At 36.1% G+C, this 72,089-nt stretch overlaps 3 protein-coding genes across 3 annotated transcripts; 2 read left to right on the top strand and 1 right to left on the bottom strand.

Moving 5' to 3' along the window:
- Positions 1 to 11,920: 11,920 nt before the first annotated feature.
- LOC139696957 (serine protease snk-like) lies at positions 11,921 to 36,329 on the top strand. The gene is made up of 10 exons (XM_071595862.1): positions 11,921 to 12,104; positions 16,305 to 16,397; positions 19,776 to 19,942; positions 20,254 to 20,419; positions 22,746 to 22,906; positions 24,448 to 24,560; positions 26,979 to 27,067; positions 28,652 to 28,870; positions 31,296 to 31,462; positions 35,298 to 36,329. Exons 1-10 carry the CDS (start codon positions 12,017 to 12,019, stop codon positions 35,469 to 35,471), a joined length of 1,437 nt encoding a protein of 478 aa, XP_071451963.1. The 5' UTR covers positions 11,921 to 12,016; the 3' UTR covers positions 35,472 to 36,329.
- LOC139696958 (phosphotriesterase-related protein) lies at positions 36,242 to 48,138 on the bottom strand. Its single transcript, XM_071595863.1, has 7 exons — positions 47,952 to 48,138; positions 47,435 to 47,594; positions 45,017 to 45,207; positions 42,178 to 42,336; positions 41,403 to 41,567; positions 39,410 to 39,627; positions 36,242 to 36,579 (listed from the first exon to the last, which is right to left on the bottom strand). Exons 1-7 carry the CDS (start codon positions 47,971 to 47,973, stop codon positions 36,448 to 36,450), a joined length of 1,047 nt encoding a protein of 348 aa, XP_071451964.1. The 5' UTR covers positions 47,974 to 48,138; the 3' UTR covers positions 36,242 to 36,447.
- Positions 48,139 to 49,520: 1,382 nt separating this feature from the next.
- Positions 49,521 to 71,763, top strand: Gnf1 (germ line transcription factor 1). Its single transcript, XM_071595521.1, has 18 exons — positions 49,521 to 49,600; positions 49,736 to 49,934; positions 51,176 to 51,291; positions 53,528 to 53,728; positions 54,490 to 54,663; positions 54,743 to 55,255; positions 55,493 to 55,672; positions 57,133 to 57,667; positions 58,866 to 58,934; positions 59,351 to 59,500; positions 60,872 to 61,098; positions 61,802 to 62,002; positions 63,033 to 63,184; positions 64,628 to 64,742; positions 66,263 to 66,408; positions 66,811 to 67,054; positions 69,371 to 69,565; positions 70,338 to 71,763. The coding sequence occupies exons 1-18, from the start codon at positions 49,592 to 49,594 to the stop codon at positions 70,485 to 70,487; spliced, it is 3,576 nt and encodes a 1,191-aa protein (XP_071451622.1). The 5' UTR covers positions 49,521 to 49,591; the 3' UTR covers positions 70,488 to 71,763.
- The last annotated feature ends 326 nt before the right edge of the window (positions 71,764 to 72,089 follow it).

The following is a 72,089-nucleotide window of genomic DNA, read 5'->3' as shown; positions in this document are numbered from 1 at the left end:
AAGAGAGTCCACTTCCATGAAATATATAATCCTCACGGCGATGGCTATTGGGTCCAGAGATCTCCTTAAGGATACCATAGCATTGGATATGATTACCTATCAATGTACCTAATAGTTTACATCGAAGAGCGACCGGTCAATGATTCAATTCTCGTCCGAGGAGACTCAAATCAGCTTAGAGTAAACAAGAGCCACGCAATAATTTACATATCGGCCCACTGAGTACAGCTAGCTCTACGATATTCAACTTAAATATAGAGGTTTTTACGGTTGAAATAACGTAATTTATTTGGAGGAACCTGAATCTAACATATGAGCGCAAAATTTGAATTGAATACACGCTTCGTACGAGTATATTTATTTAAACTCGTCTTTTTTCATAATCGCCAATGCAGACAGGAATGCTTCACATTAGGTTAATGCTGCTATATATTTCGGCATACCTAATGGAAGTCATCACTTTTTGTCAATGCCATGAATGTAAGGTACCAGCACCAAATGTTGACATTTTCCTAAGAGATCAGAGTTTATCATGTAAACGGAAAAACTTAAAGTAACTGTACTTCATTTCAAAATTATATATTAAATGCTATAGTTCCATATTTAAGCGTATCTTTATATAGCTGTATGAATGTTTGGGTAGCAAACTTTTCCCCCATTTTCGTGGAAAATTGAAACAAATGAGCAATTTGCGAACCCAGGTTTTTGATCTGCCTCAGTGGGAAAGTAATTTACAGTATTATTGATTGACTGCCTATCTAATCTAATGACCGGAACCGGCAGAAATTTAATACGTAATAGGCAGTTCTTAACTGTTTATCGTCCGCAGACCGCCCGTCAACATCTCCGGTTACACGCATGCCTGAAATCGCCAATTGATTTCGATTTACTATACTGTCGGCATCATCGTCTCCAAGCAGACTCTCTCAGGTACCCAGAAAGAAAGAGATCTAAGATTAAGGCAATATAAACGTTCATATATCTTGTTTGAGATGCTATAAATACTGCTTCGTCACCTACTCTCGAAGTCGTGTAAGTTACCAGAACTTCAGTAAGAATTACAAGGGAGAAATAGTTAAAACGAGGATCGGATTAGAGCGGCGGCTAGTGCATTGGCTTCCCACCCCGTTGGTCCTGGTTGAAATCCAGAGCGTGGGAGAATTTTATCAGCGGTATCTCGATCCCTACTCGGAGTACCACGTGGATAGTACTTCAAGTGGAGATGATTTGGGCAGTGGATTCAAAGAAGAGTTATAACAGTGGATGTCCAAGATTCTGGGTATTAGTGGAGAGATTTTGACCGCTTTTGTAGCAGGGATAAAATTATTCTAGGACCTTAGAGGATGAAATAGAAAAATAAATGCTGCGCGACGTGGCAGCACGAAAGTAACTTTATAATAAAGTATACCGAGTAAAGTAAACTGTAAGATTAAGTAAAGTTTTAGTAAACTGTACTAAGGTTTTTTGCCGGCCGTAAATAAAGTGATGAACCAAAAGATTGGGTTATGAGGGAATAATATAAATAGTAAGTTTTTGAGATGTGGATTCGGAGTCCATAATAATAGTGAAGGGAGATGATAGAGAATGAAATATGAATCGAGGAATATCAGACGTTGATAAGAGATAATGAGCGGTGGAGGGATTTTAGAGTCAGAATAAGAAGCAAGTAAGGAAAAAAGAGGATTGGAGACAAGACATTTTTGGATTGCATGAAAAAGGCTAACAATTATAAGGCGTTGCAGTTATAATACTTTAGGTGCAAGGTTTGCCTGTGTTATTTCAGATATGTTTCAAAAGAATTTCGCAAATCGCGAAGGATATCCATTAATATTATTTAACTTGTTGCTAATCTACTTAGACTACATATAAATCATTAAGACAATGAAATTGCCAGGTGAAGAGCACTTCAAGTAGAGCACATCCTCAGTCGGAAGGAACTTTAAAATGTGTGTGAACACTTGGAGTTTTTCGTTAAGAGTTAAAGCTAATGCCGGCGCCTGGTTTCTCTCCCCCAATTCATCTGCATCTACATAAATACCCCGTAATCCACCAAAAAGGCTTGTGGCAGGGATTGCAAGCACCAGGTGGGATAGACAAGGGAGGGTAAGGGAGAGGAAGGGAAAAGGGAAAAAATATTCACTCAAAAAATGTCAAATAACGCGCAAATTTATATACATGCCCGCGAAAGACTTAGTTCAAATCAAGTGTTAATGTCGCCTAATAAAATAGTACTTTGTTATACGAAAAAGGAGGGAACAAAAAATGAATCACAACCATTCATATGTTAGACCTTTACCATAACAGGACAGGTCATGCAGAACTGGAAAGTAAGAAGGGGAAGTTAACTATTATTCATGGCAACGCAACTCATAAAGTTCATTGAGATTTCATAGAGTTCATGGTGACTCGTCCTCCATTCTCTGAATATCCTACCCCTGCCAAACTACCCATCTATCCCCAATGACGCAATTAATATTGGTTGTCGGTACGCCCACCTAATAACTACTATTACACCTTTATTGGCCAATCAAATGACTTCCCGACGTCACATTAAGTAATTTGTTTACCGTCTACCGTATTGAGGAAGTTTGAGTATCAGCACGAAACTTTGCATGCTTTAAGTTCACCTGCTAACTGGAACGCGAACACGCAATCTATTAGGGATGGTGGTTTAGCTATCAAAGGAAGATTCTGGACGGTTGGTTCTTAATATCGACAATGTATCAAGATAACTTCCTCTTGTTCGTACCATATTATATTCCTCCTCCGACTCTCTCTCTTCGTACCTTCTACGTAAGCTGTCTTCATAACATCAAGTAAGCCTATTCTCTTCCTTCCTTTATCCCACTTACCTAACATTCTCCCTACAATCAGGGCCTCCCATCACGCAGACATCTTCCAGGAATCTTAAACATCCACCGTGGGAAAACCACTGAGTCGATGCAACTCGTGTCTTTGTGTCGTCACTATTTATACTTAAGAAAAATTGTAAATAAATAACAACATTAACATGTAAAAACGCAACTATATTAGAAAAGGAATAATAGATGTCGACTGTTTTATTGCTTTTACGTTGATTATGTCGACATTAAAAATTGAGAAAAATTCGCGCGAGGTACATTAACACATGTGTGATTGATATATTATTAAAATTGTATTTCCTATGAGTACGTCCACCGAAGATGCTTGAGTGTGTGTTAATGCTATATACTGAAGATTTAGCAATATAACTTTGAGCATTCGATGAGGAAAGATGTTTGCTTTCATAAGCCGTTGTATTTTCCCACTAACTCCTGATGTTGAATAGTCAAAAGACTGAATTTAGACGGAAAATATATGGCGAAGGGTGTCTGGGAAATATATTATATGTTATTTCCTGTGTCAGAAGCTCATTTTCAACATTGAAAGATCTTCAAAGAGTGCATTATTTAATTTATTACCCTGCAATCCCCAGCCACACATCGCTGCGGTGGTTTGCAGGGTATCATGGACTACAATAAACACTAACTCGCAAGCCGTCGCAAGGAAGTGTGGTAGGGGTTGCTTGGTCACCAACTCTACTGCATCTACTCCAATACTTCCATAAACACTAGGCACCCCGTGATCCGTAGAAAGGCGGTGGTGGAGGGGATAAAGTTGAAGGCATTTGGTGAGAGTGCGGTCATTAGAGTGTTATCATAGAGTTAAATAATAAATTGAGACGGGCAACAAATAGATCTAAAGAAGTATGGGGGTAGATGCAATGCGAGGATATGGAGAGTTTGCAGAGGAAGGGTGTAATCGGTTCGCTATACAAGAAGGTTAAAACACTGTCGGTGAGAAAGAAGGGCAAATCTGTGTTTACAGTTGGGCATGAGTCGGATAAAATAATAGTTGAATCAGAAAAGATCCAAGAGATATTGAAGGAATATAGTATAAGTTACGTCTTCGTGTAATAAAACATCAGTGCTACGTCAATGAAACGGGGTGCAACCGAAGTCGAGGACGCTTAAGGCTAAGGAACCTTCCCCACCCAAGGTCGGCAAGGTAATGAATTAATATTCGCTACGAACAGTTTCCGAATATACAAGGATATCTTGTGGCCCATCACAAAATAGCGTTAATCAATGCAGCACAGTAATCAACCAGAAGGTTGGGTTGATAGGTGAGGATCACCTAGTAATAAGCCCAGACAACATATTAATTCCACGTATCAGGAAGGCAGGGAGGTAGCCCCTTTCCATGTGACATCTATGGTTTCCAAATAAGATCTGGAACACGAAAAATCACACAGTTCGGGTGAAGCTCAGAGTACCCAAAGGTGTTACCTGAAATCGAACTCGGGTCATTTAGCCAGCGCTCTACCCACTCGACAACCATGTTCAGAGTAAATTATAGAAGGGGGGCGTGAGAGTAAACTCAGAATAGTTATGGTACCGAATAGAAAACTGGAGGAAGGGTAATGAATATCGAGCTGGTGATTGATAAAACTGTTCGGGTTGAGATGAAGGCAAACGCACCAATCTATCAATAATCCAGGTGCACCTTGCGGTGAGTAGTCATCAGGAGGAAGAAGATTCTCTGTGTAAACAGGAGAAATAGTCAAGAATGAAAACGAATATGGAAGGGAGGTTTGGAATTCAGCAGTAGGTCACGTGATAGATGAGGAAGGTAGGACACTACGGGTGAAGGGATAAGGAATGAAAGCAAAATGATTTTTACAAAAGAAATAGATTAATAATGACAAACACTCAGTCCAAAAACAATCACAGGCGTAATTACGCATAACAAATACCGAGGGAACCCGGAAGTTACCAGTTAAATTAGCATTACGCTGATGATGGTTGGTTGATTATTGCATATGTTTATCTACTCATCCTGAGTCAATGTTTATAATACATAAATGCACGGATATTTTCAGCAGGCAGCACCTCAAGCCAGCGGATAGAGTCAATGCATAGGCAAGAGCATAAGAGGATTCATGTAGTGTTGTTCTCTGTGGTTTCAGGCAGCATCCAACATTAGGACGACTCTTGCGTCTTCCCGAGGACACTTCAGTGACACATTATCAAGAATATAAAGAGAAAAATGTCCATTGGGGAGCGGAGGATTAGATAAATAAGAAATGCACTGAGGAGACTACACATATTGGAGAGGACTTTTCTGTTTCAAAAACAATTCTCAGGAAAGGCAACCAATTAAAGCGAACAGTGTGACCCTAGCGATTTCGTTGTATAGCCTAAAGGGAATTCCTGCAGAGGGGAACAAATGTGTATGTTGTACCTGACAGGTTGAAAGAGAGTTGCTATTTTTCCAAGTGTTTTAAGACTTGGCCAATATTTCTCTCAATGCCAATCGTTTCCGGTTCATCCTCCCTAAATTACACGGAATGTTACCATACAAACTTAAAAACAAAGACCTATGGGCAATTTATGAGGTGAGTTCAAAGAGTAACAGGAATTTTCAAATTTCGCATAGCAGATAGGGCACCATGAGTTCTCGCTACAAGGTCAAACGATCTGTAAAGAGCAATACTTACGAGTTCAACGCCGTTTGCGTTAAGCAATAAGAAATTTGTGGCGGAACAATTCGTGGCTTTTGCACCATGATTATAATGCACCAACTCACATGGCTTACTGCTGGTTCGTGAATTTTTGGTCAAAAACAATACTGTAATGATGTCGTAACCTCCATATTCGCCAGACATGGCCCCGCGTGACATTTTTATGTTCTCCCAAAATAAAGAGAAGCTTAAAGGCCCGTCGTTTTAGGAGCATAGATGAGATTGAAAACGTATCGCTGAGAGAGCTAAAAGCTATGCCAAAGCTCGAGTTCTAGAAGTGTCCCGAGGAATGGAAAAATCGCTGGCATGAGTGTAAAATATCTAATGTAAACTAATTCGAAGGGGATAACATTGATAGAGACGAATAAATAAAAATCGTTCCATAAAAACTCAAAATCCCGGTATTTACTGATTTCACCACGCATGAACTTCCTTATTTACTATCGAAATCCACAATCTAATTTCCTGCCTTTGTGTTTTTGAAGATTACGTAAGAATTAACGGAATGTGGAACTATGACCGCAGAACGGAAACTAAGAGATCGGAGATAATCGAATAGACTGAGTTTATCTGGTTCACACTCTAAACAAATGCTTTTGAAGATGAAAAGAGACGTTTTTAACGAAGATGTGGTCATAGCACAGAAAATACCCCTGATTAATCAAAAATGAAGAAAATGTCTGCATTCAATATAAAGAACCTCATTAATGTATGTCAAAGAAGATAAACCATATCGTCTGTACATTAGATTCATATAATCATCTTAGTTTTCAAATTCGAGGACTAGATTGCGGGAGGCCAACAAGTTAAAGGTAACAATTCTTAAATCGGGGAATATTCAATACCTCTATTTCTTAGTTCATTTTTATGTCCTTGCGCTGGGGCTAGACATTAATTGCTTTTCCTACTTCATCAGCCATGCAGTCTTTTTCTTTCTAACCAATGGTTACTTCCACTACCGTTTTCAGCAAACTATTCTAACTTTATTATTCTCAGCCCAATTGATACCAATTGTTAGAACTGATTATGTCTCCGCTGAATGTGTTAAAAGTGATTGCGTCGTTGTTTTTCAATTGGAGCATAATAAAACGACTTTCCAATGCAATATTAATGTCCAAAAATGGATTTTAGCATTTTATGTGAAGACATTAGGTGGATTCCAAAGAAACTGCGGGAGATGCCGCAATAGTAACTTTTAATGGAGTCATCCGCCAATGTGCATTTCAATGCAACAAATTTCAGAGTGTAAAAATCATTCGCCTTGACTGGGATGGACATTAGGTGGAATCTGAAAGGTTATCCTCCCACTCATTTAACGCTTCTCTTTCTTGAATTTTGAAGCTTAAGTTTTTTTTAGCTAAGCTACCACATATCCACCTTTTAATGATCTCCCATATGTTTGAGAGAACGTGTTTGAAACGTCCACATATAAACAAATATTGCCAACTACTGTTAGGCAGTAAAAAGGAATATTCTAGTATCCCACAACTAAATACTCGTATATATCTATGCTCATATTTGCATCCAATAAAGGCTACGCATTCTTCCATAGGCGTTATGACATTTCAAAATACTAGGCGTGATAAAAAAAGACAGGAATGATTTTATAACTTGTTCATTTCGACGGATACAGCTTAATCGAACTTGTCGCCCTCAAAGTAAATGCCTTGACCACACACCTTTGCCAACGTTTCTTCCAGCTCTCGAACCCTGCCTGGTAAGCCGCCTTAGGGATCCTCTTCAGGGTCGCCGTACAATTAGTTTTAATATCCGCTAATAATAATAAGGTAGTATATGGAATATGTATGATGAAGAACTTTGGCCAGCAAGGTTAAAAATAGAAAGAAAATATGACGTAGATGGAGTAAGCTTGGGTCCAGGCATATTCGGCGGTGAGATAGAAAGGGAATTAAGTAAATTTTAATCAAATAAGGCCGTGCGGATGGACAACATATAGTACCTGCGGAACTACTTAAAGGTTTAGGAAAATGTGGGAGGAAGAGTCTATATGGACATCTATGAGAAAGGAAGACTTTGTAAGAACATTATTAGTTCCTATTCCAAAAGGGGTAAAGGCTCCATATTGTGAGGACTGCAGAACAATAAAATTAATTCCGCATACAGCTTGAGTGGCTCCAGTGCATTATCAACTAATATTTGTGTAAAGGAGTTATGATTGGGACTGTGCAGGCATTGTTGGTGGCCTAACAACCCCCGCCACACGCCCTTGCGGAGGCTTGCGGGGTGTTATGAAGATGTAGATGAGAATGGAATAAAATGAAATGAATGGAAAAGAAAACAAACAACGAATATCTGATCATGACGGGAGAAAAGAGAAAGTCTTAGGGTGGAATTCAAATAAGCCAGGAAAAGTGGAAGAAGGGCATTATGAGTGGTATTGGAATGCCGAAGATTAAGCGAGGTAGAGGAGAGAAAAGATTGGGCATGATGAGGGTAAAAAATAAACTTTACACTTGATGATGATGCGCAGCATAGAAACCATCGTAAAAATATTAAATCTTTATCGTGGAAGTGTAAAGTTTCTTTTTTACCCTCATTATGAAGGAATTCTACAAAGTTAAATCAGAAACTGTTATGTTTAAGATTGGGCATGTTGGACGAAATGATGAGAAATAGGAAGTGAGGTATGAAAGTTGATTTGAGGATGAGCAATATGCACTGTATTGTATGGTTTCAGGGCATTTACTTTTGAGCTGAGCGGGACTTGAGCATAGCGAAACACTTAGGTGTGCAAGTCCCTAGTACATGCATGCATCAAATATCTAACTTGTCCGGTGATCTACTAAAATTAACAACTCTTCTCTTCCATTAATTTCAATTTAACTCTCAGTGCTTGCACAAAGAAATAATCGCGTTTGTTTAAAATGCATGAATTCGAGAATTCAGTGAAAATATTTCAAAGGTAACTCTGACGATCTGAAAACATTATCATTGCCTTGCCAAACCAGTTATTACTTTGGGAGAGGTGTTACTTTTCACTGATGAAGCCGCACTTGGAATACATGGTAAATATTTAGGACCAATCGGAATGGGAGTTGTTGACCCAAAGAGTATGGGAAAATGCAAAGGAGGGCCGCTAGGTAAGTGAATAAGTGTAACGACAAGAAAGCGAGCGTAACGCGGTAAATAGAGGAGCTAGGATGGTAGACCCTGCAAGCACGAAGCGATAAGGTGAGAAGTAAGGCTATCAAAAAGGTAAAGGACATTTGATTTTTGATCAAATCATGATGTTTTTATCATGATATCAAATAAATCACTAAGGCCTCTCCTTATGTCGGCAAATTGCACCATTCGGATAAGTCAAGGGAGACAGACTGCAGAGCACCAATAGATTCAGTACTCTCGATATCCATAAGATTCGCGATCATAACAAAAACAAAGCTAAACAATGAACGAACCTATGAACCTATCAATGAATCACTAACCATAAAAATGCATTTAGTTACTGAAAGCTGCTACTCTATGGCACCCAGCCACACGCCTCCTGGCTAGGGTACAGCGTGTTTTATTTTTATATTTAACGACTTAATTGAGGCGAGATTGAGACTTCATAGTCCCTTCTTCCACTTAGCGTAGGGTATGGTTCTGCGTAGATGTGCATAAATGCTATTATAATCTACGCAGATTAAATAAGACACATAAGTGGTAGAAAACGCAGTCGATGGTGTCCCTGTGGTGTTGAGAACGTAAGGTCGATTCGAACACACCATGGTCTTCAACCCGAAGGTCGCTTTGATAGGCAACGCTTGGGGATGAACTCGTTCAGCGCTTGAAATTGACACATTCAGGGCCAGTTCCTTTCTATTTGAACCTCCTGTGATTTCCGAGAAACATAAAGTGATGCCCACAGGTTCATTTAGATTACAAGGCGCGTTTCAAAGCCCAGCCGTTTTCTCTAGTAACTGAGTCATAACTGAGTTCAGGACGCATTTGAAGGTGACACCCACGCGTAGCAATGAGTGATGTATGAAAAATGAGTGGACAGAACGAGTTGTATTCATTGTTATGATATATTATACAGTTCAACCACGCACTTGCAAACGAAGATGGATTTCTGCTACTCAGAAGAACCGCATCTTGGATTTAGACACCATCACACGGAATACCATAAAGATCTTCATGGCCCTTTATTGTCAACGTGTTGAGAGTTCTATGCTGACCAATATATTTTAACAACTACTTAAGATGTGTGCGTATATACTCACTTACTAGCGAAGCCTAGGGGGTACATGTACAAATGCGATTAACATTGAAAATTAAGATGGTTATGAAAGCTCAATAAACAGTTAAAATATGATATGTAAACACAATTAATGCAGGCCAAATTCCATATTCCATCATTTTTCCCAGGAGCAAATGTACTTTCCGACGCGAAGACAATATCCTTCGCAAATAATTTTTCTAAAAATAATCTTTACTGCACGTATTGAATACGTCAGTCCAATACTATACCACCTCGAGTGCATCCTCATACCTTTTTCCATCCATACTTCCATTGCACAATGAATTTCCCTCAATCACAAAGTGGCACTTTTGTCTGTTGGCATAGGAAGGGATGACTTGATCCACATTAAATGGGACAGTAAAATTGGAGACGACCTCGGGCATCACAAGCTGTAGGGCTGCTCTACAGCACTAAGGGTTGCCATAGATCCTCATATTTGAGGACTCGCCCCCATTTTCCGATGAAAAACTATCGCCGGGGAAATATTTTGAAAATTCATATAATTGTGCGCAATTAGTCGATTCGATGTAAAATTATTATATTCCTCGTGATTCTGTTGATATGTTCACTTTCATCTAAATAGTGGCAGTAGCAATTAGTAGACACTTAAACTGCGCGATTCGTTTTTCTATTTTTCCGTAAAATTATATTATTTTGTGATTATTTTTCGTTCAAAAAATTCTAACTGAAAATGATAAATGATCTGTTGGCCAGTTGTGGTACCTTTCTGCATCTACACAGTACCCCGCAAGGTCATGTGGTGAGGGGTTAGGGCACAAGGGTTTCACGAATAAATACTCACATATATGTACATAAAAATAAACTTGCGTACACACAAAAACGCGTACACGCATATCTACATCATGCAATTATGCGAGTTTTCGAATGGTTTAAAATTTTTATTTTTAATGTAGAAATTAGTAGTGGTTACGTCTGATTTTTGCTTTGATTTTGCGAGGGAAAAAAGTATTTGAATCTTTCATTGGTGGACTAGTTCTCTTCAATTCTATCTCGGCGATCATATCTGCCGAGGTGATGCGGACCCCTTGATGTGACTAGTAAACTCAGTTGTTCTCAGGGAGGTCTTTAATAGTCTTTCTTTTCTCCGAGGGGCTTCCATCGTAGTTCCTTCAGCATACCCGTCACGTCAACTCTTTTCTCTTAGCAATTGTTTATGGATCTAAAGTATTTTTTACGGACATTTCCCAACTACTTAATTAATGTTTACTCCCATAATCGTATATCCTAAATACTAGCCATATTCCAAATGAGACCGAACAACAGCAAATTAGCAACTCTCGTTCACTCTTTTATTTCATTTTCCTATATCCTGTCTAATGAAACCTAGTTTCTTTAAGGCCGACCCACCTGTTCTTCCTAAGCGTGTGCCCCATGAAACGTTTTATGTAAATTACACCCAAGTATTTGACCAGGTCTGAGTTGCTTAATTCTAGGTCCTCTATTCTTTACTTTTTCTCTTCTTCCTCTTTTCCTTTTATTTATTTTACTGTTTTTATTTTTTTCGTTCAATAACAAAATTTTCAATATTATTTTGCTATTATTTCCCATTCAAAAAGTTACATGCGAAAAGTGCATACAAATGATATGAAGCCAGGTTATGTAACTTCTACGTACCACTTGATGGAAATTTCGATCTGCAGCGCCTCACGTCATCATTTCGTCGGATCGAAATACGGCAACCCTAAACGTTTCGCTCCCGGACGGTTCTGCTCAGCTTGATAGCGCCACCATGGAGGGAGCTTGAGGCTTCTTCTTCCACACGGCGCCACCTGGTCCCACCGCCACAATAACACCCGCGGCAAGGACATCGGTCAACGCGGCAAAAGGAAATATCCCCATAGTGAACTGAGGACGGTAGGGAGTAGCGAATGGTCACAAAAGAGGAGGGGGGAGGAGAAGGTTACCTGTATGGCTCAAACATGTCCGGGGAGAGAGGGGGTGTATGAATGAGGCGTTGAGAGGGCATGAGTGAACGGGGAGAGCGAGAGGTAGGTTTGGAAAGGGAAGGAGGAGGTGAGTCTGGAAGGGGGAGAGAGAAGGGAGTGTGGAGAAGGGGGGTGTAGGGAGGTTGAGGCGGGAAGGACGGAGTGTTCTAGCAGGTATGGGGGAAAGGTACGGTCGCACACTCCACGCCAAGGATTCGGCCAGACGAGTCAAGTCAGTAGGGAGCTCCACGAGGTGCCCAATCGACTGGTTCCAGAGCGACGATGCGGGAAAGAGTGGACGGAACGCCGCGAGGGGGCGAGGCGAGACTCGGAAGGGTTCAGTTGCCGTCCCGAACAAGGGAGAGTACAGGTTGGTGCTTCCTCCATCAAATTCATCCCCTCATATTGGGAAGTCAAAGCCGGCGCTGAAAGCTCATCATAAATTTTACCGGTTTGTCGGGTTTCCTCGGAATGTCGATCTTCCCTCGATGTGTTGTCGTCAAGGAGGAAGGGAACACGCGACAGTCGAGCAACGAAAATCCTCGCGTGTTGTGTTGTTGTGTATGTAATTGGAAGTCACCTTAGTCCTAAATCAGTTTTGGGCGTGGCTATCGCCAAATCTCGATTTCTTAAAATGACCACCGTCGATTGTTAACCTAGCGTTAACGTATCAACCTCCCATTTCATGATAGCACTGATGATGTTGCTAATTAATCCGGCATCATAACATCACTTCGTTCACGTGAATCAGAGATACTGGTTGGCTCGAGCCCAACGAGGCTTTTGATGCGAAGCATGAATAGATTGCCCACCGAGTATAATAATTATCCATCGATGTTTTATCTTAGAGGGTGGGGTTTCAGCTGATCCGTGTAGGTATTATGCTCGGGTCCTGCGAAGGCTATGACGTCAACAGCGCGGGCGCTGAATCTCATTCAAGGCCGAAGACACGGTAACGTCGTAATGCCTTCACTCTACGAATGTATTTTAATCACCTGCGTACATTTACTTCTTACTGTTGTAATCTCATCGATTCTGTCGCATTAAGTCAACCTGCCATTTGAAATAACATAAATGCGGTGGCATTGCCTAGTCAATTAACTTCTAGGTTTAGATGTGGCTTGACGTCTTTCTGGAGAGACAAATCGTTTTATTTCAAATAAAAGCAACAAACAAGCCCACTAAAGGAAAAGCGACCACAGCATGAGACGATGGTTGCGCTAACCACCAGATCAACAATGTTGCATAGACTGACTAAATTTTACGATAATTGGCAAACCTGGAAAAATTGTCTTTATTCAACTAATCAAATCGCAACAAGATAATATTTTGTGTTCTTTGCTGAGCGAGTTTGCGAAAACCAAGTCACAACGTAACTTGATGCGGCTAAACTCATTTTGCAGCATTAACTACTAATAATATACTGAAAAAGTAGGACAATTAATTCTTTTTTTAAACTGTATAGGCTGTATAGGTAGCTTAACGACTGGGTCTTTGAAAATTAATGTACTACCTTAACGATTTATGACATTATTTTGAAGAACTAACAGCCTTTTCCCCAAGCAATTACCAATTCAGTTCCTCGTAATTTTTGTTCTTTTTCGTTCCGTAAAAAAGTCTAGGCTTCAGTCCACACCCTTTCTTACTTGCCTATTATTCTGTTATGTAACCACTCCACCTGTTAATGTCTCCTATCAACTTTGCCCATTTTCCATTAAAAATTTCATTATTTTTTCCTCTCCACACGTCTTTATAAGCACAGAATTTATATTTCAAGCTCAAACCCCATTATTTTTATCCTTCAATGTATTTATACTTACTCCTGGTAACGGACTACGTTATTTATCCCTTTCCTTTTTGAAAACGATTCATTGTAGCTGCTCCATTCCTTAAGTCTCTCATTGTTTTGTCAGATCAAACAAAATTTATATTTTTATTTCACTCCCTAACCTACTAGCATAATGTTCGCGCTGCTATTAAATATTCTTCAACACCACTATTCAAAATCATGGTCATCCACTTTTGAAATCTTCGCCGAATTCACTATCAAACTAATCTCTTCTTTTAATACCTCTCCTCATTTCTTCCTGAATTCAATTTTTTTTCATTCCTACTCCAAACCAATTATTAAACACCTACACTTAATTATCCCTTTTCAAGAATCCAATTTTAAATACTATTCAAAGTCACACCTCATTTTCAATTCCTGGCCAACCCTTTATTTACAACTATCTTAGAGTGTCTGCTAATATTCCCTTCCAACTGAAAGTTTTTATTTTACAATGTAAGTCGTCCATTAATGCCTTTACTGCTTGCCCTTTGCTATCAAAATATTATTCATAGATGTCCTGACAATCATTTTTTCTGCCTTCCTTGAATTTCTCTGAACAGGCTTCTCTCCCATGGAAAGAGAGAAGACTATCCGTCCTTCCATTATAGGTGGCTGTGCCACCAAATATTCTCAATTGAGTTAGTTTCTCTCTTTTGTTTGATAAGTGAGGGTTGCTTTTTCATTCAATTCACACTTTTATTTATGTACCCAGCCAGTCATCACCATGTTGTGTGGTAGAGGATGAATACACACCAGGCTAATTTTACCCATCATATCACACTACCATGGCCTGTCATTGTTATTATGATCCCTTATCATTCGTGAAAAAAATGACATATTTATCCATCTGTTCTACACTTAATCTCTCTAATTTTATTGGCATGACCTTTCCTACTGCAGTACGATGGGAATAATAATACATTTTTAACATCACTGCTCAAGAGACTTCCTTCCAATTTATGCAAGAGCTTCAATCCATAAGTTGACCTTTGCTCCCTAAGTGGTTCCCAGCCTAGCTGCTCTAATATATTGAATACGCTCCTTAGTTTATCATAACAACGTTTTACATATCTAGCTCCTCTATGCCGCACGCGATCCAATAATCCAACTTATTAAGGATCCTATATACTAGCAGCATATTCAAAATGAGGCCTAACCAGGGACAGATAACATTTTTTTTACTTTTTCATCACAGTACTCTTCAAATAAATCCTAATTTCTTGTTAGCTTGTCCACATATCTCCCATGTGTATTTCACCCAGGAGAGATCGTGAGTAAGGGTAATGCCTAGGCATTTAATTGAGTGTTAATTGAGTGAATTCCATTTTGGTGTTCCCTATGCAGCAAGCGTACGGAAGGGAATTGCTCTTTTTCCAAAAATTTATCACGATTTACTTTTTAAAGTTTCATTCTAATTGCCAAGTGTTGCACCAGCATTGTATAACATTAAGGTCATCTGACAAAGCTGCACATGAGGGTAGGGGGGCCAGTTCCTTTCACTGTGCCGACTATGGTTTCACAGGAATATCTGGTAAAATTCAGCCATTTCGGTTAAACTGAGGGTGCCCAGAGCTGAATCCAGGAATCAAACCGAGGCCCTCTGGTCAGTAGTCCAATGCTCTACTCTCTGGACTCCCACAATCCCCATATGTATTCCCACATCTATTTACTAACATTCTATTTTATATACTTTAGAAGTTTATATACTCATATTTTTACATACATATAAATGTGTACACATATGAGCACATAATATATATATATATATATATATATATATATATATATATATATATATATATATATATATATATATATATATGTGTGTGTGTGCGACAATTGATCTGGTATTCTGAAAACATTATTATTTATACTGTAATGGTTTATCTTGAAAATTAAAACTTAATTGAAAATTAATAAAAGATAAAAATACTAAGGGAAATTTACTATACAAAAAATAGTCAATGTTTTCATGTGTCACTTGGTGGAATTTTGTCATCTTCACGCAAGGTTAAAAAAAAGTTAGAAGAATACACACAACATTGTGTTTTGATATTTTTCAAGCTCACCATGAAAATTAATGCATAACTGGTCCAAATGTGTGTCAGTGTATCAAAGAATTTTGTGCAACTTCTATGGTTTATTTTCTTTGTCCAAAGAGTATAAGCACAAATACAACTGCAAATAAATGAATGCTTCTCTTTCACATGCATAATTCTAAAGTATGATTCAAAGACATAATATTTGCAATAATCAAAAGTTGTCAATTTGCTTCCTTTTTACTCTCTCTGTTTTCTCTCTCTCTCTCTCTGATTGAAATGCATTAATGCATTGTACATAATGTTTTTGAGATGAGAAAATTTGAAATAAAAGTAGTGATATGCCTCAATCATTCACTTTTTTAGAGTGAATTACAAGAACACCACTTCAAATCTCCTAAATTTTCAGTTTACTCATGTCACTGAATTTATTATCTACCTGTTAATGAATTAAATTTTGACTATTTTTATGCAAGTGATGCAAGCCTGCTTAAGACATGGATATCATGGTCATTGATTCAACTTCTATTAAATCATCATCGAAATTGAATCAATGAAACATATCATGACTTTGATCAGAGTTTTTCTTGTCTCGTAAACTTATCAAAGCCCAATGCACTCTTGCATTTGAGTCAGGAGCAGTGATATGTCAATTGGAATGTTTGAACTGATCAATTCTTTTTCTCAATTTCATGACCAGAAAGAACCCCATGGCTGATCAGTCGTCACATGTGGCCTCTTGGTTTTTTATTTCTACCGACCCTCATTGTTTGCGCCAACGCCCAGCAGTCAGGTGAGAACTAGTAGCAATAATATTAAATTTTACCTTGTCTTAATTCACTTTTAGGATACCTAAATTTTTACATCCTACATTTTATGCTAGTTTTTGATGATATGCATTAACTTTGAATTGACACCAAATACTTGTGTAATTTCATGAAAAACAACTTAGAAGGGTTATACATTCATACATGCATTTTCCTACCCTGGAAAATAAGGTAGCTGCAACACTTGACACAAGCTTGAACACTGCATGAGCAATTTATCCATGAAAGAGTATGAAAAGGCAAAATTTACTTTGATTATAACTTGACTAAGTAAATACTGGATACATTCCTTAATGGATCGTTGATTTCCAATATTCTAATTGAGTTTCTCACATACAAGCTACTATAAGCTACTCATTTAGAGAAATCCACATTATCATCATTATATAATTTTGAATATTTCCTCATGAGAAATATTTCAATGGCAATGGGAATCAATTATGAACTCGCAAGTGTGTCCCTCACTGACAGTGCATAAAGAAGAGGTACACTCAATAGCATCCTATTTTTAAAATTGAAATAATAATGGAGATGCATTCTTTCACTAATTTATTCTTCCCTCATTAGCGTGCATTAGAATATTGAAACATAGCTTATATTGTCATATCATCAAAAATAAGATAGTTACTGAAAGTTTTTAAATGTTCAACACTACTTATTATATGGTTTGGTCGGCTAAAATTTGGAACTTCTAATATCAATGTGCTCATCCTTTCCTTGCCATTCATTAAAAAATGTGAATATATAACCAACTTATTATAAACAGCATATATAGCAGTTGTAACCTGCTATAACAGCATAATTTATGATCTGCACAATTATTAATTACTGCATTACTGAATTACTGCACAATTATTTCTTTTGGGTGATTGACCTCCATATGTGTGTGTACACAGTACAATGTGAATATTAAAGAGGAAGGATCTAGAATTTAGAGGCAACACATTTTTTACTGTAGTGTGGTGTATCATTGTATTTAATACTGTAATAGGTTGGTTTTAGAAGTGAAGTAGTATTAATTGTTTGTTCCTATGATCATCAAACTTCTATCTAGACTGCTACACTACTGCTCTCTCTGGCATTAAAAACTTACACAAGCAATGGGATGGCAAGTTACTCTATATGAATTAACAGCCAGTGCGACACAATTTGTTGAATAGTATCTACCTAATACATCCACAACCAGGTCTCCCTCAGTCATGTAGGGTGAGAATGGGTGAGTGTCAAATTGCGAATAATTTGAAGGGTCTATGCACTTTTCATGACAAGAAAATGAGTTTGATGGGTGGACCATCATACTGGAATGTAACAAGTTTTCATCCTATTTAATCAAACAATGAGTATTTGTTAATTATATTCGTTAACCAGAAATGTAAATGAAGGAAGAATCAAAAAGACTGCATTTCCTCAGGAAAGAATTAATTTCTTTCCAGTGAGAGTCTTTTTGATTCTTCTTTTGTTTATAATGGATTTCCTCCTAGTATTATCCTAAAATATCTCTCAATCATAAAATTAGGTTGTGACACTCACCTCAGTGCAGTAACACTTTCTACTGGTATCCCTTCCCGAAGAAGTGTTTGAAGATTTTGCAGTTAACTTTTTCATTCCATAGTTATCTCAGGATTTGGTACTCTTCTTCAGGCTGCTTGCTGAAAAATTGTGTTCAAACCCTAAAAGCAAAAAAAGAATGATATTAATTTTCATAGAATTCTTACTGATAACTTATTACTAAAATCACCATAGTTATTTAGTAATAAACCTATTTTTTTCAGAGATGACGATGGCATATACAACTATGTAAAAACATTACAGAGATAATTGGCCCTGAAAATATGCATTTTATGGTGCCTGACATTTGCATTCCTATGTTTGTCTTTTTGTGCAGAAAATTTAAAAAAAGGCTAATTTTTTCACAAATTTGGACAGTGATAGCAAATTTTGGTAGTATGTATCATTTTGGACAATACTGTGTTCACTGGTTGGTTGGGTGTGTCTGTCACACCTCAGGCACTGTTGGTTGGTGAACACCAATTAGTCTCTGTCACCATTAGTCTCTGAGAAGAGTAGTCTCTGTCACTATGATGGTGAAAGTATGTATGTATATAGAAGTCGCTTTATGATAGTTCTGTGATGGGTGAGTTACTCAAACACTCTGCTCTCTCCTCAAAATTTGTTTACTTAAATAATAACTTCATTCATTATTACTAAGTGATATAAGAAAATTATGTTACGTTGCATGGAGAATTGTCAAAAAGAATAAATTTAGGGCCTGCTGAAAAAATATTTTCAAGTTATTTGATAACCCAGTTCAATTCATGGACTGGTATTGTTTGTGTGTGAATATTTGCCCTTATCATAAATTAAGGTTGACTGTTGACAGGGGTAATGCTTCTGTTGATCACTTTGGTGGCATTAAGAGTACACATTTTAAGTACGAGGGTCATCCGGAAAGTAGTACCCGTTCGTGCCGCATGAAGTGCTGACGACGCGAGTAGCCGCTGGACGAGGTCAGATAGCTTCAGTGGCTTGTCTGCCTTCTCTGAGCCAAGTTGCGTGACGCTAGCATTGCCTGTGTTGTTTCTGTGATTGTTTACAATGTTTAAAAAAATTGAGAACGCCGCCAGTTGTGAAGTGAGGGCAGTGATTAAATTCCTCAATGCAAGAAACGTTCGCCCATGTGATATTCATCGCCAATTAAAGGAGGTGTATGGAGACAATGTAATGGACGAGTCGTCTGTTCGGCGGTGGTGTCGCAACTTCAACATGGGGAGGGGGAACACACACGACGATGAGCGTTCGGAGAGACCGTCTGTCATTACAGACCAACTGGTGAGCTCAGTTGACGAATTCGTGAGGAACGATCGGCGCGTCACAATTGATGACATCTGTGAGCATTTTCCCAATGTTTCTCGAACAATTGTTCATGAAATTGTTAAACACCATCTGCATTATGCAAAAATTTGTGCAAGATGGGTCCCTCGCGTATCTCAATGAGCTGGCGGCGAAGGACTATGCAGCAGGAATACAGAAACTTGTCACACGTTATGACAAATGCCTTAATTTGCTTGGAGATTATGTTGAGAAGTAGTTTAAAGTATCCTCTTTCAAATAAAATTTTTTATGTTTGTTAATATTTACTTTTGTGTCTTTATTTCACGAACGGGTACTACTTTCCGGATGACCCTCGTAAATGTAATTTTATGATGCCCATTTGAAGTACTAAAAAGAATATTTTGTTCACTTATCAATCCATGTTCTGCTTGTGTTTGTTGAATTTCATGACTGTATGTGCCTCGTTAATATATTTCATTTCAACTACAAGAGTTCATTTTCGATACTTTCAGTGGGTGACCGTTGTACCTTACCATCACGTGACCCTGGAATCTGCAAACCATTTCGACAATGCCAGAGTGCGATGACATTACTGACCCAGGGATTACAGCCGAAAATATGCAGTTTCATACGAGATACTCCCATTGTTTGCTGCAGAAGGGAAGGTGTACGCCCAACAGTATGCTCCAGTTTATAATTCATGGATTCTGTAATATTTTTTATGCCCAAACCTTTTGGCATATATTCATTAAAATCGTGATAGGAGTAATTATTGCAAGGCACCAGAAGGAAATGATAACTATTTTACAGGAAATATATTGATCACTTATTTGACAAAATTATATTCACTGACTAGATCAATGTTTTTCAGATAGAGAATTGGATACAGTTTGGTATCAAATACCAAAAGTGGTTCACAGGGGCAGAAATTGTGATTCAGAGTAAATATTCAGAGGCAAAAATAATATCTTGATTATAATTCTATTCCAGAGACCAAATCCTAACAAGCCTGGTGGTCAAAACCTTGCAACTAATAACCCCTACAATTGGCCTGACTTCAACAAGAGACCCACTGGTCAAGGTAGTTCATCAAAGCCTCCACTGACCCATTTTACTGGTGGAACATCAAGACCCAAAAGAAGGATAAGTGAGAGAAGTAAGTGCTATTCAAATGAGTATAGTGGCATGCATGTTGCGCATGTCAAAGACTGAATTGGGAACATATACTTGTGTATTGTCAAAAATGGAGAGGGGATGTGTCATCATGGGTTATCAAACCCGAGGTTTCCTTGTGACAGCGCCATGTTATCCCATTACCTGCCATTTTCATCTCCTCAGACCTCCTTGTACTGAAATTTTCTATCACAAGTCCTCTTTGTTTCTATGTTACCCTCAATGGCAGTGTTCAGTAAACTGTTGTGTGGAGATTAACTAACTAGGTACTCATCATGCAGTGTATTAGCTATGACCTGGGTCTCACTGCATTGCAAAATCATTGTGTAAAACATTCAGAAATTGAAACCCTGATTAATTATGAGGAGGAGAATGGAGAAAAATTTGATATGGAAGACCAAGTTGTATTTCCTAGAATGACAGAATTCCAGACCCTGACATCTTTGACTATAAATATAAATTTGTGCCTCAGGATGTGGCCCAACTAGTTTCCCTCTTCCTCCCAGGTGCCCAGAGAGGCTATAACCATCCTTTAGAGTATTTCACTTTTTAGTAGCATGTCTACTTTATCTTCTTCATTCTATGGTTGCTCCTCATTCCATTTCTGCTAATTATCACTTCTTTGCCAATATAGATATGCTGTTTGGCTCCTTCTAAGGAGCATTGCATTTCAGTTCAACAGGGAAATAGTAAAAAGACTCACTGTAGCTGGATTCCTCAACATAAGATCATATAGGAGGAGGTTTACACAAGGGAAAGGATATAGATATTGGGCAGAGGTTTCAAGGGATTCACTTCCTACAAGGGTACCATATAATTTTTAATTTTATATTCCTGGTCTAGATAATGTTAATTGAAATATGAATAATTTATTGAACTTTAGAGTGAGCATGCCTACTCTTAAAATATTTAGTAATTATGCTGACTTTGTTGATTTGTCCTCCTATGATTTCCACCACAGGCATGAAAGCATTGGATTGTAACTTTTCATTTTACCCTGATAAATTTTAATGTACAGGATAAGGAATATTCTCCAAGTTATAAGCAGACAAGATACTTTCCTCAGTTTAATACCATTTACTGGATCATCATGATCGAAGGTCATTAGTCATAGGATTAGTTTGAGCCAGCTCCCAAATCAACTTTCCTGCCAGCTGACTCCTTTGGATCAGATAGTTAAAGCAGCCCAGACATTACATAATGTCTATTCATTCATGGTCAAGGGTTTCAATGGACATGCTGAAATATTTGAAACATCACAGAGGATCATTGAAATTTGCTATGGTCTACACTAAGCCTATTGAAAAGAAGAATCATTCTGTGAATAGATGATGATTGGAATAGGGTTTCCCCTTGTTATGGAAGTAGATTGTAAATGTGTATGCAGTAAAATTTATCAGGTACTAAAATGGTGAAAGAGTAGGCAGCCCACTAGACGATCTTTTTAGCAATCTCTATCCACCTGTATTGGTAATGGTTTACAATCAAGTGGAGGACTCCTCCATACCTACCACAAAAATGAATTACATTACCTGTATTACATCACAAGAAGGCATAATTTTTTGAATAACTTCCATGCACTGCGAAATCCCCTGAAATCACCTCCATTATTGGTCGACAATCCTAAAATTGGCTCAATGCAGTTTACTTCTCCGAATGAATTACATGCCTCTTCTTGCCTACAAGTTTCTTCTCTTTGGGATCTGCCATTAAGTTTCTTCTTTTCATGATATTTCTCCATTTCTGCTCACTTTCCTATTCCTGATCATATTTACTTCTTAACACTTCACAAAATGAACCTCCACGTTAATATACAAAATACTGGCCTGGATTTTTTCAAGTACCACAGACTGGTCATTATTATTGGTGATGGTGGAATTCACCCAGTACTAAGCATGACAGCATGTGAAATTCAAACATCAGCGTATGGGGGTCAGTTCCTTTTCCTCTGCCAGTAATGGTTTCCTAGAAAGATCTGGCACCCAAAAAATCACATATCTTGGGTGGAGCTGCAGGTGCCCAGTAAGGCTTGCCTGGGAATTTAACCTGAGCCCTCCAGAGAATAGTCTAATGCTCTACCCCTAAACTACCATGACCCACAACATCCATATACTGCATGGTTATTTGTAGTCAAATTCTAGTATAATAAGGTTGTACATGGGGTTTTAAAGCATTGGAAAACTATAAATGACCTTAAACCAAAGAGGATGGAATTGTAAAAATAGTTTTCTTTAGCCAAAATATTTTTTTTTGTGTATGAGATCTACAATAGTTTTACATGTTATGATATTTTCATGTTTTACTTTCAGAATGTGAGGAGTACAGTGAATTGGTTACAGACCGTATAGAAGGGTTGCCACTGGTTCTAGAGCCAGACCCTGTATCACTTAATGTTGCGAACTGCCCTGATGCAGGCCTGCATCTTATTGTGGGAGGGGAGGAAACTGACCCTGGGGAATATCCTCACATGGTATGTAATACATTCGATTCTAATAATGAGTTTATCTTCACAAATAATGTGGTACAAAAAAAAAGGAGACAAAAGAAAAAATTCTAAATATTTTGGTGGCCCCTCCCACTTTCATCAGTGAGAGAGGAGTTACAGTGGAGACTATGGTGGATCTCTCCAATAACACTGATGAAAGTTGCAGGGGTCACCAAAGAATTTCAGAAGTCTTTTTTTCTCTTGTGTGCATCACATGAATGTTTTGCATAACATTCATCATAAAAATAACCAAGAATGACTACGATGAAGCTCAATCATAGCCTTTCTGGTTCAGTTTACCAAAGTTTAAAAACCCCATTTATACTTTAATTGAGCTATCATTTGATGCATAAATTTTGGACACAAAATATAAATTTGATATTTGGTGAAAATATGGCCATGGCATGACATAAACACTACATCAAAATGATCTTGGCTATAACAACTCTGGGTTAAATATTATAAAAACTATCTTCAACTATTTTTGTTTGGCTTACAAAATGTATGAATACTTGTAATAATCAAAACTTTGGTTTTTTAAAGTCACATGAAAATAGAACAACAAAATCAAGTTAATTACAGTGTCAAAGATTTAAGAAGGGTCCAATCATACAAGAGGGTGGTCTGAAAAGTTCTGGACCTCGCCCATAGATTGCATCACTACTCGAGTGATTTTTTTCTCTCATTTTTAGCATGACTGTAAGTAGATGCTGTGTACATTGGCAAGTAATTTCATGCAGCACTTTGCTGTAGGCAGTTGATAGAATGAGTTGTGGTGCTCGTATTGTTAGAAATGGAAAAAAATCAAGTATTGTGCAGCAGCAAAATTGTTCATAAAATGAAGTTTAATGCTGACTTAAATACTTTTGAGGATTGTAAATGTTTATGGGGACTCTTCCCCTTCAATTTTAACAGTGAAGAAGTAGGCGACCAAGTTTCAAGGTATCCTTGAAAGCCTCCAAGTTGATCCACGTGAAGGATATCTGAAAAGTGGAACCACACCGAAAGTCATAGAAAAAGTGCAAGATACAATTTTGAAAGATCAGCACACAAAGGAGCATGAAATTACAAATACTGTATATGAAAAGAATGTGTCTATTAAATTTTGCATGAGGAATTTCACTAGACAAAGCTTAGTGCAAGATGCGTGCAGTGTGTGCTCACGGTGGATCAAAAATGCATTCGGACAATACTTACAAACAATGCATGATGTACTTTATAGAAAACATGACGTGCTTTCTGCCTTGATATGTGATAATGGATGAAACATGAATTTGCCATCACACCCCACAATCAAAACAACAGTCCATGTAGTGGATAGAAGGCTGAGAACTATTCAGGTCACCCTCTCATTAATGTATCACATATTTTCCAAAGAAACATTCCCTGATGTAACCGCAACTGACACTGCACTAAAATGGAAGATGCTGAATGGCATCAAGATACACTTTAAAATTGATTCATGATAACATCTCATTTACTTAATGTGTTGATTCACTAAATGTTGAAAACTGCTTCCTTTTTAGAGTGCCATTGGCTATCAGCGACCGGATTCTAAAGGTTATGACTGGGACTGCGGTGGATCTCTCATTAGCGATTCATACGTTTTAACGGCAGCTCATTGTGCACATACACGTAAGTAAGTAATATTGCCTTCCTCATTTGAGTAGTCTCGTAAAATCAAAAGTAACTTCAAATGCATATGTAATTTTAAAAGTTCCTCCAGACATCAAAATTTACTAATTTTATGGCATATAATCATCCTCCAGAATCATTTAAATAAAAATCATTTAAAATATATGCATACACATCAGACTGAGGCCTTTTTTTGTTGCTAGGTAGTTTGTTACTGATAAATTTCATTTATCAGACAATCATAAGAAATGTTTCTCAGGTAACTGATTAAACATTAAAAAATCACATAAATCTTTCAATTTTTTAAATTCATTATCAGGCATTGCAAATCAATGGTCTCCAGTTACCATTACTTCACCATGAATCGTTGCCAAACCCTGATGTTTACCATCCAGAAGAAGTTAGTTTGTAATTCAAAATAGTCTATTTTATGAAAAATCTTCAAGACGAAGTTCGAATAAATAATCACAACTTCCTTGTTGTGATTATTTATTCGAACTTCCTTGTTGTGATTATTTATTCGAAGTGTAGAGCTAGGTATACAGCCCAAGTTCATCCATTATATATATTCAGTACATTCATACGATATAAATCCGACGTGGATGCCCATTGTACCAACCATGCATGGATTTTATACAAAGCTTATTCAAGTAATCTCCATAAAATCCATCTATTGGTACATAGATAAACATATGGATCTACAGAGTAAAACATGGTGCTAGAAAAATAACTATTTGATACACATTATACATCAGTATTTATGTGCTTCTGGTGAAGGAGAGGTCATTTGTAATGTGAATATCCTCAACATAGCCAAGCTTGTCAAAATATGAAGATGTATGAGATCAGCATATTTAAGCAGAAATATGAATGGAATAAAATATGCTGAGTAAATTCCAGTTATCAAAATGTTATAATGAAAGTTTGTTTCGGCTACATTTTATCATTAATCTGGCAGGGAATACCTATCCATCACACACACGGATAAATATCACAGTTTCAGATGTAACATGGTGGAAATCCATGATGAAAGAAGACACTCTGCTTTTTCACAGAGAGTATTTTTGTTACAACCTAGGCTTTGTCACAGCATTACATCTTCAGGTAGGACCTACCTGAAGATGTTACACTGTGACGAAACCTAGGCCGTAGTAAAAATACTCCTATGTGGAAAAGCAAAGTGTCTTCTTTCAACATATACAAGGATTGGAAGTGTGGTGTACACTGTGGATACCCATTTTGCATCCATAGGATATTTCGTATTGAGTGATTAGCATCCTCCACCTCCTACCTCAAGTGGCTTCTCTATCATTTCCCTATTTTCACTCATTGGAATGATTTCTTTCTACTTTTAATCACCCTTTGATCACCTATCCATTCTCCTCCTTTTGCCATCTGAGAGGAGTCCATGGCCTCACATGTTTTCATAAGATGTCCAGTACCATTGGTGATATATAATGCACCACTTTCATACATACTTTATCTATTATCAATTAAAATACAACAAAAAATTCTCCACTTTCATAAAAAAAGTGAAGGTTGCAGAGAAGTGTGAAAACACATTGCATATTTGTCTTCCTGACGCAGTGTCAATGTAATTGACAGGTATAATATATTTTCAAGAAAAGTGCTTCTGATTCAACAGCTATCTCAAGTAGCATCTAAGAATAACATTTACTTTCCTTTATCTTATTGTTATCCTTAGCCTACCAAAAAGAAGAAAATGATAAATTCTTATTCTTAAATTCATGATCAGGTTATTTCCTTTATACCATATAGATAACTTGGAGATGCTATCAATTTTCCTTAATTGATCAACATTCTAAACTAAATTGTGCTACTCTTTCTGAATGCATTACAGTCACAAAATCTATGCCAAATTTCAAAGTTAAATATTTTTTATTGATTATTTTAAATAATATTGTTGCCATGCCCTCGATCAATTTTTCACTGACAACAACAAAAAGTTATCACATGCATGTGGAATCGTTTTACTTTCTATTATTCTTCTGCATTTATTTTTCATAATTTTAATTTAGTGATAATAACCCGACTCTTTTTATTCTCAAGAATCTGATGCCTGCATTTTTCCTGTGTGTAGTCTGCTGAAAATAACTATATTGTTAGAATATTATTATTACTTGTATAAGACACTTACTCTCTCCACATCATTGTTTAAATTTTAAGTTTACTGCATGCCTACAGTTTGTTTTCTTGAGAGTAGGCTAATGCCAACACTAGGTTTCTATCCACCCTTCCCAAAAAATGCTTCCACTACCTAATTACCCACCAATTCGTAATGGTGAAAATTACCTCAATTGTAGATAGCCACCCCACTAATTACTTTTACTAGTGTATGTTTGCATGTATTGTGTTTAACTAGATATCCAGCATAAACTACAACCTGGCATGATAATTTCAGGGGTGAACCTGCTGTCGTCAGGCTTGGTGAATTGAATCTGAGAAGAGGCAGTGAAAGTGGAGCACTTTTTCATCCACCTGGATATGTCGGTGAGCTTAGCCAGCAAAATATGTATCTATTATCATTTTCAAATATCTTTGGAATTGGCTCATTGTGTGTCCTCACAGCCAATCGGTAGGGCTCCACTGCAGGGAGGTGGGGATGTTTTTCTCAGAATGTGAGGTCAAACCCAATGTTGCCATTGTGTACTCTTTTCTCAGATGTATATGCCAATCAGTGCTTAATACGTACTTTGTGATATTTATTGAAAGTTTCATGAGGAAGTGAACGAGTACTCTATATGAAGAGTCATCTTCAATCACAAGACCAAGCCATGGTCGCGAAAAAATGGGAAGGGTTGTTGCCCTTGGTTTGTTGCTTGTTGGTTTTCACATTGGTGGCTGTTCATAGCAATTAACTTGGATCTTCTGGGGCACAGGGTCGTCCAGGGAGGAGTTGCCTCGATGATTCCCAAGAGGACATTTCAAAACTATGGTTATAACTTTCCTCCGTTAAACAGTGATTGTAAAAAAAATATCAATCATGTTCCTCATGATAATCTGATTGATTTGATACCACGTAGTGCACTGATCTGCTGCCAGTCACAAATGTTTCTCAATAAATTATTTGAAGATCCTTGACAAGCCCTTGAAAAAATACTATCAAGGTGAGAGGAAGGAAGGAATAATGGCAGGGAGGTTGACAGATACACAAAAAAGATGAAAGGGGATAGGAAAACAAAGAAGAGAGATCAGGGAAGGAGAATGAAACACACAGGTAAGAATGAGGAGGAAACACAGAGAATAAGAAAAAGGATGAAACAGGAAAAGCACTGGGGGAAATAAATGAAATGAAGACAATGGAAGTTTGGTAAGCAAGCACAAACCTTCATGATGTGCTTACAACGTTGGTCTGGGAGTGAGTGAATTTTTGAGAGGCTAGGTAATTACTGCATCCTAGCTGGCTCTGTCAAAGGCATGTACTAATTTTTTCACAGGCACAAATAATTTGGGTTCAGTACCTCAGTCCCAATGATATTTGTCAATGATAATGGATTATACTGAAATAACAGTAAAATAGTTAATTTAAGTATCAGTTCTAAGATTCACTCTTTTGGTCCATTTCATTCAACCCTAGCAGGGAGTCTAGATAGGATCAAAATGTTATTTGAATATTCCATTTTCCCATTCCACATATTTTAGAAATTTGTATTGCCTGTATCTGTTAGTTTTTTCAATAACATAGCTTTTTAATCAAAATATCATTTCATTTTTATCAAAATGATAATTTTAATGTTTTTTTCTGGTTTAGCATCAAATATGTTTTCATTAGAGGATTAACTACCTGAAAACTTTTAAAAGTAACACACTCTTCACCTTTTAGAGTTTTACAGTTTAATCTCATAGTGAAAGATTACTGATTGCTTTGCTTTCTCAAGTTCATTTAAAGATCAGTATTCACTATTTTCAGTCATTAGGAAGAGAACAGATTGAATTTAAACATGGATGAATCTCTCCATGTAGGTAATTTCATAGTTCACCTTTTGTGAAGCTGTTCCTTTTTACAGGATGTACCTACAAACGATATCATTGCCATTTATGATAGATAACCTTTGATTCATCTCATTCATTAAGGCAATAGGGAGTCTGAGAGCAGTGGTGATTACAAAATCTCAAGAGTAATCAAGCATCCCAACTACCGCCCACCAGCAAAATACAATGACATTGCCCTCTTGAAGCTGGAGAAGCCCATCAGGAAATTTACTCGCCTAGTGCGACCTGCTTGCCTGTACAACAAGCCAACATTTAATGCAAACTCAGCAACTGCTACTGGATGGGGAAGGATTGATTTTGGTGAGAATACTATTAATTAACATTAGATCATCTACAAACGTAAGTATTTTGAAAATATTGAGCTTCAAGAAAGATATTCAAGCCTCTTAATAGACAATTAATCAAAACATAACTGCACACTATCACCAAATAATATACTTCACAGTCCCCTAGCTATGGCTACAAAAATATTTTACATCCTACTCAACCACATCAAATGTTTTTAACTCAACTACCTTCTGCAGCCAACATACATACATGATTTCATTATTGACCTCAATAATGTTTCTTCATGCATTTCCTTGATCATAGAAACAGAATCCAATAACTAGAAAAGCCTTCCTAGACATTATAATAAAACAGAACCACTACAATATGTTGTATTTCAAAGAAATTAGAAAACCATCCTATTCCGATACTTCTTCCTTAAACCATTGCAAAACCAGAATTCCATCCTTTGTATTTTTATTTCCCTGTGAACCCATCTTCATCACTCGGGGGTTACATCACCATTTTGATATACTGAATCCTCTGCAAACATCAATTAAAAAACTATAAAGCCCACCACTATCCTTCCTCTAATTTCTAATAAAAAATACATTTAACATCCTTTTTACCCATTTAACCTATGGCCTTGCCTCTATTTTAAACAACATGACATATCAATTTCTCTCTTGAACAAATTCAGATTGAAAATCTGCAATCCCATGTTAAAGTTGATACCTCTATCCTTCAGACATATGGTATATTTCAAATTCAATGCCAAATACTCTGCAACAAAATATATGATGGACAAACAAAACACCCACTCCTCATTAGATTTAAGGAACATTTATCACACTTCAAATAGAATAGAACTAAATAAATCCAGCATTCCCAAACATTTCATAGAAACCAACCTCTCTGTATCTCCCACAGACTTGCAATTCTTTAAAGGGTCCTCCCGAACATAATTATCAAGTACATTTAAATCTGAAAATCCACATCTTAAAATCCAACAACACACCTGAGCCTCATTGTCCTCTGAATGAATGTAGACTCCTCATGCCTATAATCCAACCTCACTGTGTAGCCTCTTCTACCTCAACTACTTCCTCCTGCCACCTTAATTCCCCATTATCTGTACGGTAGCCATTGGTAATCGCTCTTTGCCCATTAAAGAAGATATTGACAATTAAATGGATATCAGTTTCCTTTTTCACTCCCAATTCTCTTTGATCCTTCCTTTAATACCTTCTATTCCTCACCGCCTACACTTACTCTTTGCTACACAACATTCCAACCCCAGTGACCATCTCTGATTTAATACTGCTTGAATATAAGCAAAAGTGCTAACAAAATTCAGATGTATTCAACAGATTCAGGCGAGACGTAGTGGAAGTTTGTCATTACGAGAAAAATTCTCAAATAATGACCACAATAGAATGGTTTGAGGCATCACTTTGTGGAAGCGATTCATATCAGAAAGGAGGATGCTTTGTTCTTCCACATATAATTAGTTATTTGTGACCTAGGTTTCGTCAGGCAAAGATGATGACTTTGTAAGTCGAGGCCTGGGGCGTATGTGGAGGAACTAAGTGTTTCCCTACCTTACTCCTCACTCTTTTCTTCCCTCTCACCCTTTCCTCACACAGATATAAATATGATGTACCACATGTGGAATCTTGTCTTGTACCTGAAGGTGGTTGGATGAACTGAAATGTGTTGTACGTTACTATAAATCTGTGGAAAAGTGCAAATACTTTTCCCATAACATTCAGATGGACTAGATAGTACCTATCATTGAGAGATTCTTTATGTAATTGATCCACAGGATGTACTATTTATTCCTCACCACTTTTAAATCTTTACCTGTACCTCAAACATTCATTACCATTCATCATCAACAACATATCAGACTAATACAACTCTTTAACTACATTTAATATGAAGCTAAAAACATTTTTGTTGGTGAAATACTATTATTCTGGCAATGCACCAGTTAAAAATAATAGAAAATGATCAATCATCTGCTATAATGTTCAAAAGCCCTTCAGCAAATAGAGAATCGGCACTTATTCACACTTATCAAAATCTAATTTAATTCAAGAGTCTCTCCAATAAGTCGATTCCCTTTCAAGTGCCCAAAATCAGAGTTGGATACTTCTCTTGAGATATTTATTTCCATCACTAGGCAAGCTTCCATTTCTGAAAATTTGTATACAAAATAAAACTCTAACTAAACAATGTTAAACCATATTTACATGATGAGACTGTAACCATATTTGATTGGTGCCATTGCTGTCAACTCTCCCAGCATGATTACCTTTACTTCTAGTTTGAATATTAAAAATACTCGTGTGCTACGTGCATTCACTCAAATGATCTATAATTTTTATTAATGTTACTAAGGTGAAAGTTAAAAGGGACTAATTGTTCTTCTTCTCTTCATTATATGCATTTCCAGCCGAGGACCCAAGTGATGTATTGCTAAAGGTGTCTCTCAGGATTATTGAAGCAAATACCTGCAATGATCTATATCTTGATGACCGGAAGAGTAACAAGCTTCCTCAAGGAATCACAAGATCAATGTTGTGTGCTGGAGAACTACGTGGGGGAAAGGATACTTGCCAAGTAAGGAATACATAGCGTGTTATCTTTCCTTTTTCATTTCCATTTTCTGACTACATTTTGACAAGTGCTAGTTCATTCAAAATTATTAATAAGTTTATTATGCCTCTGTGTGAGCTACTTTATATGGTTTTCTAAAGTTACATCTGAGCTGGGGTATATAAAAGCAACAGGCAAACATTGTCACAAAAGCAAAAGTTTCCTTCTCCCTTCCTTTCCCAAATTCTCAAGAAATGTCATATCATTTAGGAATGCCAAAATGAACATTTTCTCTTCAGCAGATGTTCCAATTGTTTTTCTACAAAAAAGAAGAAAAGTAGATAGTTCTAAGGAATAGGTACCGAATAGGTTTCCTTTTGGGAGCATATCACAGCAAATAGTCTGCGATTCACTTACATAATTTCACTGCCTTTGATAGAATTATAAGCTACAGAGCTTGATGAGGTTTTCACGCTGGAGGGTCAAAAATGAATGAAAGAGGGCTGCCATCTTCATTCATTTTAATCCAATCAGGGAACGTTCAGCCATAAGTTCTAAGTGGGTTGTGACAAGAAAATGGATATATGAATTCACTCAAAAGAACATAGTTAGTCCTTTAAACATCCCATGTTGTCACAATATAAAATCTTGGAAAATTAAATGGATCACTTAATTAATTAACAACTCTTTTGCCTAAACTGAGAAAGGCAAGTAAATGACATAAGCACATATCCCAATAAATGATTTTTGCTTATATCACAATTCATTGATAAAACACTAATAATTATTTGTAAAATAATTTCAGCATCAATATTTACCTTAATTTATATAATTCCATAAACTCCCAATGAGTGCTCAACCTTATGAAAGTGTGCATTGAAAGGTGGAATTCCCCCCAATTAAGATCATTGGCAAACCTGTTATTTCTGGGCTCTAATATATTAGATTCTACTAAGTAAAATTATAATGATTGATGTAGCAGTGTCCTTCTGACACTTGTGGATGCATCCTAGAGGTTTATTCATGTATACTACATGGGAGAATTTATTTAGGAGTTTCGGTGAATAGCTCCGTTACTCTACTTAGGAATGAAATTTCAGTTAAAAAATTCCGCACCAAATGCTCTTACTGTAAGGAGACACCAATATCATGCTTTTGTTGGAGGTGCTGCAATGCTTCTGAAATCATTCCTTTAAAGCCATATCCTTTCAGATGACAGCTATATCCTAAGATTATCCAAAATTAGTATTTTCAATGGAATGAATTTGAAAAACACATTCAGGATAATTGCCAACAGGGTATGTAGAGGTAGTAAGGAACTGCTGCTTGGTCTACAAAATCAAATCAGAGGTGTTAGAGAAAGCCTATAGTATCTAATTATTAATAAAAATATAGATATATTATGCACATGTACATAACATGGGCATTACAATTTTTAGACGCCATTATTTTTGGTGAAATAAAAATAAATCTGGATAAACCAACTCAAATGATCCACTAATCCACCATTATTTCACCAACTTAATAATGCTATTCAGTGGAATTTTTGACATAATATCACAGGAATAGGTTAACTTTTAAGAATAATATGCAATAACTTAAACTCAGTTGCCTTCAGTTATTAGTAATACATTTTTTAATATGGGCTAAACCAACTGCTTGTTCTTCGTTGATGCAAATCAAGTAATCAGCTAGGAAAAATGAATTACATAGTTAAATTACTTTTGTTATTACCGATGATGTACAAATGACAACCAATAAACTTTTAATCTATAAAGGCTTAAATAAAAGTCTGGTATTTACTGAAGACCAAAAACAAGCATTCATCATTAAATCTATTAAATGAATATAACTGTTATTAAAATTAGCCAATTGCACATCAAATTTTCACTGCTTGATATAAAATATCTCAAAATATGGCAACTTTTTACTACAAAATGCTTTCACAATGCCAATTCTGGAACCCTTCTCTGCTGTCATCACCTTTTTGATGAATTGACTTCCCTTATTATGCACGTTTTTCTTTGCAATTTTTTCAGGAGACATGAAATACATTTCCTTTTGTTCTGTGAACCTTAACTCAGCTCAATTCCCATCATGAAGCCTGAGCACTTTATTGCCCATAATATATGGGCAAAACAAAAATTTACCCCCAGCATTTTGGTTGTATTCCAGATGAATTTGACAATGAACATAAACTTCAAGCAAAGTTGTATTACATATAGAGGTTCCCTGTAAAGGATCAAAGGGCATCAACTCTGACTGGGCTCTCTCGGGAGGGAATGCCTGGAATAACACTTCCTGGCTAGATTGTTCACATCACATGAAAGTCTCTCTCCAGGATTAATTAAAATGTTTCTGGCCAGTGTAAAGGCAACTTGTAAATTGCAATAGTCCAATGTTTTGATCACTGGGCTACTGACTAAATCAAGTTATGAGATTTTTTGGGAACCAGATATTCGTGGAAACCACAGTTGATACAAGGAAGGGAACTGTCCCCTTCCACTTGCCAGGGGCAGATCTAAAGGGAAGGGCTAAGGAGTCATACCCCCCTCCACTTGGGGAATATTTATGTCTTTAATACAATGAAATAACACAATTTTTGAGTTCCTGAAGGCTAAAAATTATCTACTTCAGGCTGTGCTTCAGTAAATATATTAGTGCAATTAAAATAAACATGCTTTTAAAATTTATCTGGGGGGCAAAATGTTATAAAATAATTTTTTTTTGCAAATGACAATGCCTTCCCCTAATAGAGGTTGTCTATACCCAATACTACCCTGCACCCTGATGTGTCAATTTTACATGCTGTGTATATGGCTTAACTTGAGACTGAGACAGACGAAAAGGGTGGGCCGCTTTCTTAAGTTTAAATATTAGTGGGTCAGAACAAAGTTGTAGGCCTGCCGCACCATCTATTGATTGTTACCAAATCCACATAAGGTATTGTTAGGATTCAGTAGCTGTTTGCCTGTCGGTGAATGCAGATAACTATACTTACCAAGATTACTCCAGTCTTGCTGTGATTTGATTTTTGTGTTCAAAAGGATCATCAGCCAAGCCAAATTCATTGGGAATTCCGCCTAGTTTATGGATCTACAGTAATAGTGGAGGAAAGGTTTAGACAATTGTGTCCAGACTTCAAAAATGACCGCACAAATGTGAATGATGAAGAGGGGAGTGGAAGGCCCAGTATCCAGACCAAAGAAATCATTCAACAAGTGGACCAAGAACTGCAATCTGACCGACAATTGGCAATTAGTGCTCTGGCTGATAGATTTCCTCTGCTCGACACACCACTACTTACATGATTGTAGTGGAAAAGCTTGGGTATCACAAATTGTGTGCAAAGTGAGTACTGAATATGCTTACATCCCAGAACAAAGAGCAAAGAATATTGTGTGAACACACATTTATGGACTGCTACCTCCAGTCCCAACCTTGTACCTAGCAACAATTTCCTCCTCCTGAACTTGAAACAGTGGCTGGGTGAGCAACACTTTGAAGACAATGAGGAAAAGACAGCCATTGTCAGCTAATTAAATTCCCAGGTGGCAAAATTCTATGCTGACGGGTTAAAGAAGCTGGTGCAGCATTACAAAAGGTGCTTGGAAGTGAACAGCGATTGTGTGGAAAAGTGAAGGACATTTGTAGGAAACTAAAATTGTCAATATAAACCTTTTTCTACTGAATATATTATTTTTATGACCAAATAACCCTTAGTTTTCAGTATGCATAATATCTGATGGATTTCCACCCTTACTTATAAACCCAACCTTTAGTTTCACTACTGTGATTGCATTTCCCTAAAAACTGTATACTGCTCCATATCTAAAATACTGTGTTTGTATTTTTTCAGGGTGATTCTGGAGGACCACTGCAGATCCAAAGTCAAAATAATAAGTGCATACACCATATCATTGGAGTGACATCTTTTGGAAAGTTGTGTGCAGCACCCAATGCTCCAGGTGTATACACTCGGGTGTCTTCCTATATTCCTTGGATTGAGAGTGTTGTGTGGCCATCAGGTTAAAATTTATATGCAACAATGAGTGAGAACTAAGAAACTATGCAAGCTGCTTAAGGAATAAGCTTGATTAATGTGACAACAATAAAATATATAAGTGACTGAGTAAATGAAGCTCATAATAATATTTATCAACAAGGACTCACACACTTAGCTTGAAATTATATTGCAAACAATATTTAGCGTAAGGACATTCAAAAAACATTGAAATTTCATTCCATGAGTACTAATCAATCCATTACTTTGATGCAGAGGACTAAGTTCACAAGTGGTTGTGATACAATAAGATTGCTCAGGGAAAATTATTTCATGGGGGCAGTGTTAAAATCAGGGATATTAGAAATGGGATTGAGTGAATTCCAGTCAGCATCTCCCTCTCCAAAAAATTATTATACTTTTTCTAAATTAACCCTTTTTCACTTTTCATTTAAAAGTGTATGATGATGATTATGTGAGTTGGTTAAAAAATTATTTTCATTTTTCAAATTCCATTGCTTATAAATGATGAATTAAAATCAAGTTAAACATTCAAAAAACAAGGTGATAGTATGGCTTTTAAAATCTGATGAAAGCATTTGACCAGGCTAATGCTGAGGTACTGTTCACCACCATAATATTACCATTCAGTTAGTAATAGAGCCTTATGAATGCTCTATGAAAGTATGAATTATTAATAATTTATTAATAAAGAGTGATGAACGTTGATAGTATTCACCCTGATGCGCTCTCTAGGGAGCAATTCAAAATGAAGAATTCAAAAATGAAGATATGTGTATGTATATGTATTTATGAGTATCAAATGTTAAAAAACATTGTTAATAAAATAAAATTGTATGTTACTTTACACCATAAAAATATCATGTGGCCAAATGCTGCAGTTTTATTTCATTTTGGCCATTCATTAACATTAGGCCATGTAATCCTTTTTCCTGCTATTTGATATATATTCAACAAATACCAAGGGGTATATATCAACATATATTTAGAATGAAAGCCACCTGGTTGGATTTTTTATTGTTATTTGGTCAATTTCCTCTTGGGTCATCCCTTTTATCTTCATTTTTGGTATCACATTGTTGTTGATGTGGCAGTAACCGTGTCCTCCAAACTCAATCTGTGTAAAGAAAATTCCATTGCTGAGTTGATTTAGCATTCAAAAATCATAATAATAAACTTTTCAATACGCAATGTTATCAAAGACATCTATTATGTAGAGCAGTGACTATGAGTGAATTCATAAATACTATCTCAGTTGACTGCATTTTTTCATTATCACTGTTATTATTTCAGTAAGACGTATTTGCTTTACTTCTGCATTGACCATAAGTAGATAAAAACCTTGTAATTTGAAGCACAAACTTTGGAAAATTATAGAGTATGAATGAGAAAGGCAGTACACAAAGAAAAACCCAAAACTGTCTTCCATAACAGACATCCCCAATTCTAACTAAGGCAAGATTGACATGATGGCACTATGATGACTGCAAAGCCATACATATTGGTCGGATGGACAGAATATTGAACATCAGAACCAAAGAGCACCTAGCTTGGTACACAATTTGATAAAACTTATTAACTAACAAAAATTACAGAGACTCAGCCAAAGATCCTACATGTTCAGAAAAAAGATCCACAGTTAGGTGCCTTTGAAGAGCTTGAGATAACCACAGGTGGATATTCCAAGGAGACCCTTCCAATTTAGGAACAATTGTATCCTTCCTAGTCCTCCCTCCTATGCTTCGAAATCCACAAACCACCCCCCTTAACCACTCATTGAAATCAATCCTCTCAGGGGATAAGCTCCATATAAAAGTTTAACAAGCCTTGTTTTAACATTCTTACCCAATGTCCCTGTCCTCAACTCCATTGTCCTTGTGAAAGCTTCTTTGCCCAACAAAAATTTTATTCTTATGTTCCTATTCCTCTAACCACTTTGGTCCAAAATACTTAAGAGATAGGTAAACTGTTCCATCTGCTCAAGCCTATGAACTCCTATTTTCACATTTAACTTAGCTTTCCTCTTTCTCAAAATAAGCAAAACCTTTCTTCTGTTTACACTGATTCTCACTTCACACCTTTCATACTGACTTTCTAATACACCCACCAATGCATATAACCCCTTGGCTGACTAGCTAACTAGAGCTTGATTATTAGCAATTCTGATTTCATTAATATCCCACCAATTTTCATTCCTACCTCCAGTCCTTCCCATACCACAGTTACCATTTATTCCATAAATATGTTGAAAACAAGAGTGGTGATGGACACCAACATCTCACCCCTCTTCCTTGCACTGCCCATCCCAGTTTTCCATTCACCTCCCACAACTGAGCAGTCTGATCCATTCATTGGGGACAAGTCATCTATTCCTCCAACCTACTTCTATTTTCTGAAATATATTCATTCATAAGCCATCTTCCTTGATTTACCATTTGAATGGGGACATTACACTTCAATGCTACTAAATCATCACCCAAGTCTGCATCTGCTTCCAGGAAACTGTGAATTATTCATACTGTTCCCATATCTGTGCCTAAACTTAATATAGCTGATATAACTGATACTAAACTTAATATAACTGATATCTTCCTGAATCCCTGGGCATTTTCCATTAATACTTACACCTTTTGTGGTATCTAAACCGTGGGTATGTAATGGGTAACCATTTCTCCTCTACTCCTCTTCCTCTATTCCTTTCTTCCTACTATAATACCTTGTTCCCCAACCTAACAACCATCTCTCCCTTTGCCAAACATCAAGTTCCAATCCCCTGTCACTATCAAATGTTTCTCACCAGGAACACCCTCAATTATGTCATCCAACTGATGGTAATCCCTGTCTTCCTCGCTCGCTCAGCTTTTATTGCCATTAATAACATTCTATCACTCGCTTGCTCTTGTTTACTATGCTTCTTCCTACCTAGTCTTCCAATACTATTGCCACCCCTCATAGGCTCTCTTCCTCTCTGCAGGACACTACTTAATATCTACTGCTCCTGTCATCTCTGCTACCTTTCAATCCTATCTCACGAAGCCCTACAATTCTTATACATATTTCCTCTTTCCATCTCCTGGTTAATAATTTCCTATCCTTAACATCGGTCTAACATTCCAAATCCCTATACTAACTAGTTTGGTCCTCTTCTGGGTCTTCTGTGTTGCTGCTATCGACTTCACTTTTCACAAAGCCTAGCCTCCCCCTTTGCCAAATATAATATATGGTCAGTTGGGTTGAGTATTAAAGTTACCAGAACTCTCAGTCATTACTGTGTCCATGATAACAGTCTTGGGATTAATAACTTAGTTTTCCATTGCCTTCCTCAATAAGGTTTTTAAAATGACACCAATACTCAAATGGCTATCCAATTGGAGTCAGTTGCTGCGGTCAACATAACTCTACAGATCATCTGAATGCACAAGTCCATCCACTATGTCAAGGTAGCAGTCCATGGGGAAGGTTCCAACACATATGATAACATAAATGTACTGGATATACACTGGCACAATACAATCAGCAATGTACATTAACATTTTTGCAGCAAGCTCTAGAATTAGCATTCTTATTAAAATGAAGGACAGATGTGACATTTGGGAAGGCCCATCCAGATTGTGGAGAAGAAAACAAAATTAAGGAAACTGATAAATTACAGTCCTGTGCCAGTTTTTCCAAATAGTGAGATGAGAGAGACAGCAAAATAGTAAATACCCTATTGTACCATCTCCTGCCCCTTATCAACCAATGACAATGGCATGATCCACTTGTCCCAATCTGTATCTCATCCGACAATAGGCCAGTCCTCAGAAAGCTGCTTCTAAGCATCACTTATTTGTATGACCATACTGCGGATTCATCTGTTTTTGTTCTCTCACATTTGTGTCATTAAAATGGTTGTTGTAAAACTAATTATGGTCGAAAATGATCAAAAAAGTAAATAAATTCCTCACCAATCGATGTTTTGTGTGGATGTCATGAGACAACAGGACTCGGTCAAATAATCCTTCGCTAACCAAGTGCTGCACCTTTGCCAACCTCTGAGCATCGGACGGCATATCAACTTCAGTGTTAAGCTGGTAAAAAGAACATTCTGTTCCAAAAAGATCAAACTGGCAAAATGTTCCAAGCTCAGCAAAATCTGACAGGAGTGCTTCAGTTTCAAGAGTTCCTAAGATAATGAACTGGAATGAATGCTTTGTTCCATAAAAAGTATACTTATACATATATTATGTAAGTAATTATTAAATTATAAAAATAAGAATGAAATAATAACCGGTTAATTAAAATAATGTCTCAGCCAAAGCTAAACTTGGCTGTAAATCTCAGCCAAAGCTGAAATTTGGTTGAGATAAAGAGTTAGTATTATACACACCATGAACCTTACAACTCTTTAAGACAATTATCAAGTCCTCATTAAATTATTTAATCAAATTATGTATTTACACGAAACTTTTTAATTCATTTATCACCCAGAAATATATAAAAGCATCAAAGGTTTGTTGACTATTAAAATAAAAGTAACTGATTAAGGTCCTATTGATTTTATACAGCTGTTTGAGCCATAAACCAGCTTCATGGCAATTTATGAAAATTTTAAAACTAATTTGATCATTTTATAAAAATTATTATCTTATAAAGCATTGGAATCAAATTATAAACAGGTATGAAGACTACATTTGACAACTATGTCGTATCAATGGGATCACAATTCAGCTGTAATGATAAATAAAAATTGTATTATGTGCAGAAGACCTGAAGTTATTAGACACCAAGAACCATGGTCATGACATAAAGTGCTAATTCTAACTGGGTGTATCCTAGAGGTTTAGGTGGTTCAAAACAGAAATTAACAAAATGCAGAGCCAAAAATATGACTCCAAATTATACCTATCTTGTTTCTATGTTCTGAATGGAAATTCATGACTTCAACTTTAAATGGAAAACTGTTATGACAATATCCTCTCCTGAGATCCCATGAGGTTATTATCACTTTATCTTTTTATACGGTGCTTAGCTTCTGTTAAGATTTTGTTACTATCGAAATATGTATTGAAAGAAACTATTTTCTATGCCTTTATGACATTCGCATATTACTTAAGGCTGAATGACTGTAGACTCTGAGTTTATTAGGGAGATACAATGAGTGTATGTATTTACAGAGCGTGGAAATCCATATTAGCATAACACGTACTGAGTTTCACTTCAACACCACATGTGAGATGAAACTAAATGCACTACATTCTATAAATTTATGATTCTTCGAGAATTTTTTTAGGAAGTACTTTCAACAAAACATTACAAATCTGTTGCTTTCTACTGACTCAAAACATTGATTTTATCGAAATTTCTAATTAAGGCAAGGTAATGTTCTATGCCTGATGTGGGAAAAAAAACATAATAGCAAGTACTTTTCTGGCAAATCAATTTGCGCTTCCAGGTTGAAGTTATTTATACCTATATATCCCAAGCCCATAAGACGCAGGCTGATATTAGAGCACATTTTGGAATAAAAGAAGTGCATCTTATGGGCCAGGAACTACAGTAATCAGAAATACTGAGTAAATTTGGAAAAATGGATAAGTAAATATGTAAATAGATTTGAAATTGGTATAATTGTGAAGTAAATTTTAAAATGCGAGGCCCTACTTTAGTTCACACAATGTTAATATAAAATAAATATAAGAGGCATTACACATTGCAGCACAATTATATATTTATTTTATTCAGTGTATATAAATTATTAACCTTTAACAATTAACCCATCAAAACGGAACACAATCCTACATTCATGTATATAAACAATTATTTATGCATGTATTACAGAAATATTTGTATAGGATAAATATAAATATATAGGCTACTAATACCTGGTCAATATGTTCCTTATTTTAATTCTTGTTTGGTGAATCAAAAATGTGTCACGGAAAAACAAAGTTTACTCACGCTCAAGATGTGACATGACTGTCTTCTCTTTTCGGCCACCTGCTTCTAGGTGGGTTCTTATGATCTCAAACGGAGCATCAGCATGACGGCCAGGGTGGAAACTTACAGGGCAATTGAGTTCTTCCTGGATGGCAGCAGTGGCTAAAATTGCCTTCTTTTCAAATGCTATGTATAAACAAGATTCACTAAATCATTAGGAAATATTCATTGATAAACTTTATGATTTCAGACTTAAGTCTATGTGAGTTGTATATACTCATTATAACTGAAAATGCACTTTTCCACAGAGTTTTCCTTTTTGGACAATAAGTATTACAGTGACACACATTATACCTTCTGTTACTATGGATGTAGCCACTGATGTAAGTTATATTTATATTTCCAAGCCAAAAATACATTATAACAAAATTTTTATCCATTTGGACAACACTTAAAGAAAGAAAAAGATGCATCTTGACTATTCAAAGTTTCAGCAAATATATTATCATCAGTAACTACCTGGGATATTGAATAGGTATATTGAAGTTTTCTCTAGCAGTATTGTAATTTATTAATTTTGAATAGGCCAATTCATTTTGGGGATTAAGTACAAGACGAATTTCTGTTTTCATTGCCCTAGAAAAGGTAAAATATTTTTCCACTAACACTCTAAGACAAGTTTTACTATAATTGTGCCCTTAATTACATAAATAATTAACAGACTACACATATACATAGCTCAACCAGTGGCTGTAATGTCCATTGTTAAGGGTGAATATGCAATGCCATCACTCACCATCAATGGGCCAGGAGCTCCCTACTTCCCCAATAAAACCACATTTGACACTTGGATCCTCAGCACATCCCTCTAACATTTCCTTCCTAATTAAACTGCCCATTTCTTCTACAGAAAGTTTCAAAATATTTTCTTTCTGGACACTAGACACATAGAAACCTAGAATTAAAAAGGAAAAAATAATACTGATCAGGCCAAAATATATATAATGTCTATTAAAAATAGAAGAGACCTCTCATATACCCCTTCATCAAGTAAAAATAAATGTGTAATTTATCCAAGGTGTTCCAACTGACACATGTATCCACTAACACTTGAACAAAAAATCAAATCCGATTTCATGAAAGCCAAATAGGTTAGTTGACCCCCAAAATTATTTTGGCAATGTAAAATTGTGATAGAATGGAATATAAATACAATGGTATAACATCAAAGGGGTAATGAAGTCAAAAATGGGGACAGGAGGTATGTATAATCTTCTCAATCTTCTGCAACAGAACACTGCAGACCAGTACATCTATAAACAATGATGTATGTAAAACACATTTAAATTTGCTTTCCACAAGACAAGAGGGAAATGATTTAGCACAAGAATAAAAAATTGCCGCTCCAGGTGTAACTGCAGATTAACCAAATCATACCATTACTTGAATCATTTTGGAATTAAATTATTTAATCAACTGCTCCACACTGCAAGAAAAACTATGTCAACCGAATTTAAATAAATCTTGTATTAATGGCTAGCCTCTAAAGCTCTTTGGCTTTTCTTCGATTTTTGCCTGTTCCAATAAATAGATCAAAGAACCTGTATCAAATTCTGCGTGAAAAACTAAATTAAGTGCACGGGTGCATTCCAAATGTTGACTGTGGCATATGGAGAAGCTATCTTGAACCGAAGCAACATTTACCGATAATACAAAATGTTCCCTGAGGGCCGAGAAGATGTGAAGGGTGAAGAGAGTGCCGGATACCGGAGCAGGTCAACGACCAGCAAAAACATTGATGTAGTGAAGAAAATAGTATTGGCCAATCGTCAAATCACCGTTAAAGAAGTTGCTGAGGACCTACACATATCGATTGGCTCGTACCATTTGATTTTTACCAATGATTTGGGCATGGCATGGGTCGCCGCAAAATTCGTACCAAATTTGCTCATTTTCAACCAAAAACAGCAATGCATTAACATTGCTACTGAGGTGTTGGACTCTGTCTGCGACGACCCAAATTTGCTCCAGAGGGTCATAACTGGTGAAGAATCATGGGTCTATGTTCATGATGTGGAAACTAAAGCTCCCATCATCATCCCAATGGAAGCTGCAGCACAAGCCAAGACCAAAAAAAACTCACAAAGTTCGGTCGAATGTGAAAGTTTTGTTCAGAGTTTTCTTCGATTTTAGGAGTGTGTCACATCGTGAGTTCTTGCCACAGGGTAGAACGGTAAATAAAGAATATTATCTGCAAGTAATGCGCAATTGGCGCAAAGATATTCACCGCAAACGCCCGGATTTGTGGGAGAACAAAAATTGGCTTTTGAACCATGACAACGCCCCTGCTCACAAGTTGTTACTTGTGCGCGAATTTTTGGCCAAAAACAACACACCAATGATGCTGCAGCCACCGTATTCTCCAGATCTGGCCCCCAGTGACTTTTTCTTGCTCCCGAAACTAAAGAGGCCCATGTAAGGATGACGCTACGCTACGATTGACAAGATAAAGACTGCATCGAAGTAGGAGCTAAACAAGGTCACAAAAAATGATTTTTTAAAGTTCTTCGAGGATTGGAAAAAACATTGGCAGAAGTGTAAAATATCTAATAAGGATTACTCTGGAGGGAACAAAATACATATTCATGAATAAATAAATAATTCGTGATACTTTTTGAACAGACCTTGTACAAATGTGTAATCTGTAACACAGTAATTAACCATATACATATATATATATATATATATATATATATATATATATATATATATATATATATACTCATATATACAGAAACAGATATAAGGAAAAGGGATAGGAACACATAATATATATATATATATATATATATATATATATATATATATATATATATACATATATATATATATACACATATATAATTATTGCTAATTTTTTAATCACTCATATATTTCTAATCCAAAATAATTATAATTAGGTACATTGACTTTCTAAAAAATTGTGACTGAAAGATAAATATTTTCCTACCAGAGTCACTCCTTATGAACCACTTGACTCAAGAGTTAGGGCTTGCACATTTTATAAACCCCAATAAGTATATTGCGAGAGCAATGATGATTGCACTTGGGACAAAAGTTGGGAGTCAGGGGAAACTTCTTTCAACATCTGCTCCTTAGTAATGAGGCTGCAATGGCATCTAGCCCTAAAGAGGAGGATATTAAAATGATGGTATTATGTCCCAAAATACTGAGGAAGACAATGGGAAATAACCTCAATTATGAAGTGATAACTGATGGATAAATTTGATAGCAGAATAAATCCTGCCAGCTAAAGGACTCAGCATTCTTTGGTGGTTTTCATTCTCAGCAATGGAGGCCTTCATGGTCATCATTGCATTACATTTTTGTAGAACCACATGAACATCACAAGCAACAATTTAGTCATCTCGCGTCACCAACACTACAACAAACCATCTTCCATTATGATTTCAGGCATCATAATAAATCACCAAGTACTGCTGAGAAACAACTTTTCATTATCCCAATAATCCTCATATTCACTTGTGCTGCAAATTGGTCAACTGCATTATCATAAATAATTAAAGTGAAACAATATTAAATTTTATATGCAGAGAGAAATTATAAACAATTACCTGTCCCAGCGACAATATTCACTTTAGTCTTCTCACTAACTTCCTTCATGAGGTCTGCTCTCCGTCCCAAGCCATGAGAGGAATTTTCCACAATAGATGAACCTCCAGATTTTAGATATTCTTCCAGATCATTATAAAGAGCATTATGTGTATATTGATCATAAAAAGCCAGATTATATTTGCTGCTGTAGCTGAAATAACATTTAAAGAAGTGCATTAAGAACAAAGTGAAATGTAAGACCGAATTATTTCAAACATTAACTGGGAAAATTTGTAATATTGCTCATGACAGGAGACATTTCATGCAGAATTATTTCTTTAATGAATGAGAAAAAATTCTCAACACATTCTTATGAAAGATTTGAATGATACGCAAATTAAACATAATAGTTTTTGGCACGATCATGAAAAATTTTACTCCAGTAAAATGTATGCTTACATTGCATTGGGTAGGTGATGTATAAAACACATACTCAATAATACTATATGACTTAACCCCATGGCCACCCATTCTTCACTTGAATTGCAAGAGAAGAATGCAGGAGTGATTCCTACCTCTAGCACTTAAAATTAATAGAGTCAGGCGTAACTGCAAGAAAATAATGGACAACAACAATTAAAACAAGAACTTTTCAAATTACCCTCGTACTGGGAACTGGGGAAGCTGACATGGAAACTCAATAACCAATCTCTACCCACTAATTCTTTGATAGTGCCATTCAATGCAAAAAATATATTCACTAGCATGCCATCAAAATTTACATTCAGAATAGCCGCTCAGAACATCCTTCAAACTGCCAGCTCGGAAACTTTGGTCACTAAAGCAATATATGTGCTCTTAGAAGTAATACCTGAACAAACTTATTTGCAGCTAACAGTAAATATTACGCTTATATAGATGGGCTATTCATGGGATGATCCATGTACGGTGATTCTATATCCTCAATGCCAGAATTCTTCTAGACAGCAAAGAAACTAACCTTTTCAATTCAAATGATAGCCTACTGTGACATGTGCAATTACTTATACCATATGAATGATATCCTTTGCCTGCACAATGAAATGTACAGAGCATTATGAGTCATCAAAACAGTGGAATTTTAATATTCTCTGATGACTGAGGTCATTTTTCATTAAAACTCAAAATATACTATTTATCGAACAAAAAAATACATAATTACAGAGATGAAAAATCTTGTAATTTTCACTGACTATAGATTTATTATCAACTAGTTTTGATATACCAAATCATTGTTAAGTCACTTGACACCGGTCACGAAAGAAATATATGTGCTCTTGGCAAAGCCACTTGGCAATGATGTAGTACATCAAAACTAGTCGATAATAAATCTCTATTAAGTGAGAAATTGCAAGAGTTTTTGTCTCTGTTATTATGGAACAGTTTCACCACATCACACCTGAACCTATTATTTATAAAAAAATACGTTTTAGACAGGATTAGAACTAATGACCTTCAAGTTTGATGCAGAGCATATCAAGTTGGAGAACTAATAGGGTTCATGATAAATACTGGAAATCACTGCGCAAAAGATTTATTTTCTAAACTGTACAGTCTAATGCATAACAACATTTTCTTCACTGTGCAGTCTAAAGATCTGCAATGTGTATCTGTCTTCTAATATATCGTTCTGAAATGGTAAGACCCTTTTTTATATATGCTTTCATAGAATTTTTATCCACATTTTCTTCACTAAAATACATAGGGCAACACTGGAAATATCTGGGAAAAGCAAAGTATATTAAAGGCTGTTATGTGATGCCTCTGTGCACTGTGTAACAACTCTGTGCACTTTAATGAGTAGACACTGAATTGGGAAAGTGCAAGGATATGCAAAAGAAATTTTATTATGCTTATGTTGATTTGGATATGGCAGACAATAGCGTGCGTAGATGCATATTGGGGAAGGTTTTGAAGGAATATAGATTGAATGAGCAATTGCAGGGCAAGAGTTCAATACAAGTTTATTTCCAAGAACTTGATCCTGGGATAGGATAGGAATGAGGGAAAATATGGATTATTTTTCTCATTTCACATTCTGCAAAGGAATTTTTTAACAAGCCAATTTTGGAAGAACTTTGATCATCATAATCAGCAACAAGTGAACGGAGAATTTGTCTTCTGCAGGTCACCATTTCTCAAGAGTCATAGTGGGAGAGATGGAGTCACAGAATTTTGAACCAGTGGAGCACGCATGGGCTTCGCTCCTTCAGTTTGCTTCAAAATTCTGCTAATTATGTAATTTTGACCTCAGTTTTCCCCCATACATAAAACAGTTCATTCCATTTTGGCCTGTCAGCCTTGGGCAATGATGCTGAAAGAAATCTGTACTCTTTCATGTCCTTGATTTTCGTTCAGATCAGTGCAAGTAATTTATTTAACTAATACATTAAACTTACGGATATTGACGAATGAATCCCAAATTTTGAAGTTTAATAGGTCCATTGAAACGGTTTTCTAGATGAGGGGGTGGCGGGGTATAAAATCCGTGGAAATCGAGAAAAAGGTGTTCATGCGTCAGCGTTCTTCCTAGCTTATCAGGTTGTATTTCACCCAAAACTGCAAGAGAAACAATGGGAACTTTTTGAAATCTTGAAATACAAACAATGCTTTGTGGTTTCTTTCGAAGTTTAATCGTGAAATGAAAAGCTCCACCTGTTTGGCAATAAGATACATACACATTGACATATTACATGAAAAGGTTACGCCCGCGGGTTTTAAATGCATTAGTATCAACTAAACACAATATAAACAAAACATTTAAGGGCGGGAATATAATCCTAGTTCCTCAACATCGTGATTTGTGAACACAAAACGATAGAAAAATAAAGCGCAAGCTTTAAATGACAACTAAAATATTACATAAAATTAAATGAACTTAAAAAATTATTCATGCGTGGAAACGAATAAACCCACCTGTCTGAATTTTCGCAACCATATTAAAATACCCTCAATCAGGAAGATCACACTTGCTTCAAATGCTTGCCCGTGCGGAATTCTTGCGGCCGTCGCGTGTCAACTATATATGTCTCTGCGTCTCTAGTAATTTAGGGCAATTAGTAGCTATCTTTCTCCCAAGATAATAAGACACGGCACTGCATTGTTGCCATCGGATACATAGTGTGCAGTAGCAGAAAATAAGCCTTACGTAACGAATATTTCATTTTGCTCCAAAAACAGCAAGCAAACAAATCCACTGATAATCATTTAAAACTTCATCTGCAAGTTGTATAATTTTAATTCAAGCACGCGTTTGAAGTTAGACATCATGGCTCCTAAAATATCTATTTTCTTTTTTTTAAGCGCAAGATAGAAGATAATTTATGAGTAGCTCAGCACTGTTATTGCCTGGTCTCAAAAACTAAGCTTTCTCATAAATTAAGTTGTTTGAGATCTTATAAACCTGAATAATTATATTTCGGGTATCGATATCCTGGCATAAAAAACCCATAAACATAGGAATCAACCCGAGGGTCAGTTTGGTAGGTGGTGGTAGAGTTCACACAGTACTAAGCCCGACGACGAGTGAAATTTACACATCAGGGTAGGGGGGCCAGTTTCTTTCCATGTGCCGGTTATGGTTCCCTAAGAAGATCTGGTACCCGAAAAATCACATAGCTTGGGTGGAGCTGTAAGCCCCCAGAGTTCCTTGCCCGGGAATTGAACTCGGACCCCTCAGCTGTCCAACGCTCTACCCCCTGGACTACCGAGAACAAAATTAATTAATTTTTTGGTTTGGTTTGAAGGACGATGTTTCAGAAATTGTGATAACGCTTTTGGCTTTCATATCAGGGCGAACTTACTGTCATTTTGGTTTGGTATTACAATATATCATCTCAATTTCACTCTATGATTGGATTGGTTTTTTTTTAAATTTTTAACTTCAAAATATAGTTCAGTCCAGTGGTCATCACAGGGGCGTGGGCTAATAGCAGGAGAGCCATTTAGTCCGTCTCCCCACTTCCAGAAGGCTAAAATAGGAGCGACTTAGGGCGTTTTTGCTTGGTAGTCATGGAGTCCCACAAAGTGAAAATGACTCTGCCGTCTCTCAAACTGTAAAGGGCAATTTATTCAGCCAAATTCACTCCCAATTAGGAAAAAACGTTTTAATTTGACTGGAATGATAAATTATGTTACGCAATGACGCAATACATGCATCTTTCAGGGATAAACATTCATCTATAACTATCCTATAGGCTCACCCTCGTTCTATGTATTCCATTGAAAAGAAAATTAATTTGAACTGTAATTATTGATATCTTTCGGAACTTATAAGCAGTCATCAATAATTTTCATATGATTTTAGCCTAATGTACTCAATCATTATATAACGTTAGCAAGGGGGAAGAATTGTGTTCCGATACTTCAAACTTACCGCTAAATAACATACATTCCAATGGAGGCGGTGTTGCCTCAATGGAGTAATGCCTCGGTTGCCTTATTGACTGACAATATCGTAAGTGTTCTGTTTTTTCAGAGCGCCAAGAAATCGCGTTATGGTAAATTTGAGGGATATTAAATAAAGCCCCGCTTCTAAGTATTTACTTCTCTTTTTAATGTCTCGAGTTAGTAAATTTTATTAATAAGAAACTTATATTGCTTAAACAGTGTTTTTATCTATTTCTTGTGAAGTTCGCCGGTTCGTGTCTCATAGTTCATTGTTCAGAACATTACAATGTACAATCCTCACTTATTTTCAGGACATAAGATCGTATTTTGGGGGAGGTTCTACAAAAGCACGGCCATTAAGAATAAGCGATGATGACACTCCCCAGAAGAAGGTTAATGGAAAGCCTGAAAAGGCTACCAAAAAGAAAAAGACGATGATCATAGACTCTGATGATGAAGAAGATCCTTTGCCGCCCTCTCCAAAGAGGAAGAAGCAGTCAAACAACTCGGGTATTTCTTATAACTTTTGTATAGAATATTTCACATAATCCACTCGCGGGCATTGTCAATGTCTGAGCAAATACGACGTATATTCAATGCCAAAATGTGATTCGCATCTATTCACGATATTGAACGGGATAATTTGTTATCAAAATTATTAGGCACACTGGATGGAAAGCATACCATATGAAACCTTGTCAACGGCAAAATTAAATGTATTTGAAAAATATTCCCCATAGCTTCTCAGGTTGATGGGGATATCTTAGTTCCAATACCTTTAGTGCTAGCCACATTTAAGGACTACAATGACACCCTTTGTCACCATTTGATTTTATTTATTTTTCAATTAAAGCGTTGATCCTTTTATGATTCAACTTATTATTGCAATTATGTAATTAGGTTTTATATCTTGGTTTGACCTTGTTAAAACCGGTTTTTTCCACCTTTTGACTATCGGGAAATCCTCGTGAATTTCTTTTCATGATATCAAATAGCATCACGAAATTTGAATTTGTATGGTCTAACTCATAGTTTTTTTTATGGGGGAGGAATTTGAATACATGGTGTTGTTACATGAGGCAAGTAATTGTATCGTTGTGCAGTGGTAGAGGCTGTGTTCATTCATAACCTACCTTAACTGGTCGTATTCCTGTAATAAACGCTTTCAATTTATCTGGTATGGCCGAACAATAAAACAAATCATGGTCTTGCATAATGAGTTCTGTATTTGATAATATCTAGGCTAGATATTTTTCAGCCTTTCATGTTGGAAGGATTTTCGCCAATTAAAGTTGCAAGTAGTTGCAAACATTTTATATGCTACATCATACTTACAAAGAAGCTTGAAAGTTTAAAATTGAGATAAATAAATTATCCTTCTTAATTTCTACAAATTTCTGTTAACTTAAAATGCATGCATTTATGTATCCTGCTGTTTCTTTAACATGTGTATTTAAACGGACAAAAGTGTAAACCAATCACATTCTCATGAACAATATTGAAACAAAATATCCTTGGATCATAACCGCAAACTAACATGTACTATGTTATGGAAATACATTTTAGAGGTCATTATTACTTTGGAAAAGTATTTTCAAGAAATATGCACCACTTTTAAAATTTGTACTTGACTGTAAGGTTCAGCAGATTAATCAAATGAATATCAAATGTCTTCTCTATATTAAATATTGATTTTTTTGTGTGTAAATCGCAGTGTATCTTCTAACAATATTTTTATATTCATTCTTCAGGAAAGAAAAAGGAGCAAGCGAAAGCTTCAGTGCCAACTTTGAAACCTGTTAACATTAGTGATATATTTGGCAAAAACCCAGTTCAGAGGGCTGATGCGAAAGAGCTGAGGAAAAAGGTAATAAAGGATTCATACAAACATTTTATTCTGTATAGTTCAAGTAGAGACTCAATTTATGCATAGTTAAATGTCATGCAAATTTATTGAGTGCATGGCATTCGATAAATTCAACAAAATGGAAGAGGTTGTACAGTTATTGGTTTATATGTCCTTTTGTCTCCTGAATCTTCTTAAATTAAAATGTTAGTTGCTTTTGCTTTTTTGCCCTGCCAAATCTCTCGTCAAAGAGCAGCACTAGGTGCCTCCTTGGGAAGGTATTGGCTGGGAAGTATATGGGTGCAAAGGAGAATTTACTTTCTGCCCGTGTAGACTAAGGAATGGAAATGGTAGGGTATGTAGAATGTTGCTGTAGAAGTAGTATGATGGGTTTCTGCAAGCAATTGAAGCATTAAATGATGGATGCAAAGCACTTGATAGGGCTAATGGGGTCTTCAGTGACCGATTCAGAGTGATGAGGGTTGTGAGAGCTATTTAATGTCCCCATTGTTTTTCAATATCTTTATTAATAAGTGCATGAGGTTTGAATTTGAAGGGAGTCCCAGTAGTAGCAGTTACAAGGGGAGATGATCAACAGCTGAGGTCATTCGTGCCATTTGGGATCAGTGTGTAATTTTTGTGGAGGTAAGATTTTCAGCTGATGGCAGGAAGGGAGTAAAGAAACCCAGCATCAGTATTAACCTACTTTTAACAGAAGTTGTTAAGGGGTCCACAGTTTAACTTTTCGTCCAGTGGATGGCTAACTCGCTTGAATTGATCTCCACCTGGCACCCTAGTAGGGATTGGGATATCACTGTAAAGTTCTGCCATCACGGGGATGTAAACCCAAGTCCTCTGGGTGGGAAGCTAGTCTATTAGCCTCTTCACCTGCACGACCCTCCAGGGAGTCCTAGTAAGGGATGCAATTATGTGTGCTTTTGTATTCAGATGATTCAGCCTTAATGGCTGAATATGTCCAAGGAGTTATGAGCAGCATATGCTGGAGAGGTTGTACTGTACGTGCCCCAAATAAACATTAATGATAATGTGATTAAGACAAAAGTGTTGGTTTTTGGGAGTGGAAGTGAGAAATGAGATCTTGAGCTTAGTATGCATGAATGAGTCTGCATATTTGAGTGGGTTGTTCAGGAAAAATGAGATTGTGGGTAGTTAGGTTGAGAGAAGGTTGTTGTATGTGCAGCCAGGAATGAAGTGGACATCACCATGAGCTCTGCAATGAGCGATTTCCCGCCAAAAATGACTAAACTTGCTATTCTGAGAATAGTCCTGCTCCCAACTCTGCTGGTTGGGTCTGAAACATAGGTGTGCCAGGGCCAAGCATATAAGTAGAAAGAATGCCATGGACATGACTTTTCTCCATGTAGTTTGTGAAGAAATGAGGATGGATCATAGGAGGGATCTGATGACCATGAATGAGTGTAGAAGAATGAGGAGTACATGATTTGCTTGAGATAAGTTCATTGCGGCAGTTCTCCACGCATATGTGTAGGGGCTGTGTGACTGAGGAAAGAGCTAGGGGTTGACGACCTATGAATACCTGTTTAGATGCAGCTCATGATGCCTTCAAAAATCGGGGACCAAGAAGTACCAAAACCTAAAGGAAGTATGGAAAGAGACTCATGAATGTGGTAGTGGCTGAAGTGGTGAGCAGGAATAGGACTACATGGGAGAAGATAGCACAAAAAAGTATCCCCCAGAGTATCATAAAAACCTACCTATTCCCATTATGCCTTATGTCTATTCCCTGTGTATTGATGATTATTTGTTTTCTTCTGCCTGTCTCTGCTGAATTTTCTTCTTGACATCAATGATACATTTGCACTACTATCCTCAAATCCATTTGTGAACCAAGCTCTATCACACCCCTCCATTAATAATAATGTCCGTAATCTGTTATTTCATCAACGATGTTTTTATGTTTATTTGTGTCTATTATTTATATTCTGTTATATACCTGTGTACCACTATGAATTGGTAGTGCCTATTTTGTGTGTGTGTGTGTGTGTGGAATCTAAATAAATAACAAAAATGCACCTTGTCCTATATGCTGCAAGTTATTATTACTTTCTTCTCAACTTAGTACATTTATTTCAACATTGCTCTGTGGCTATATGTACATGCTCTACATTTGTTGGGTACACTCAAGTGATAGATGTGATGCTAGTTGCTCACTGCTATCTTAGAGTGTAAGGCATTTCATTTGCCTAAGCTTTTAATTATGTTATGCTTCTCCTAGTTTTCTCCACCATTGGGCAGCAGTCCAAAGAAAGAAGAGGTCGGAGTCAAACCTGCTGAAACTGTGTTCGTTATCAGTGACTCCTCTGATGAGGATGACTTTGCCAAGAGTTCAAGAAGTGCCCGTGGGAATTTATCTGGCAAGAAAGGAATAACCTCAAAGAAGGAGGAGAGGAAAATTTTGGGAGAAACAGTGAGAAAGGTGAGAAAGTGTTCTCTGATAATTTGTTAGTCATTAGTGTAAACAACCATCTGCATGATGCAAGAGAGCAAAAGAATGCGATCAGTAAAAAAGATGCTCAAATGAAAGATATCATATCTTCGAATCCAATCATAATACAACTATCAGTGGTGAGGCTAATGGCCATGCCAATAACCAGTGCTTGTGGGTAGCTTGCTTGGCCTTAGGTCTTGCTGAAATATCCCTTCTTCCAGGAATTTATCTGTTTCCTTCTTCACGTTCAGTCTCAACCTATGTTAAAGTTATGGAATACATGTTTTGGGCATGCAGATCTCATTGAGTCAATGATAAGAAATGAACGAAGGTCAAATGCTGACAAAACATGAAAATGCTTTATTCAGCAATTTTTTCATAATCATGGTATTGCTTTCACCCCCAATTAATTGTCCTAATGCTGCATTGCTAAGTATGATTTCAACAACTGATTAAAAATCATTCCAAAACAGTGTCTTCACAGTTAATATTTTGCTAATTTTCAATTTTCCTTACTTTTAATTACAATAAAGTAAAATGATCTGTTGGTTTAGGTCAAATCTTCTCTTTTACGAACACAAACATGACCACAGATTTTGAACAGAACCCTAAAACTGATCACAACCTCTTGATAGAAAAGGAAGCCTAGTGTGACTGTTGCATATGTCAATTGCCCATTTGTAGGCAAAATGCCATTGCCACTTTTCAAAGAATTTTCCCTGATGAATATTTGTCATTGTCTCCTCTAGGTATCTTTATCGGCTAGCATCAGTCCCAAAAAGGAGGAGTCTAAGGTGAAAGAACTTCCAATACAAAATGTGGAAACACTTAGTGATTCCTCAGGTGAGGAACAGTTGGCTAAAGACTCGGGTAAGGCTTCTGGGCATTCACCAGTTAAGAAAGGAATGTCTTCAAAGAAGGAGGTGAGGAAAATGCTGACTGAAGTCTTGAGAATTTAAGGGTAATTTTCCCCAGCTAATGATTTGTCTTTGCTTGGTTAAGGTTTCTTTGCCTGTTGGAGTCAGTCCCAAGAAAGGGAGTGCTAAAGGAGCTCATCGCCCTGGCAAAGTTATGGAATTCCTTAGTGACTCTTCAAGTGAGAATGATATAATTGAGTGTTCTGCAGGGGATGTGCCAAGCAGGACTCTGATCGATGACAGGAAACTTGTTCAAGCCAAACATTCTGGCAAAAACACTAAGCCAGCAGAGAAGGGAAGCCATCAAGAGCCAGTGGCTAAGAGTGGCACCCTGAAGAGTCCACTCCGAATGAAGGCAGACCCTGAGAAAGCTATGAAAAAAGAAGTTTTAGCTGAGGAGAAGATCGCATCAAGGCAGAGGAAGGGGAGTAGTGGACCAGAGACTCCTCAAAAGGAAGCTGAGGCAGGTCATCAAAAGTCTGCTTCAAAGAATGATAGTATGGATGAATCTGAGAAAAAGAAACAAAGGGCCAGACAGTATCATCAGTACCTACATCGTGAAGGTCCCCGAAATCCTGGTAGTAAGGAGATTCCCAAGGTAAATGTTTTCATTCACAGTAAAAAATGATTAAAACAGATAGAATGCATAATCTTGCTTACAATTAATTAATGATTTTTCCAGTAATACCACTGCATCTCTGCTTATGTTAATTCTTGGTCTCCTGATGAAAAAAATTACAAAATTTGTAAAGGAACCAGCTTTTGAAATCATATTTTTTCATTCCAACATGAAGTCAGTATTTTTTTCTTACAATCTATTGTTTAACTACTGTAGGGACATCCAAACTGTCTCGTAGGCCTGACATTTCTTATAACTGGGGTGCTGGAATCACTAGATCGAGATGAAGCAGCTGATCTGGTCCAACGGTGTGGTGGAAAAGTTGTGAAAGGTATTAGCAAAAGTGTCAATTACATTGTCCTTGGAGAGCAACCTGGCCCATCCAAACTTGAAAAGGTGAGGTCCACTTGGTCATAAAAATGATTCATTATGCTAAAATTTAAAAATGTTTTTAACTCTTAACTTAATTGAAAACCATCTAAAGGTAACTTATATTTGGTTAATAGTTTCCCATTTACAAAAGTTGTAAAGGAAGGCAATGTTTTTTTTTTTTTAAATGCCCACTTAAAGTAGTTAAATGGATGACCACATTTTTCTACCATAGGGACTTAATTTAGAAGCTATTTTTGGAGTATTCATCAGATTTCCAGGTAGACCATTTTTTGAGCATCTTAAAATCCTTCATCTCCTTTGCATTTATATCCTTAACTGCTCTTAATAAAAAAAATCTACTCTGTTTCTGATAAATTCTGCTTTCCATAATTACGTGATCGATGACAGAGATATTATCCATGTAAATATTACTTTCCATAATTACGTGATCCATGGCAGTGATAATGTCCATCTAAATGGCCAAAACTTAACTTGTTCTATGCAAGTTCATTGCCATTCTGCTTCCCAAAAATTACAACAAACTTTCAAAATCAATTAAATTAATTATTTTCCCATTATTTTTATAACAGGTGTAAACTGTTACAATTCAAGTTGTACTGCTGTGTCGATGAGGTCTTTGATGACGTATTCAAAAGATTAATATTCAGTATCTGTAATATTGTTTATTATCTCCTTTTATCTGCGGTTGTTTCACCATCTTCTGTATTTTTCCTTTGTGCTTTATGAATAGTTCAATACTGACAGGTTTTCTGTCTTTTGACCATTGTGAAAAATAAAGCATAATTATAATTATAGTTGCATTTATTTTGCCCAAGGTTTTTATGTTACCACATCATCGTCATTGGATATTCACAATTTGCTCTAGTCTCCCTTAACTAAGCATTTATGAGTATAAGTTTATTCCCCTCGCAATTCTTTCTGCAATGAGCCCGAGATCTGGAACTTACATATGGGGAAATGCTTTATTATTTGGTCTTAATGATTTTGTTTTTGGAAGAAATTAATACTATTGTCTGTAAAGTACTATTATGTGTGCTGCATTTAACAGTCTCTCATTCTTGTTTTTACAGTTATTGTTATTGCCATGGGAAAAAGTATGCTATATTTCCAAATAACTTTTGTCCTCTTGTTGCTTTGCTCTTTTCATTTTTTGTCTGCTTTTGATCTTTCATTCACATCCATCTGTCTACTTTTGAATATCATTGCAAAAGTGTTAATTGCTTTTTTTCCTCATTTTTTCCCAGAAATTGGAATCTGTATCTATTTTTTTGGTCCTGTATTTCTTTTGATAGGTATTTAAGAGAACTAGTAAAACTTTTTGATAGCCAGGAACTAAATTTAGCTGTGATGACACTTTTAAATAACAGTTTGAAGTATGCATGACCTCTTATTGATTCCATGTGTTCCTTTAGTAATTACTATTTATTAAACACATTCATTATCATTACATTGTGTAATTTTAGGCTAAGAAGCTTGGCATCAAAGAGCTGACAGAGGACAGTTTGCTGGATCTTGTGAGAACCAAGACTAAAGAAGTGGAGGAAGAGAGTCCTAGTGCTTCCAGCGGTGAAAGGTTAGGGAAGCGATTAATAAAAGAGGAAGAGCAGGAGTCGCCGGCCAAGAGACAGAAAATGAATGTTGAGGAGCCCGGTAAAGAGAAGAAAGTAGGTCTTTCAAGGAAATTAGCTTACCTGTCACAGAACTATGAGAAGCCTCAGATGAAAATAGCCAAAGGTTCACAAGCTGCTGCCATTAAAGTGGAGGGAGGTAGTTGTGGACCAGTGAAGGCTCGGGTTGATGAATCACATGAAGGAGTTTCTTCAGTGGCGTTACAAGACAATTCTGATTCCACAATGTGGGTTGACAAGTACAAGCCAACCTCGGTCAAGCAAGTGATTGGGCAACAGGGTGAAAAGTCAAATGTGAATAAGTTGATCCGTTGGCTTTCAAACTGGCAAAAATACCATGGTCCTAATGGGAGGAGACCTCCACGACCAGGTGGGCAATGCTTTTTTCCCATTTCCATTTTTTACCTAAAATGTTAGTCCAAATGTCAAATCATTCCTGTACTTAAATCATGGTTCATTGTTGAATCTACCAGAGATGAATTAGAGGTTGGTAGTAACAGTAATTTTTTTCACATGCCCAACATCTTTTTCACATGTCCAGATATCGTCATCTGATGAAATATAGTCAAAAGAGCAATGATATTGGTATATCTTTGTGAAATGATGTTGGGTGGATGGAGGGAGTGTTAGTTAGAGGTTAAAATTTGAAGTGTGTAACTAAGGGTAGGGTATAGGTGTTTTTAAGGAGTAAGAATATTTAGGAATAATCTATTCCCATTTACCACTAGCTCTTGAGTGAACAGAAAGAGCAGAGTGAGCTGGAGTTGTAGTGGTAGTTTTTATGGGAGGTGACTGACAGCTAAGGTCGTTTGCGCCGTTAGGGATATATGGGAAACGAAGGGTGGAGAGAAGCCCAGCATCGGCATTAGCCTTCTCTTAGTGAAAGGCACCTAGGAGTCTGCAGCTGAACGTCCCATATGATGGACGGTGTACTCACGTAAAGTGCTCTCCACAAAGCATCTCAAGTAGGGATTGGGATACCCCTGAAAAATATCTGTCGCCTCCAGGATTCAAACCTGGGCCCTCAGGGTGGGAAGCCAGTATGCTAACCTCCTCGCCAACCCGATCCCCATTGTATGAGCTGGAGCGTTACCATCGGGAGAAGTCATTTTTTACTTGATTAGATGTTAAGATTGATGCAGAATTTTTGTCATAAACGTATTAAAGCAATGTATTAAATTAAACAAATCACTAATGACCCTCCTATTATTATTACATATTTGTAAATAATGACTCTCCTATTGCGCTCATTTACTTGAACTAAAAGGAGTAAAATTTTTCGGACAAGAATTGGCACCCTCTGCACATAACCACCATCAAGTCTCATGCTTCCCATAATACCCGTACACTGATAAAAATGAATTATGAGGTCAAATTGAAATATTTTCTATGAAATTTGGTTTTCAGTTCGGAAAACAGTGCATTAGCATGCAGCCTTGACTCATAAATTTGCATTCTAAGAGAAATAGAAATGGCTTAAATATCTATGTATTAATCTATAAAGTGTTAATCTATGATAAAGATATCTTGAATGATCTCTTCTGAGCATTATTTTTCCTCTACTCCAGGTCCTTGGGAAAAAAATGATGATGGAGGCTTTTTCAAAGCAGCACTGCTGTCGGGAGCACCAGGAATAGGTAATATTATCTTTTAACACTTAATCAGTCAATGTATAAAGGTATTCTTTCCTAAAGTTTGCTATTAATCTGCCATAAATAAATGTGAAATCAACTTAAGTAGTAGATGGCGTACTGTTTACGTGCATCTATTGAAATAAGATCAAATTTAAGGCATAGAGTATTATTAAATTCTTAAAATGAAAAATACAGGAACATAGAAATCCATGGCTAACTTGAGGGTAAATAAAGTTTAAAAGATTATTTTAGGTATGTTTACACAATTTTTAAATGCCCTTTGGTATTTACTAAGTTTATCTTGTTTCCTTTTGTGTGTGTGATAGTTTGACAAAATGCTGTTATACTGTAAAGAATGTGCAGAGCTAAATTATTTATCTGTGACTCTTAAATGGATTTTTTTTGTCCTCTTATGATAGGAAAGACAACGTCTGCCCTTCTAGTTTGCAAGGAATTAGGAATGGATGCAATAGAATTAAATGCATCAGATACACGTTCCAAAAAGCTTCTAGAGGGTGAAGTATCAGAGTTGATCACTAACAGTTCATTGTCTGGATACTTCAAAGCAGGTAAGATGGTTAAAAATTTTTGAACAGTGAAATGGCTCCTTAGCAGAAGAATCCACTGAATTCGTAAAGGCTTCAGGCTCTACTGTTAGAAAATTTATGACCACTGAATAAGTAAACTTAGTATTTTTTCACACTAAATTTTATTATACTACTACCTGCTGGAGTTACCTCTGTGTCAAAACAAATAGTAATATAATAAAGTCTAGAGAAAAAAAATACAAAGATTATTTATTCAGTGAGAAGAATCGACTAATGGTAGTTTTATGAGTTCAGTGGTTACTGTAAAAAAATGTAATAGACTTAACACACAACTTTGCCTGGAGGAAACAATATTCTACAATACTCTCAGTGCAAGGAGTTTATATGTGATAATGATAATGAGATGTCAATGTGAAAATTTGTCTTGAGCAGGGGTGGTAAATGAATCTGAACCCATTGATTAGTCTCATTTTGGAGTGAAAGTATATCTTTTCCCCAATTGTTTATTTTCAGTTTGGACCAAACTATGTTTATCCTCAATGCAGATTCTGTTAATTATGGAACGACCATTTTTCAACTTGGGTAAAATTGATAGGTTTGCTAATGAGGAGAATGGCAAGAGTAGAGAAGTCTGGCATTAAATTGCACCTCAAAGAAACAGTTGCAAAACACCATAGTTCTGTTTACAAATTGGATTATTTGAGTATGAGGTATAAAGTTCTGTGTGCCATGATTATTTTGAAGCACCTAATTAGATCAACTGCTCAAATAGTAGTATCTTCCAATCGTCACAATCTGTAATGTGATACCTGTATGAGTAATAATATTTGCAATATATTCATTTTTCCCTGTGCCACTAGGCCATCAAGTGTTTTGTCAACTTTATAGTCCCTAGTGTTTGGTATTACTCTTCCATAATACCTGATTAAATGAGAGTGGGTGTGCATGTGTGTGAAGTAACCCCCCGAAGTTGATCCCTTGCATCTGGATTAATTTCTTCCCAAGCCTTGTTGTCTTCGTCTCAGTAAACACATCAGGTGTTAAGGTAGCCCATATTCGATCCCTAGCATTGAGAATATCTTCCTGTAAACCACTTGAGCTAACCAGTGTGACTGAGTGTGCATTTGTAGGTTCCCAAATTCAGTCTTTGGCGATAGGATTAATTTCCTTATAAACTAATTTGGGAACCCCCTGTTTAAATGTGAGCATCTTATAATTGAATGTGTGTCTGATCACTAGTGAGGGATTAACTTGCCTTATAAATCAACACGCCAAGTTTAATATTCCTCCCCCCTCTTTTTCTTTTTACAGTAGTTTAAAAAAAAACCATTTAAGGCTAAAGGAAAAATTACCCCATGTAGTAACTCAAAATAATTGTTGCTTTTGTTGCAGGCAAGAAGAAAAATGAGAGCAAGAAAAAAGTATTGATAATGGATGAGGTGGACGGTATGGCAGGGAATGAGGACAGGGGTGGAGTGGCAGCTTTAATCCAACTCATCAAGGATTCGCGAATCCCAATTATCTGCATCTGCAATGACCGAGCACACCCCAAAATTCGCTCTTTGGTTAATCATTGTTATGACCTCCGCTTCCAGAGACCTCGGATGGAACAGATTCGGGTGAGTCCACTTCAGTAAGTTTGTAAGTCAACAATTCAGAGGGATGTGGCATTTCAAAAGTTGAATTGCTCTCCCAATGCCAATGATTGTATGATAGGTAAATCCTTGATCATTATCTATGCTTGCAGTAAAAGACTGCAGTTGTCAAGTTAATTGTCATTGAGTGTATCACTGTATACCACTTTCAAAGAACACTCTATATGGCCTAATAGTCAATTTACTTCTCATACGTATGTATGAAGAGTTCATTTCAAAGAAAGTACTTGTAGCAGTGACTGATAATAATGTTAATGCAAAATGCCATTGAACACTAACCTATTATAGGTATTAATATTTAAGTGTAATATCCTGAATGAGACTTTAGGTACTAGTGTACTTTCTTGAGTGAATGAGGAAATTTTGGTCATTAAAATATGCCTTTACATACATAGTATCTCCTCAGCTATCTCAGTAACTTTTTAGCACGTATATGTATTTGGAATACTTGGGAATTGAAGTAATGTTTTGTTTCGACTGAATGACTTTTCTTCTGTCACATTAGTGCCTATTTCATCAACCTCTACTTGATTTGCTTTGTGAATGTCCATGGCAACTAAAACTTGTGAAATTGGTCTACTGTCATTTTTATCATTTTATGAACACAGTTCTGTTTTTTCATCACAGTTTAGTAATTTAGTTGATTTCTTTACTAAATGTGATCCAGGGGGCAATGATGTCAATATGCTTCAAGGAAGGGGTGAAAGTGGCTCCTGATGCTCTTGCCAATCTGATATCTTCTACAAATCAGGACATACGGCAGGTCCTTCACCAGCTTAACATGTGGTCTGCTGACAAGAATGCTATCAGAAAATCTGATGGTGCCCCATCCACTAAACGGAAAGATAGTCTTAAGGATGTGAGACTGGTAAGCTATTGAATTTTCAGTTGTTATTTCATGTGTTCGCTTACAGTACTGGATACAGTATAACACTTAACCCCCGAATAGTGTGGTGATTATATCCCTTCATATAAGGAACAGAATAGCCTTGTGAAATTACATTATTTGAAAAACATTGTAAAAGTAGAATTGTAGAAGTTCATTCTTACATTTAAAACTCTTAAAGCTCTCATAATATGTTAAGGATGTGAAATTACAATTAGCCCTTAATTTTCGTAGGCAGTATATTTGTGCATTATTTTTAGGTTTCATCATTGTTTTTCACTATTTTAATATTTTGTTATAGACAATTTGTTATGACTGGCTTAATGCTTTAATAATTTAATTATACATATACAGTCAAATCTCAGTATTTGTGTTGCCGGAATTTATGTCACTGTAGCTAATGTTTTATTTCAATTTACATCATGTGTATTGCAACCCACAAAAATTCTTATTTTTAACATATGTGGAACCCTGTATTTACACGATTTCATTTTCAGTTTTCCTGCTATTTGCATCCTATGTGCTGGAGTGAAATTATGGATGTCCTAAAATGTTCATGTACTTACTCCTTATGCTAAAAGCTGGCTAAATTTTTCTGAATTTTTTAAGCCATTATAAATTTTTGACAACAAGTACTGGTTAATATATTCCCAAGGTACATTGAATAAAATTGATGCTATGTACTGATTACAAATACAATGTCATACCTGCCACCTTCTATGGGACATCTTTCTTGGTTTACTCCTTGGTATACTAGGCACTCTGGCTTCTATTAATATATTTGAAATGACTCTTAAAACAACTTTTGAAAATCCACCACCCATTAGTACATGATATGGGAAATAATACTAGTTCAGTGATTTTTATTCAGTTTCATTTGAAGACAAACAGTGCAAAAATTGAAGAGGTGTCTGAAGTTTGGTATTTTGCTCATCCAATGCACTCAATGGTAGCTTGCTCATATTTAAGAACAGGCTCATTAATGTAAGAATACTTTTTTTTCTCATCAAAGGGTCCATGGGATGTTTTAAGGAAGGTTTTTTCTGTTGAAGAAAGAAGAAATTCCACAATTAATCAACAGTCTGATCTATTCTTCTATGATTATAGCTTGGGTCCCCTCTTTGTATTTGAAAATTACCCAAAAGTTTCACCAAAATCAGCAAGGTAAGTGCAGTTTCCCTTCTTTTATTGAATTCATTTAACCACATCCTTCTTCACCATATATCTACTTATCACTAATGATATTTGATTTGTTTCTATACTGATATGATTTTAGGTACCTTTGAAATACCTTGAGTCAGGTCTCTTTTTTTAATCCATTGAGTGCCACCTGTTTTTTATTTGGCTGTTTAGTTTATGATAACTTCATGAAATACCCAATAAATAATATGTAAATACAATTTTTAATCAGCTGTTATTATTTTGTTTAAACTATTTGCCTTTTCAAAATCCCTTACATTTTTCTCATATTAATTTGATTATGTCATTATATCCAGTTGAGGAATTATTTGTTGTCTGTACATTAAAGGATGTAATTTAAAAAGTTTTCATCTCACATTTGAACAATTTTTATATACCTAGTTTTCTAATGATGTAGGCCTCGTGCCCTCGTCACCTATTGACCTCAAGGACAAGATATTAGGTGGTATATTTCCGAGGTGTTCAGATGAATGACTCTCCATTCTCGGAAAGCCACTGCGTAGGTTGTTTTTTTTGGACAACAGTTTCGCCCGTGTTCCAACGAGCATCTTCAGGTCAAAGTGACCGAAAGACGCTCGTTAGAACATGGGCGAAACTCTTGTCCAAAAAAACAACCTACACGGTGGCATCCCAAGAATGGAGAGTTATTCTCAAGGACAAGACATAAAAATTATCTCTATCACCAATACATGCATCCACTTATGGGGCAAGAAGTTGACTCTTGGTAACATGTTTTTGAAGGGACCTGTAATTCTGAATGTACCAACAAGTAAAACCAGCACATCATTTGACCTTCGGCAAATTGCAATTGTAATGTGGATAGCATAAGTTAATGGTACGTACAGGTATTAATGATGAAGTAACTTGTTATTTCTGCTTCTACATGGTACCCTGCAAGGTTCGAATAGGGTGTGTTGTTGCTCATTCCATGGATCATTGATGAAACAGAAGACATAACCTTTTATTTTATCAATGCTATGAAATACGTGTATGTTTATTTCAAGTAAATACTTACCATGTATAAATTAATTCCATGAAAATATTAATTCCTGCACAATCATTAATAGAGAAATGTAGCAATATAATTTGCACTACTGAGGACAGAAATGTGAATCTCAAGTTCATAATGTGGGTAGCTTGTTTATCTATTTTCATAATTGAATTGGCCACAGTTTCCTTAATTTTTCCATTCTCTTCTGCTTGCTACCATCTGTTTCAATGGATTTTACTGTTCAACACTAGTTTCAAATTATGCCTCTTAATTTAGAAATGAATTTGTGGAACTGTTTTTTTATATGGCCAGATTTTCCTAGGTTTGTAGCTTTATTTGTGGGAAAATGAATTAATGATTTAAGTTAGCTGAGAGACAGTATATTTTAATGCTGCCTATTTTTTTTATTCTTGCAGAAATCTGAAGGATAAACTCTCTCTTCTGGCCCAAACGACTGAATCTTTGGCTATGGGGGATATCATTCAGAAAGCTATTCGACAAAATAATTCATGGAAACTTCTACCTGCCCAGGTTACCTTTTTTCTATATGTTTAGTCAGTATTTCCTGATATACATTACTATTAATTGAATTACAATACATCATTTTTGTTTCTCTAGACCAGTGGTTATCAAGCTCAATTGGCCTGCAGATCATTTTTCTGACTACTTTTTATGTGACTTGTAGTTGTATGCTGTATAATATTTATGCATGCAAGACTAGTGTGCTAACACCCCTGCCATATGCCCTTGTGGCAGTTAATGGGGAATTGTATGGATGTTGATGTAGACTACATATTCCTAGTAGAAATGTCCAATTTTACTGTCCTCTGCCATAATGTGCTAAGGTCCATTACATGTACTAAGTCCTATTACATATGCTAGGCTCCAAAAGTACATACCTTATCGATGACATATAAAATGCACTTTTTTTCCAAAGTAATGGCTGAAAAAATCACACGTCTGATTTGGGAAAGTTTGAACTCCATGGGCTAAGGTTCAATGCTGAATGTTATTTTTACCGCAGATGGTCAGCGCAACTTATTTTGACTCCATTGTATTTCCTTTTATATAATATTTATCATCCAATTGAGAAATTTTGTGGTTAGGATTGTTATAATTAAGCTTATCACTGATTTGTGATGTTAGTACCATATTGCTTGCTTCTGCGATGTCATAAGAGGTGATTGCTGGCAAACTTGATTGCACTTGTTTCAAAAATTACTTTGATAAATATGACAACAGAAGACAAGAGATTCAGCTACACAATTCAATTCAAGCGGAGACTGTTAAACTATGCTAAGGAGCATGGAAACATAGAAATTCTTTGGTAAATACTTCAATGATTGTGCCATCTATTTGGCTTTTCTGAAACATAAGAACTAAAAGGAACCTTAAATTAAGCTGTTGAGGTGTTGTATATTCATTTGGGCTGTTACATTTTTTTTATTGAGTGTGCCCCACTGAAATGAGAAGAAATGACTATCTTATATGCTGTCAAATATGGCTATTATTATTTTTTGCTGTAATTTTTTTCTCCAATATATTCCTGCATTCAGGAGGATATAAATTTGTTTTTGGGTCAGTCCAGGCTCTACTTATAAATTGTTATTTCAGATTGGGGTTAAGTAGGGTGAATGGTGATTTGTAAGTTGCAAATGCATTCCAAATATTCCGCACAAGCTACAGCTCAAGCACACTGTAGAATTTAAATGAACTCTTTGAGGTATTTTGATCCATGTCAATGCTTCATGAATATAATTTCTTTGATTTTGAAAGGTTGACAATTAAAAATTAATTTTCCCATAAAGGCTACCAGTTTGGTTCGGGGACACATTTAAATGCATCTGTCTTAATCTTAATATTCAGGGTCAACATAGTAGGTTATAATTTATGGTAAATAATGCAATGCCTCATGCATTATAAACAATTTAAAATATTGCATGTTTTGCAAAATCTTGCTGGTGATTGCATACCATATCAGAATTTTTACTCCATTCATTCCCATAATAGTGTGTTTTTTAATCAAGTTATATTTAATTTTGTGCATGTAGGCCATATTTTCAAGTGTGATTCCTGGTTCGTTAATGGAGGGACAACTGACTGGTCAAATTGACTTCCCTGCATTTTTGGGGAAGACCTCTACAAAGGGGAAGATGGAGAGATTAGCTCAGGAAATTAGTCTACACACCAGGGTTGCGTGAGTGCTAGTTATTCTTTTTCCTCCTAGATGTAAAGATAGTACCCTGGGCCAACTCCACCATAGAGAGTTAAATAACCACTCAGGGCATCAAAAATACCCAGAACATCTTTATGCTGTATATTTTTGTTGGTGCAGTTTTTGATGCTCATTATTATTGCAAACAAATTTTGCTTAAATTGTGTTCACAGATATTTATTTAGTGATAAAAAGTTTTTGTTGAGCACCTCCTTGAAATATGAACTATTGTTTGAGATTCTGAACAGTTTGTCTGTTGCCGTCAGCTTGCAATAAGTTAATCTAATTTACATTAGTTTCTGTGAACACTAACTTGGTGTAAGATTTTGACTTCAGTGAAAGTTTCATTGCCGTAATGGACATATCACAATCTTTTTTTAACAGCACAAGAGCCACCAAGGAGTCCATTAAACTAGATTATTTGTCATACCTGAGAGATGCTGTTATCTCACCCTTGGTTAAAGAGAGTCAAGAGCAAAATAGAGGTGGTGGAGGCAGTGGAGTCCACATCAGGGAGGCAATTGATGTGATGCAGGGCTATAGTCTACTTCGAGAAGACTTGGACTCCATTATGGAGTTGACAAACTTCCCAGGCCGACCAGATCCAATGTCCCAGGTGTCAAGCAAGGTTGGTAGCTCCCTTTATTTATAAATTATCCCAATAATTTTTAATGTGAAACTGCTTTACCAATGACATTTATCGCTCATGATATCCACCTTTCTGTAAAACCCAAGGGAAAGCAAAGGCAAATAGTGTACAAGCTATAAACAGACTGTCCCCACCTGCAATGGAGAGAGATGTAGAGAGATAATGAGTGTGTGTAAGATAAAGAGAGAGCTGGACATGCAACTAGTTACAACTCTTAAGTGCTGCTTTTATTATGAAATGAGTTTTCCCATTTTTCCATGTCTATTTGAATACCATGGACCAAACGTTGATCAAAGCTATGGATTAAGGAATGATTTCATTATATTGATTAAATTGTCTAAACCTTTGAGGATATGCATTTCATCTGTGCTGTATTTGTTAAAAAATCAATAGTTATGCTGCTATCGGAAACTTGGCTTAACAGTGATAAATGTTTTGATCCAAAGTATGTTCCAGATTTCAATCTCATTGTTCATTAGAAGGTACCGGGTGTATGAGTGAGAGATGTAGCCATTTATCATAATGTTTATGATATTACCAACATTGCAACACCACATATGGAAATTAATACAAGAAATGCCAAGTTCATCAGTACCAACATGTCTGCCGTTTTGATTTTGTTCTGCTAAATTCAAATTGCCAAATGATAAGATTCTCACACCAGTTTACATTTTGCCCAATCAAACCATTAAATGTGATAAAAAATTCATTGAGGAAAATTTCCATGAAATTTCTTTGTTAATAAGTGGCAATTTCATTGTCAAATTTGCTTCAGAGTAAGCAGTACTACTAACATAATTTTTTCAGGAAAATCTTTGATTAAATCTAGTTACTGGTTGGGTAGTTGGCATGAAAATGTCTGGTTCAGACATGGATGAGGTTTTTGCAAGATACGTAGATCATTTAAGTTCTGATTTTCCTAAATCATATTTTAGTTATCACAAGGCCATTGTGCTGAAAAGAAAATGGAGTTTTAAAAGCCCTGATGCTAACAATACCATCACACATCAGTTTTGTACATAAGTCTCACAATAATAGGAATAAATTAATCATACCATTGCACTTCATTTTTGCATTTTATCCATGTCATATTATGAGTACAACAGAGTGATATATATTAAATTTTGTATTATATCATTGTATATTATTACAGTAAGAATTCATACTACATTATTACTGAATTTTATGAAATGTCAGCTGTATAAATTGTTTTTGTTAGTACAATAATAAATATGCAAGGAACTTTCCATATAATTTCATACATTTATTTATTTTAAGTATCCATCCTCATCCCACTAACAAAGTCAGTGCGGCATTAATATTTTATATTGCCTGTTATGTTATATGAAGATTCTGATTTAAGAAAGCTTGTGGGCACAGGAGTAAAAATGTTAGGCAAAAGGATTTAATAGTGTAATATGACCAGTTTTCTATCCTCAGGTAAAAAAGAAGGTTTAGAAAGGTGGGGAGCACAATTATTTTGTTTACCCTCTGCTACTCATAATGCTAAGGTAAAAATGTATATGACATATATCCTGTAATATTTTCAACATTTGAATGGGAAACATTTTATGGACTTGGTTTACAATAGGCATGACTCTGGTCATTAATTATCTTTCAGACGAATTGAATTCAACTTGCAGTAGAAGTTGACAGCACAGCTGTGCGCCTGGCTGAAATCATTGAATTTGAAATGTGAAATTTTTGCAATGTAATGCTTTGTGTTTTTTCTCCTTGTCACATTGCTATTCATTGAAGTTTCTTTCATGCCTTTAGTGAAAGATGGGGTTGTGGATGAAATTGAAAGAGTTGTCAAAAGAAATTGCAATGAACTTGCAAGGTCTTGTGGGTTTTTGATTTAAGATGAAACATTTATGAAGAGAGAGCATGTGCCAGGTGACAATAAATTATAGTGAAAGAAACACACATATGGTGCATTTGGTTAAATTATGCACACAGGTGGAAACTGTGAACAAAGCATCAAAATGCTTTGAGCTCTGAACAGAAAGTTTTGATAATTGCTTTAGAATGTGCTCCTTTCGTTTGACTAGGAATTAATGAGACATTTTGCATTCATACCCTGTTTTACATTAGCCTTTCCATCCCTGCCGACTAAATAAAAATGCATCACTTTTTTCAGGAAAATAATGTATTTCATTCTTTTATAAGTGGATTTTTTATTGAAACCTGAAATAACTTTATCTATCTTGGGAAAATGACAGTGAAACCATAATTGAAACCTGGACTCTGCAGTTTTGTGAAATTTTATTGACAATTCCTGATTGTATGCAACAGGTTAAAGCAGCCTTCACCCGAGCGTACAATAAAGAGGGCATAATGACACCCTATTCTGTTACCATGACTGTGAAGAAGAAGCGTGGTGCTGGAGGGTCATCAGAAGATTTCTTTGGAGAAGAGGATGAGGATGATGGCTTTGAAGATGCAGATGAAGAAGAAGAAGAAGACATTGATACTGATGCCATGATCAAGGTATACATCCTCATATGCAATCATATAACCACATATGCAATGTAAACGTACAACCTCATATGCAATGTAAACATGGGTAATTGAAGTGTTTATTGACTTACAGTTTTTTTCAGGCACTCTAAAAATTGTCTTGCATGGTAGATTAGCTTTCCTGGAATTAGGGAATTGGACGAATTTCAAAGAGGATTGCCTGATAAGGAAATATTATTATAAAATTCCATGTCCCCGTCCAAATCCTTAAATAATCCCACTAAAACTTGTAAAAGGTGTTTAAATTTTTGGTTCTGCAAATTCTTAAATCTTACCATCAATGAACTGGTTGTATTACCTGGTCAACTAACTAAAAGTATCATTTGCATGTGTTTATTTTTTGTTATTGGTTCAAATATTGGCACAGTGGCATAGGTGGATCATCTGTGCATCAAAAACTTCTTGTGATATTTAACAATGAGATATGTAGACTTAGTTAAATGTCATTGGCATAAACAAAACTTCTCTAATGCAAAATTCATTTTCTTAATTTTTAATAAGGTTGCCGTCAATGAGGAATTCTCCCCACTTTTTCTCTTTTAAGGGGAGAATAAACATTTTTAGCTATACTCTGGTTTTTATCATTTCTCTCTGTTAAGGGTTTACATTGCAGTGGCCTTAATTATGTTTCAATATCAGCTGGCTTGATTGTATTATATTTTATTTTTCAATTTCTTTAATCCATTCTATTTAAACCTTCGTCCTTAACTCACTGTGGCGGCTTTATATTTTCATTGAACAGATAAAGAAACCTAGTGGACGTGGTGGTGGTCAAGGTGGCTCCAAGGGTGAGGTGGGGAAGGGTGGCAGTAAAAAGGACAATTCCATGGATGGTAGTAAAGGCAAGGGGCGTGGAAGGGGTGGTGGTAGAGGTGGGAAGAAACACTCATGATATTGTCTTACTTTTGACAGCTGGAAGTGACTCTTTGTTTTCTGAGTGTTTCATTGTGTATGGGTGAGTGAGTGAATGTCAGCATCCAATAACAGAGTGACAGAAAATCCCAGTGCAAAAATGATATTTTAATGTTTAAGTGAAGTTCAGCAGGTCATCTTCAAGCTCTTCCGTAGAAAAAAATGGACGTGTGTGTTGTTTTTCTTGTAGTCTTGATAAAGAGATGTTTCACATAAGTTTTGGCAAACTGCTTGGAAAGTGTTTGGATGTGCAAAACACCTGGGCCTACCAATATTCAACTAGTTCCAAACAATCCATACCTCTGTACCTGATTGAGAACTCTTATGTTTCTTGAAACAGTTTAGAACTAGATGAAATGTATAAAAGTGAATTTAATCATCACAATTTGAATTAACTGTATCAATCTATAAAATATATTGTTTTCTCAGGCATGAAGTTTACATTTACATTTAATATGCTCGTTTTAATAGTAGTTCCAGGTTTATTTTCCATTAAGGAATTTTATTTCAGTCAATTACTCAAAAAATAATGAAATCCCCATTGGTGAACCTATATTTCAATTAAAGGTAGTTATACCAGTTGGCATTGAGAAAAATTACATATCAATAATTATTTAAAACATTTCAACTGAATTATTTTATTTTTAGTGAATACTTGCTAATAAAAAAGTGAAATAATTAGCCACATTTATTTATTAATTATTATTCTTAAAGTTTGCCTGTTGAACTCTTCACTTGTGTTTTATTACATGCATTCAAAAGTCTCCCTGATTTTGAAGTTTAAAAATGCTGGCTAGCCATTACAGTAGATTTCCATAAAATATCAAACAGTATTAAATATTATCTGACAAACACTTGGGAAGCTTTTTAATTTTTTAATGCCTCATTGACTGTTTTGTGGTGGGCAACATTAGGCAAGTAATTTGTTGTCTTTGTATCAACCAAGTGTAATATGACCTCACACGTAAGGCATGGAAATTTTGTGGCTGCATCACTCATTTTTTTCAAATTTTCATTTCATTAAAAAAAGTCATTTCTCTGGAGGAGACTGACAGAGGCATTACCGTAATCTAGAAATAAATTTCCTGCCATTATTGTTGGTAAGACTTGTATTTAGTAGAAGTATGGGATGTGATGTTCAATTATATTGATCCATGTAATAATAGTGGTAGTACTTTATACTGTACTTATGACCATTTGAAATAATCATAATATTTATGAACTTTAATAATAAATGGCTGCAATTTGTAAGGAGGAGTGAGTATTTTTAATAGATGTTTTCTGTAATTTTATTTTACAAAACTCTTGATTTATAGAGTTAAAGTTTTAGTTGAATGCAGTTGCTTATATTGGCTCATTGTGTCCATGTTTTAATTAATTGTTTGTTGTACCTTAAGCATGTCTTTCTTGGAATATAAGCATTGGTTTTCAGTAAAATCCATTGTTTATACATGGTGATTGTATCACTCATATTGTTAATGCCAGAAAAAATGACTTTGTGCTCTTCCAATTACATGAAAAAAATGTATTCGTAAGATAAGTTGGACACAGTAATGCCTAGCTGGGTTGTAAATATATTTTT

Source organism: Hetaerina americana, unplaced genomic scaffold (genome assembly GCF_022747635.1).
Source record: "Hetaerina americana unplaced genomic scaffold, ioHetAmer1.1.p SCAF_7, whole genome shotgun sequence".
In the NCBI taxonomy this organism is placed as follows: Eukaryota; Metazoa; Arthropoda; class Insecta; order Odonata; family Calopterygidae; genus Hetaerina; species Hetaerina americana.
The sequence above is the reverse complement of the archived record's forward strand: the minus strand, read 5'-3'. Positions and strand labels throughout refer to the sequence as shown.

Bases quoted from the DNA above. Each gene is read 5' to 3' on its own strand.
- LOC139696957 (XM_071595862.1), top strand. From the start codon at position 12,017: ATGCGGGAAAGAGTGGACGGAACGCCGCGAGGGGGCGAGGCGAGACTC. The intron at 12,105-16,304 runs GTTGGTGCTTCC...TTTCATGACCAG, and splicing joins CCGAACAAGGGAGAGTACAG to AAAGAACCCCATGGCTGATC. The intron at 22,907-24,447 runs GTATGTAATACA...CTTCCTTTTTAG, and splicing joins CTGGGGAATATCCTCACATG to AGTGCCATTGGCTATCAGCG.
- LOC139696958 (XM_071595863.1), bottom strand. From the start codon at position 47,973: ATGGTTGCGAAAATTCAGACAG. The intron at 42,337-45,016 runs GTAATTGTTTAT...TTTTAATTCTAG, and splicing joins GAATATTGTCGCTGGGACAG to GTTTCTATGTGTCTAGTGTC. The intron at 36,580-39,409 runs GTGAGGAATTTA...TTCTTTACACAG, and splicing joins TCCACACAAAACATCGATTG to ATTGAGTTTGGAGGACACGG.
- Gnf1 (XM_071595521.1), top strand. The intron at 51,292-53,527 runs GTAATAAAGGAT...TGCTTCTCCTAG, and splicing joins CGAAAGAGCTGAGGAAAAAG to TTTTCTCCACCATTGGGCAG. The intron at 53,729-54,489 runs GTGAGAAAGTGT...TGTCTCCTCTAG, and splicing joins TGGGAGAAACAGTGAGAAAG to GTATCTTTATCGGCTAGCAT.